Here is a 64,725-nt window from a genome sequence, read left to right as displayed (position 1 = left end):
GCATGAATGGATTTAAGTTTAAACACTTAAAGGAATTGTAACGAAGTGTTAACTAACCCATATCATCTGGTCCGAGGACTACAGGCATGAATGGATTTAAGTTTAATCACTTAAAAGAATTGTAACAAAGTGTTAACTAACCCATATCATCTGATCCGAGGACTACAGGCATGAATGGATTTAACTTTAAACACTTAAAGGAATTGTAACGAAGTGTTAACTAACCCATATTATCTGGTCCGAGGACTACAGACATGAATGGATTTAAGTTTAAACACTTAAAGGAATTGTAACGAAGTGTTAACTAACCCATATCATCTGGTCCGAGGACTACAGGGATGAATGGATTTAAGTTTAAACACTTAAAGGAATTGTAACGAAGTGTTAACTAATCCATATCATCTGGTCCGAGGACTACAGGCATGAATGGATTTAAGTTTAAACACTTAAAGGAGTTGTAACATATTAATATGCTGATTAAAAGAAGAGTTTGATTAATAATAGTACCTTTTGAGGTTATTTACATTCCACAGGCGTGGTATCACATGATTATCTAGGTCTTCAAGGAAGTATGCCCCAATGCCAGCTCCTGAAGAAATACGATATGGTCCTTCCCAATTAGGCCCTAATTTTTCCCAAGCTAGGTTCTTTGCAGTGCCGACCACCTTTCTTAGTACCAAATCGACAGGTTCTAGGGGTCTGAGCCTTACGTTGGCGTCGTAGCCCTATCTGAGCTTTTGTTGGTAATGCACTAATCGGACCATTGCATTTTCCCTCCTTTCATCAATCAGGTCCAAACTCTTCTCTAGCTGCTCATTGTTACCCGTCGGACTAAAAGAGCTAGTTCTCATTGTCGGGAATCCAGTTTCCAAAGGTATGACAGCTTCAATCCCGTAGGTCATTAAGAAAGGGATCTCTCCAGTATACTTGCGTGGAGTGATTCTGTAAGCTCAAAGCACATGTGGCAATTCTTCTACCCATTTACCCTTCACGTCATCTAATCTCTTTTTCAAGCCATTCACAATGACCTTGTTAACAGCTTCAGCCTGGCCATTACCCTAGGGATAAGCTGGGGTGGAGTACCTATTTATGATCCCCAGCTCGCTACAATAGCTCCTAAATACTTTGCTATCAAACTGCAAGCCATTGTCCGAGATGAGAGCACACGGGACTCCAAATCGAGTAACTATACTCTTCCACACAAACTTTTGCACGTCTACATCTCGGATGTTTGCAAGAGGTTCTGCCTCAACCCACTTGGTGAAGTAATCAGTGCCAACCAGCAGATATTTCTTGTTTCCTGCAGCCTTAGGGAATGGTCCCACGATATCCAAGCCCCATTGGGTGAAAGGCCATGGGCTGGATAACGGGTTGAGAGTTCCCCCTGGCTGATGAATGTGCGGGACAAATCGCTGACACTGATCACATTTTTTGACATAATCCAGGGCTTCCTTTTGCATGTTCGGCCACCAATAACCCTGAGTGATGGCTCGGTGAGCCTAGGATCTTCCTCCAGTGTGGCTTCCACAGATTCCTTCATGCAGTTCCTCTAATAATAGCTCAGCCTTTTCAGGATGCACGCACAACAAGTACGGCCCTGAATAGGAACGTTTATACAGTTTCTGATCCTCAGACAACCAGAACCTGGTTGCTTTCCTCCGAATTTTATCGGCTTCTCCCTTCTCTTCAGTCAGGATATCTTCTTTCAGAAACTTAACTAACGGGTCCATCCAACTGGGTCCAGCCCTGACCTGATGTACTTGAATTACTCATTTTCCTGCTTCAGTAGGCTTATGCAAGTCCTCAACGAGGATAACTCTCGGCAAATCTTATGCCGAAGAGGTGGCTAGAGTGGCCAAGGAGTCAGCATGTGAGTTACCACTCCTAGGAATATGCAGCAAGCTGAAAGACTCAAACCCTGACTGCAGACGTTTAGCTCGGCTCAAGTATCCCTGCATTCTTTCGTCCTTTGCCTCAAACTCCCCCTGAACTTAACCCACAATCAGCTTTGAGTCTGAGAATACCTTTACTGCCTTTCCTCCCATCCTTTGGACCATACTCATCCCCATCAATAGGGCTTCATATTTCGCTTCATTATTGGTTGCCGAGAAGCCCAGCCTTAATGCTTTTTCAATAACGATTCCTTCAGGGGATATCAGCACTAGCCCCACTCCGAAGCCTCTCTGGTTTGCAGCACCATCCACATACACCTCCCAATGGGAAGGCTCTTGTTGAGAAATCATGCCAACCGACTTTTCATCCATATCCGATGCCCGCTTTACTTCTTCTAGTCGGGGCTCCGTAAACTCGGCTACCAAATCAGCAAGCACCTGGCCCTTGACTGAGGTGCGTGGCATATACTTGATATCAAAAGCCTCTAGGATCGTCCCCCATTTTGCAATTCTCCCAGTGTAGTCTGCACTTCGGAGTATAGCCCTGAGCGGAAGCTGGGTGAGGACGACGACTGTATGGGCTTGGAAGTAATGGGGGAGCTTTCGTGTACTGTGCACCAATGCTAAAATAGCATTTTCCAACGGTAAATAATGGACCTCGGCTTCATGAAGTGACTTACTTACGCAGTAAACTGGTTTCTGCACACCGCCCTCTGTTCGGATCAGCACCAAGCTTACGGCATGGGTAGCTACAGCGATATATGTAAACAAGACCTCGTCGGGTTCAGGGCTGGACATGATTGGTGGTCGAGCCAGATAATCCTTCAACTGTTGGAAGGCCACAGCACACTCCTCTATCCATTCGAACCCTTTCCACTTGTTAATCAAGGAAAAGAAAGGCCAGCACCTATCCGCTGATCGAGAGATAAATCGATTTAGGGCTGCCGTCATCCTCGTCAATTTCTGAACCTCATTGGGGTTCCGAGGAGGTTGTAACTCATTAATGGCCCTTATCTGATCAGGGTTGACCTCAATTCCCCTGTGAGTCACCATATATCCCAGAAACTTGCCTGACCCCAAACCAAACGAGCACTTAGCAGCATTCAAGAGTAGCTTGTACTTCCTAAGAACTTCAAAGGTGCTTTCTAGGTCCTTCACGTGCTCGGACACCACTTTGCTCTTCACCACCATGTCATCTATGTAAATCTTGATATTCCTTCCCAGCTGTGGTTCAAACATTCTCGTCATCATCCTCTAGTAAGTAGAACCCGCATTTTTTAAGCCGAAAGGCATCACCTTATAGTGATAGTTGCCCATGGGAGTCACAAAAGCAGTCTTCTCCTGATCTTCCTGGGCTAAGGGTATCTAATGATAGCCTTGGAACGCATCCAAGAAGCTCATTCGGGGGTGTCCGACGGTGGCATCTACTAGCCGATTGATTTTAGGCATGGGGAATGGATCCTTAGGGCATGCCTTATTTAAGTCGGTGAAGTCCACACATACTCGCCATTTCCCGCTCTTCTTCTTCACCACCACGGTATTTGCCAACCACTCTGGGTAGAAAACTTCTTTAATAGCCCCAGCTTGCTTAAGCTTTGCTACCTCTTCTCTAACCGCTTCAATGTGTTCCTTGGATGGACGTCGAGGTGGCTGCTTCTTAGAGGTGATCATGGGGTTTACTTTCAAATTGTGGCATATAAAGTCCGGATCCACTCCAGGGGCTTCATAGGCGTTCCAGGCGAATACATCGAGGTTTTCCTTAAGAAGTTACACTAACTCCTCTTTTTCTTGCAAGGGTAGCTGGGATCCGACTTGGAAGAATTTTTCGGGATTATCCCCAATGAGGACTTTTGTCAAATCTTCGCACCCTGCGCCCTCGTCCGGATCTTCTGTGGGAGATAACCGGTGCTTTGGTTGCTATAAGCCCCTTTCGGCTCGGTCGATGACTCAGCTCCAGGTTCATACTGAATGGCAGCCACTAAGCATTGTCTAGCTACGGATTGGTCCCCCCGGATTTCGCAAACTCGGCCTTCAGAAGGATATTTGATTTTCTGATGCAAGGTGGAAGAAACCGCCCCCAGCGCATTAAGCCAAGGTCTGGCTACAATTGCCGTATGGGGTGAAAAAACATCCACAACTATGAAATCCACCTCCACCACCTCTAAGCCAGTCTGTACAGGCAGTCGTATTTGGCCCTTCGGGGTAACAAATCGTGAACCAAAAGCTTGGGTGAGCTCTTTGAAGGAGCTGATGGAATTTGGGTTCAGCCCATCAAACCACCTCATGGCAACTGGTCCAAGACTGGAAGGGAAAACCTTGCACATCAGTGCTTCGTCCTTGGAGTAGACAGCCATCCTTTGGTTAAAATGACTCACGTGTTCCACGAGGTCTGTTTTTCCGTTGTAGATGGTGAACGTTGGTTGGTTAAAGCGCCGAGGAAGTCTAGCCTCTTCGATCTTGCGCGTGAAGGGTGACCTGGAAATCTGGTTTAGAGCCTTGCTCATGGCGTCGCTTCCGACGTCTCCACGTGATGGACTTCTGCGTTGCCCCTTGTGAGGAGATTCCTATTCATAGGTATAGGACTCGCTGGCTAGTGTCCTGGATTTGGGTTGATAAGTGACGTCCGGCTTATCATCAGGGTCCTCATCAGAGCACGAGGGAGCCCGTTTCCTCTTTGCATGGCGTAACTCCCTTTTTAGCTTTTCAACCTCCTGCTGCAAATCTCGGTTCTTCTCTACATGGGACATGTGGCTTCCGCCATGCGACTGGCTCTGACCAGGGGGTATGGTGTGCACGCTACCCTCGCGGTCTTGTCTTCGCTCCAGGTTAAGAAAAGGGTCCCCGTGCTGAGATGCCCTAGACTCGGCTTCTTGTTCACCGTGTTCAGCCATCACCTACTGTTGTCTCCACCCCTGCACAAGCTCTTCCCACAGACGGCGCCAATTGTAGGGTGATGTTTTTGTAGCTCAAGCCCAAAGGATATGGGTCAAAGGCCCAACGAACCCAGAACAATGAATTTGTAGAGAGTGGGCGAAAGAGCTGGGCTGGTTATGAAGCACAGAATAGTTGGCTAGGTTACGTGCAGTGATTATAACATGAACTAATGCTTGAACAACTCCATGCATGAATGTCCGAAGAGATGTTTTATTAAGTGAGCAGTGATTACAGCATTCAGAGTTACAGTAAAACTTTTCTCTCTCTTTTTCTCTCTCTTCTCCATTCCCTTTTATCAGGAACCCTTCTTCTTTATATAGCATCCCCTCCTATCATCTCCATCGTCCACCTGTTCTTCATCCGCGCATCTACTCAAGTGCATGTCACGTCATGTGTCTACTTTAGTTCTTTGTGAGTGGCGATAGCTGAGGTTGCACTGTTCAAGGGTCTTCTCCACATAAATGCGGCCAGAAAAGCTGTTGCAGCGCATTAAATGCGGTGGTGGCAGCTTTTCCTTTAGATATTTTTCTTTAGTTCTGATCATCTCTGGATCCACTCAGAACTTATCATTATCATTGAGATTGTTAGGAAGGTTATTCAGGTCTTCCACACGTTTGTTTGATCAAGGCTATTTGTGGCCGAGGAGTAGGACGTCCTCGGACCAGCAGTGACCTCTTCGGACAGTATTCCCCCTTTACTTCTGGGCTTCCTGCCTTCAAATGGGCCGTCCCAACCACCTATTGCTCCTCAGAAATATCATAGTCCTTAACAGGGTGCCCCGGGCCCATTAAGTAGCTCTGGGCTTTTACCCCCCACAATAACTATATCTCATAATTTTTAACAACATATCAAAGCTTTCAGCCCCTCCCACCCCCCCAAAAAAAAAATCATAATATCAAAGCTAGGTTTATCTTTTCTGATACATTTTCCTAAAAATAAATAAATAAATCTTTTCTAGTGCATATATTATATATCCACGATTTTGAACCAACCTCTAACAAACTTCGAACAAACCTCTTAAAATGACAAAGAAAGTAGGCATGAGGATTTGATTATAGCTTAACATGTGTTTTCCTTCCTTTGTTTAGACAAAGGATGAATTTAAGTAAAAATATTTATCCAGTTGATATTATTCGCTATTCAAAGACACCACTTTCTCCACTAAAATTCTGGTTGATATGGAAAAATCTATAGGTTGTGCAGTGGGAGAAAATCAGTTTTTGACTATTGTTCCCACCCCCATTGAGTCCGAATAATATGAACTTTATGATGAGATACCATCAAACTCTCCCAACCATCCCTTTGACCCCTTTAATCATCCACCAATCAGCACTTAGTCTAATGAAGCAATCCGACAACCACAATCAAGATGATTCAAAGCACCAGTATGGAACATCAAATACATTTTCAAGATACTGCTTGAATTTAAACCCAACCAGACCAACCACTCTGATGAGAGATTTCTTTATTCTCCAGAGGAAGACATCATGAAACAGATATACAGAACACACTTCTTATTAACCATAAGCCATGGATTCCTACAAAAAGAAAGTAAAGGAAACGAGAGGGAGGAGGGTTAGAGCTATAGCTACAATTGCTGATAGAAGATTGCCTTAGTTTTAGAAATTATAGCCCTAAATAAGGTAGTAAATGTGATATATTTCAACAATTTACTTTTGTGATAAAAGCAAAAGGAGCAAGACACATATCTAAGAATAAGCAATAACACAAATAGATGTAATAGACAAAAGTAATAAATAAATATTGTATATACTATATAAGAAGAAATTTGCAAATAATTAAAAACTCATAGACCAAATTCATGAATGATGAATGATTCAAATCAAATATTGTGTTTGAAATAAGCTCACACAATCTGTGGTTCTTTGAAACTCATGGACGTCTACCTCCCAAAATAAAATAATCTATAGTACAAAGAAGAAGCACACAAGGTTCGTGCTTTCTGAACTACTTTATGTCTCTTTCTCTCTCTTTGACTCAAATGAATGCAGAAAAAAAAAATTCCTCAAGAAGAGTTTCTCTAAAGAATAGTTTTTCATGAATGAGGGACTATACACCTATACGTTACTAAACAGACACGCTATTTCAAAATTAACTGTTGTATACAAACTTACTGACTCAAAAAATAAAAAATAAAAAATTATTATTACTTTGACTAGAGGGCTCAATTCACATACACCTAAAGTCTAACTCAATGTCCAATTCATGAGCACATAAACCCATATTTTTATCATTTTCTATGAGGGACTTTTTTTTTTTTTTTCTTTTGATAATCTTCAATCTTTATTGAATTAAACTAGACAGCAGTCAGCTTTACAAACAGACATTAAGGTGGCAAGCTGATTGTGATTATTGAAACAAAAACATTCTAGGGACGCAAGAGACAATCTAGCAGCCTTATGGGCTGCTATATTAAAGATTCTCACCACTTCAATATCATGTTCAACAGGACACATTAGGAGTCAATTTCTTATTCACTCCATACTCTTTTTCCAACAGTAAAGCTGGCTGTATTTTAATGCATAATCATATTGAGTTGGGATTCCTAACTCCATACAATTGATGTGCAAACCAATTACCAAAATTTCAACTTTCACAAATCATAATTTAACTTTCCAGGCTGCCAATTTTTTTTATAATATTCATTGTACTGTTAATCATCATGTTGATTGCCACTGTCTAACAACCACGAAAAATATAGTGGGTGAAATGGTGTAGCACAAAGGGGACAGACACTTCAACTCGCATTTGAAGCATACCATGACTGAAAGGCTGAATCAGAATGGGGAACTGTAGGGAAAACATGTTTGTTAGTATGCTTCTAAAAACTTGAAAGGGACTCGGTGGTGGCATTGGCAGTTTTACAATGGTGGTAAAGGGGCACATGTTAATGTCATGATTGGTGGCAACAGAGGCGAGTCGCCAGAAGAACACTAGTGATGGCCAAGGAGGCAAGGAGGCAGAGTGTGTGGTAATTTTCTGGAATGAACTAATGGATTGTGGTGAGCAAGTATGAGGCTTTACTTTAAAACTCCTTCAATAAAGAAATCCTCTTTACCAATGCACCTTATTTTATAAGTCAAAATGATTTCACCAAAATCAGACAGACAAACCCAGCAACAGCATACATCCGATAGCAACATACAAGCATTAGCCAAGCTTACATTTTTTAGATCACCAAGAATGACATTTAATATATCTGAAATTGCATTAACAATATTCAGTTGATTAAATCATAGTAAAGATACCATCCATACAGAAAGGAAACAAGTGAAAAGTTTTGCAAATATATTGATCAAGGAACCAGAAAAGAGAACCGCAATATCATGAAATTCTGAAATTCTACTTTCTTAAATACATATAACAAAATAAACAACTTCCAGCTTATCTAAAAAAGTACAAAGAAGGAGAAGGGCAACCTCCCTCCCGCAAATTACATGCACCAATGTGGAAGTTCAACTAAGAAAAAACAGATTTTAATACAAAAGTCGCAAGAAGCAACCCAGTAGCCAGTTTAGTGTAATTACACCATCTCCTACCCAACAGATTTGCGGTGTATTCTAACTTTTTATTCTAGCCTTAGCTCAAACACCAACTGTATATACATGATACTTATACTAGCATCAATATGTCTTCAAACATCATCCATATCAAAGAGACTGGGTTGGATAATGCATCAAATATCAGATGAAAAGCAGATGAGTGTAAACATGACAACTCTCGAAGTTCTTTCTAAAGCCCACTATACCACAAGCAATCTGAAAAAAATGAAACCCACAAAGTTAGATTCATTTCCACTTGTTGTGTTAACCAAATTATAGAAACACCTACAAAAGATTGAAGAATATAAACACACACATATGATCACAGTTCCCTGAATGTACAAAACAAAGAGAGATAAAAAATTAAAAATGAACAACAAAAGTCATTCGCACGGTACCTAAAGTATCCTCGTCCACCTAGCCCTCAATTATGAGCTTTTACAAAAATATATCAAACAGGATTCCTAAGCCGGCACCCAACAAGAGGAAGCATAGAAAATCCGGCCCTTCCATCCCTGAAGCATCCAGTGGCTGTCATCATCAAGAATAAAATCCTTGTGGTACCGTGCCTTAATCTTAGCCCTGATTACACTCATGAGCTCTTGGTTCAATGGGAGCTGCTTGAACCCAGCTCTCGAAATTCGGACTTGACTCTGCTTGTATGTTTCAGGCCTCTCAACCCTCTCTAAGCCTTCGCATGCAACAACATTCATAGCCTCCCTCCCAAAGAACTCTCTCTCAAACTTCAACCTCTGTGGATTGTCACGGGGTAAAGTAACATCAAATACATCATACAATGCAGAGAAGTGGAAAAGTGCTTCTCGGAACCTCGTAAGAAAGAAGGGGGCATTATAGGACCCATTAACAGTAGAATTAATAAAAATATCAGGTTTCATCCTCCTGATTAAGTTTAAAACTGCATCCCTTGGACTGGTCCCTTCAACTGTTTCATCAAGTAGGTTCTTCAACCGGAATGCACAATTCACAGCAAGCACCTCATTCCTCTCAATCTTAAGCTCCTCAATTCGAATAGTTTCCCAGTTCTGTGATGCTATAGCATTGTATTCAAAAGGAACATTAAAGCGGTTGCAGTACTTTTCCAGGCGACGACCAGTCTCCTCAATGCACTCTGCTGGACGGAATCCAGGTTGGGGAAGATCAATCCCTGTAATGCGTAGCTTGGGAGCTCCTTCAGGTCTTTTTGAGAGCAACTGGATCAGAAGTGGCCACTGGAAACCATATTGGATACCAAAATCTACAATATGAAGAGTAGTTGCTTCCTCTGCTGCATGCAAAATCATTTTATTAGAAAAGACATATGAGATCTTCTTGAAAGGGCAGGCTGAAAGATAAACTTGGTAAGCTTTCAACTTTTCAAGAGCTGACACCCTCTTGTAAACCATTTGACTTCCTATACTAGTGCCAGCCAAGCGTGCCTCAAGACCATTAGCAAAGAAATGAGCCACTCTCTGAGACCCATCACCAAAAGGGGTTGAGTGTTGCCTAACCTGCTTCAATAACTCATTAGCAGTTCTACCATCACCAGCTGAGACAGCTTGTGCACATAGAATCAAAAGACTCCGCAAATCAACTGTCTCCTTCTTCTTGCTCTGCTTCTTATTACGACTACCTTTCCCACTATTAGCTCCTTGTGCCTGCCCAGTTGTGTGCAACGAGGCCTTGCTTGCATCATTCTGCAAAGGTTCACAATTCTCACCGCACATTGAAGCCGGCGCATCAGTACAAAGTAAAACCTTATCAAACATATCTGATAACTCATCCTCCTCTACATAAACCGCAGTCTGCTTATTGCTCCTACCTTCTTCTAATTCTGTCTCTTCCCTCTCACGATTCTTCCTCCCTCTTGACCCATCTGGCGAATCACTCTCTTTCTCACCCTTCACCACCAAAGATTCCACCTTTAGATCCTCTCCTTTCCACTCAGAAGAAGAAACCATGTTGCTCTCCAAATCAATAACCAAATTATTACTCTTAGGAAGGAACTTACTAGCTTCCTCTAACCCCCTCCTAAATTGCAATATTGATTCACTATTAGTAAAAAAATTCTGAGCCATAACCTCCAACCCATCACCAAAATGATTGACACTACCAGTTGGCAAATTCCCAAAAAACTGTGACTGATCAGTGGGATTGAAATTAGACTGGATAGCATTATGCTCACCCAGAACAGGAGGCGGTGATAAAGAAGGCTGATAGTTATGCTCTCCAAGATCGCTTTGCCATAGAGAATCATTGACAGTGCTAGAACTACTAGTACTGTTAGTGCCATAATCACCACTACTTGATGAAAACAAAGGACTCTCAACGCTATTTTGATTTGGTAAAGGAGGGTTTTTTTTACCAAGAGCATCATAGAAAGATTTCTCAGTGTCTTTTAGACCCAAAGGGTCATAAAACATGCAGGGCTTGTTTTCAATGTTCTCTTCCATAAGAATCTGATTTATGTACTTGAGAACCGTTTCAGAGAAATCACTGTCGTCCGGGGACGAAGTGAAGTCTGCCTGCAACATAGGCGGAATAACAACATGTGGTGGATCATATGGTTGACCCTCTAGACCAACGGTGGTGGTGATTGAGGGCTCAAAACCAGTGGGACCCAGATCGAAATCAGATGAAAGATTTGGACTTCCGAGGAAGTTAAGGTCTGTAGTAGGAGGAGGAGATAGTTGATTGAATGTGTGCTCGTTTATAAGATTTGAGAACTGATCCTCGGAATTTGGCGACATGGTAGAAAAACCGTTCACGAAATCAAAGCTTGAATCCATAATTTCTATGGTCAAACAAAGCCAAGAAAGCGTAACTAGCTGATTTTATTTCTAAAACTGATTTGGGAAACTAAACATTAAAGACTACCTAATATAGCGAAATTCATATCAAAGACTAGGATCTAAAAAAAACATACGTAGGCGTACACCAAGAGCAAAAAAGAAAAAGAGTAAAATTAGAAGAACCTTAGATATCCATGATTTAAGTGAACAAATGGAGCAGAGAAGAGTACTCAGAAGCGGAAGAGAAAGATGAGAAGGTGAAACACGGACGGAAGAAACTAGCGTACGTACGTACGTAACTCAGAAAATCAAAGGAGCTCTCAGCTTTTTCTGTAACAGAGGAAAATGGAACCTCTAGATTTGAGTACTTCTCCCGGTTAATATGTAGGGAAAGATAGTGATGATGATTGAGAAGGCTGCTGTTACTTTATTAAGATGACGAACTGTCGTGGAACGCACAGCACAGGTGTTAACAGAGAACAGCGAGTGAAACACAGAGATGCTTGGGGAAAGAGATTTGACATAATAATTAAGCACATAAAAGAACAATCAATTGGTTTAATTTTTAAAATTCAAACTCTTTAAAAGGTATTGAATAAATTCGAAGAATTTTTCTTCAAAATCTCGATGTATGTGCACTTGTCCATATGTCACTGGGGAAAAAAAAAAGTCTTTCAAATCGATTCTCGGATTGGTTTTTGAGCTGCACGCGTGAAACAAAATTTCAAATGTCTTGAGTCTTTTGACTTGTCTTCTCATGACTCAACTAAAATTATCTTCAGTACTTTATCCTCGGATTGTCTTCACTCTTGTCTTGAAAAAAAATAAAGTGTTTCAAATGCATATTACATGAGGGTGGGCATATGAGTGTGAGAATACATATATTTCAAACGTTTTATACCATCTCTTTGTCTTAATACTAGAATGTGATGTGATAAGACTTAGGATCCGTTTGATTTGTATTTTCAAACAATTATTTTTAATTTTTAAACAGTATTTTATATATTTTAACACATTTTTTTACTTACATGTATTTTTACAAATATTTTTAAACAATAATTTTTAGTTTTTAAATACATGTATCAAACAAGCCCTTATTCTCAATTGGAACGCTAAGCTATACTTTGGGTTTTGTCCTTATAAGTTATAAATCATAGCATTTTTTTTTTAATTTAAACTGGTTAGAATTTTTTTTTTTTTTTTTGGTAAACTGTTTAGAAATATGACTTAAATATCTTATCACATTCTTGTAAATTAGTAATACTCCTACTCTTTATGGTTGAGAGAAAAAATATGGCAAATGTATGTGTGTGTCATGAAAACATTGATAAGTTACTGCAGCAGGTTGCATTTAAATGTTTCCTTCTAGGATGTCAAAGGACACAAATCTATCAAAATAATAATGATAATAATAATATGCATGGCTAAAAAATGTAGATTATTTAAATTTAATGGAATTAGAAGTATATATAAAAAGAAATATATCTAAGTTTTATCATAAAATTTTTATCTTCTATAACTGAAATTATTAATGTTGTGGATGATTCTAAGATTAGACAATGACTCAACTCTAAAAATGCTTGCAGTTCCTTGTTCATGTTTAAACTCTCAAGTATTGGTTTTTCAAGGGATAAAGTATGATAGTTACGAGTTAAGATGGATGGCTCATATTCTTTTTATTGATAAGTTGACGGATGCCTAAGAGTATTGATTCAAGAAATATTTTTAAAAAATTTTTATGGGGAAAAAAATTATTTTTTTTATAATTTTTTATATTTCCCATCAAAGTGATATTAAAAGTTTTCTAAAATGATTTATTAATAAATTCCCTAAGGTAGCAATTAACAAAACTTCTTTTTATTTAAGAATAAAAAATAACTTTTACTCAGTTAGTGACTATTCACTTGTATATAAAAATATTTAAAAATTTTGACTATTCATGTTACTATTAACATATGTAAATGATTATTTTTTGTTGTATCCATTTTTTTTTTCAATCTATTGGCTAATATTTTGACCTAATCAATACTCTTATAGGTATAAAAATATTATTACTGGTTAAAATTTGGGTGGCCTTGTTCCACTTGGGGGCCTTAGGAGACCGCCTAATTGTCCTAGTGGTAGGGCCGGCCCAATTGACACCCTCTCCTCCATCCTTCACTTCAACTCGAACCATCCTATGATGCCTCAAATTGATGGGATATTGATTAAGCATGTGTTTTGTTGGTGTGTGTTATATGGGCATACTATGTTAACCAAGGTTGTATCAACAATTACAATGAGCATTAATTGTTACTAAATTAGTCTATGAGTATAGCATAGATGTGGCTAACAATTTTATAACCTATGTAAATGGTTATTTCACCCAGGAAGGCCTAGGGCCTATCCCAACCATACACATATGTAAACTAATAACAAATCAAGACCTCATACTTTTCCCAAAAATATTGCTAGCATTTAAGGACAAACTTATGAATATATAATGAGACGTACTGAAGCATTATCCAAGGCTAAAGGATTGCCTAGGATTATATAAAAGACTTAAGGACTCCCTAGTCCCTACTACAACAAATGTGTGCTTAAATTGTATCTTCAAAATATTATTTCAGTTTCAAAAGAAGAAGGGAAAAAAAGGTGCGTAATAGGGTGTATATAACAAACATTACATTTGTTCAATATCATGGACCACCTAAATCAGCCATTTTTTGATAATGAGCATGTGTTCTTTCTTTCTGCACCTAGTTTTCAACTTTCCTTTTGATCAATTGTCAACGATCATCTTGACTAGTATCATTGATAGCCTCCTAATTAACTTTCTTCCTAGTCACATAGCTTTATCCCCTTCAAGCAGGAGCAGCCCAACAAACATTGAGCCTAAGATGATATATTTAAATGGGCCTTTTTGTCATTAATTAAATAATATTTAACTAGTTTTCAACATCATAATTTCTATATAACAAAATTGCATTCTTTTTATCTTGTAATTTTTTTTTAAACAAATGCTAAAACTATAACAAATTTTACAAAAAAAAAGTACAAATGTTATAGCAATGAATGTGACTAATGACACTTCAAGAAAATAATAAACAAGTATTTGAATGAATTATGTTAGGAATATTATAAATTTTACAACATGATGCTTATAAAGATATATCACTAAGTAATTTAAAAATGCATTTAATAGGTTGTTAACGACTTAACGTCTACAAATCATATTAATTGTTACATTAATTTGTATAAAGGTTTTAAAGTAAAATTTATAGTATTTATAGTATTTTCCTATCTAAATTATTTTTTGTAATTAGTGACACATATTTGTAAGCTTATGTATTTAAAATTGTAATATCTCTAGCATTACTCAATTCTTTAATACTTTTTAAAAGTAAAAAAAAAAAAATGTAAAACTAATTTTTTTCTTATATCTCAAAAAAATATATTTAAAATATATATATATATATCACAATTTTTGCCCCAAAATTTGGGGCCTTAGTAGGGGCCCTAGGTGATTGCCTAAGTGGCCTAAGCCTAGGGCCGGCCCTGCCTTCAAGCCACGTCACTCATACAGTGCCTCTAATATGTAGCCTTTATTAGCCATCTTTCTAGCCACGAGTCTCTATCATCTTCAAACATAGTTTTTCAGGGCATGCCTATAATCATCAGTTGCCACAAGTATGATATTCATCGTCTTCATCATTCAAGCCTCAATCATCATGTGCATCCAACAGGATTTGCAGTGTATGGTTTCGTTGTACCATACAAAGCTTAAGAGAAAATATGTAGCTTTTTGCTATAAATGTAGGTCTTTAAGGCTGATCAACGTTAATTTTTCTTCATTTTTTTGTGTATATTTTATCATTATACTATAACTATATCTCATAATTTTTAACATATTATCAAAGCTTTTAGCAAATAATAATAATAATAATAATAATAATAATAATAATATCAAAGCTATGTTTATCTTTTCTAATACATTTCCCTAAAAATAAATACTAGTGCATATATTATATACCCACGATTTTGAACCAACCTCTTATAAACTTCGAACAAACCTCTTAAAATGACAAAGAAAGTAGGAGTCTTTTGGCTAAATATTGCTAATTCTGAAACATATTTGCGTTATAGGTACTGTTACAAGTTATTTGGGGATTTGAGGAGAGAGATTGAATTTCGGCAACAATGTTGTCGAAATTCCAAGAAAAGTAGGAGAGAGAATGAGGGAAAAGGTAGAGAGAGAAAAATTGTGAATTACGGCAACGCTCGTAATTCGCTGCCCAAATATTTGCCCGGGCACTGTGAGACGAAGTGCTCTGAGTGGTGCCCCAAACAAACTAAAAAAATTTGTCCCTATTGTGGCAATACCATTGCCGAAAATGGGAGTGGAAAAAAAAAAAAAAGTGAATACCGAAATCTGGGAGGAATTTAAAAAAAAAATATAATGTGCTATGTACAAAATATTTTTACAATATTTTCACAACAAATCACAGGTAACTGGTTATTATTAATTCAAACTTAAATTTAACATTGAGATTACTATTTTAATCCAACAATAACAATAAGTAACAACCTGACATTTAGAATTTGTTGTAAAAATATTGTAAAAATTGTGCACTTCATTTCTAAAAAAAAAAAAAAAATTCTCAATTGTGGCAATGGTATTGCGAAAATACCATTGCCACAATTGAAAAAAAAAAAAAAAATTTCCAGCACACAATTTTTACAATATTTTTACAACAAATTCTAAGTGTCAGGTTGTTACTTATTGTTATTGTTTGATTAAAATAGTAATCTCAATGTTAAATTTAAATTTGAATTAATAATAACCAGTTACCTGTGATTTGTTGTGAAAATATTGTAAAAATATTGTGTACGTAGCACATTATATATTTTTTTTAAATTCCTCCCAGATTTCGGTATTTACTTTTTTTTTTTTCCACTCCAATTTTCGACAATGGTATTGCCACAATAGGGACAAATTTTTTTTAGTTTGTTTGGGCACCACTCAGAGCACTTCGTCTCACAGTGCCCGGGCAGATATTTAGGCAGCGAATTACGAGCGTTGCCGTAATTCACAATTTTTCTCTCTCCACCTTTTCCCTCATTCTCTCTCCTACTTTTCTTGGAATTTTGGCAATACTGTTGCCGAAATTCAATCTCTCTCCTCAAATCCCCAAATAACTTGTAACAGTACCTATAACGCAAATATGTTTCAGAATTAGCAATATTTAGCCAAAAGACTCAAGAAAGTAGGCATGAGGATTTGATTATTGCTTAACATGTTGTGTTTTCCTTCCTTTGTTTAGACCAAGGGTGAATTTAAGTAAAAATATTTATCTGGTTGATATTATTCGCTACTCAAAGGCACCACTTTCTCCACTAAATTCTGGTTGACAAGGAAAAATCTATAGGTTTTGCAGGGGGAGAAAATCAGTTTTTGACTATAGTTCCCACCCCCATTGAGTCCGAATACTATGAACTTTATGATGAGATACCACCCCTTTAATCATCCACCAATCAGCACTTAATGAAGCAATCCGACAACCTCATTCAAGGTGATTCAAAGCACCAGTATGGAAAATCAAATACATTTTCAACATACTACTTGAATTTAAACCCAATCAGACCAACCACTCTAATGAGAGATTTCTTTATTCTCCAGAGGAAGACATCATGAAACAGATATACAGAACACGCTTCCTAATAACCATAAGCCATGGCTTTGGCGTAGTACCAAATAAGGTCGTAAAGTTGGCTGTATTTTAATGCATAATCATATTGAGTTGGGATTCCTAACTCCATATAATTGATGTGTAAACCAATTACCAAAATTTCGACTTTCACAAATCATAATTTAACTTTCAGGGCTGCCATTTTTTTTTTTTAATATTCATCGTACTGTTAATCATCATGTTGATTGCCAGTCTAAAAACCATGAAAAATATAGTCGGTGACATGTTGTAGCACGAAGGGGACAGACACTTCAACTCACATTTGAAGCATACCATGACTGAGGCTGAATCCGAATGGGGAACTGTAGGGAAAACATGTTTGTTAGTATGCTTCTAAAAACATGAAAGGGACTCGGTGGTGGCATTGGCAGTTTTACAATGGTGGTAAGGGGGAAATGTTGTCATGATTGGTGGCAACAGAGGTGAGTCGCCAGAAGAACACTAGTGATGGCCAAGAAGGCAGACTGTGTGGTAATTTTGTTGAATGGACTAATGGATTGTGGTGAGCAAGTTTGAGGCATTACTTTAAAACTCCTTCAATAAAGAAACCCTCTTTACCAATTCACCTTATTTTATAACTCAAAATAGATTTCAACAAAATCAGACAGACAAACCCAGCAACAGCATACATCCGATAACAACATGCAAGCATTAGCCAAGCTTACATTTTTTAGATCAACAAGAATGACATTTAATATATCTGAAATTGCATTAACAATATTCAGTTGATTAAATCATAGTAAATATACCATCCATACAGATAAGAAACAAGTGAACAGGATTGCAAAGATATTGATCAAGGAACCAGAAAAGAGAACCGCAATATAAGGAAATTCTGAAATTCAACTTTCTGAAATACATATAACAAAATAAACAACTTCCAGCTCATCTAAAAAATTACAAAGAAGGAGAAGGGCAACCTCCCTCCCCTAAATTACATGCACCAATGTGGAAGTTCAACTAAGAAAAAACAGATTTTAATACAAAAGTCGCAAGAAGCAAGCCAGTAGCCAGTCAGTGTAATTACACCATCTCCTTCCCAACAGGATTTGCAGTGCATTCTAACTTTTTATTCTATCCTTAGCCAAAGTACCAACTGTATATACATGATACTTATACTAGCATCAATATGTCTTCAAACATCATCCATATCAAAGAGACAGGGTCGGATAATGCATCCAATATCAGATGAAAAGCAGATGAGTGTAAACATGACAACTCTCGAAGTTTTTTCTCGAAAAGGCCACTATACCACAAGCAATCTGTAAAAATGAAACCCACAAAGTTAGATTCATTTCCACTTGTTGTGTTAACCAAATTATAGAAACACCTACAAAAGGGTAAAGAATATAAACACACATAGATATGATCACAGTTCCCTGAATGTACAAAACAAAGAGAGAAAAAATTAAAAATGAACAACAAAAGTCATTCGCACGGTACCTAAAGTATCCTCGTCCACCTAGCCCTCAATTATGAGTTTTTACAAAAATATATCAAACAGGATTCCTAAGCCGGCACCCAACAAGAGGAAGCATAGAAAATCCGGCCCTTCCATCCCTGAAGCATCCAGTGGCTGTCTTCATCAAGAATAAAATCCTTGTGGTACCATTCCTTAATCTTTGCCCTGATTACACTCATGAGCTCTTGGTTCAATGGGAGCTTCTTGAACCCAGCTCTCGAAATTCGAACTTGACTCTGCTTGTATGTTTCAGGCCTCTCAACCCTCTCTAACCCTTCACATGCTATAACATTCATAGCAGCCCTCCCAAAGAACTCCCTCTCAATAATCAACCTTCCTGGATTGTCACGGGGTATAGTAACATCAAATACATCATACAATGCAGAGAAGTAGAAAAGTGCTTCTCGGAACCTCGTGAGAAAGAATGGGGCATTGAAGGACCCATTAACAATAGAATTAACAAAAATATCAGGTTTCATCCTCCTGATTAAGTTCAAAACTGCATTCCTTGGACTAGTCCCTTCAACTGTTTCATCAAGTAGGTTCTTCATATTGAATGCACAATTCACAGCAAGCACCTCATTCCTCTCAATCTTAAGCTCCTCAATTCGAATAGTTTCCCAGTTCTGTGATGCTATAGCATTGTATTCAAAAGGAACATTAAATCGGTTGCAGTACCTTTCCAAGCGACGACCAGTTTCCTCAATGCACTCTGCTGGACGGAATCCAGGTTGTGGAAGATCAATCCCTGTAATGCGTAGCTTGGGAGCTCCTTCAGGTCTTTTTGAGAGCAACTGGATCAGAAGTGGCCACTGGAAACCATATTGGATACCAAAATCTACAATATGAAGAGTAGTTGCTTTCTCTGCTGCATGCAAAATCATTTTATTAGAAAAGCCATATGAGAACCTCTTGAAAGGGCAGGCTGAAAGATAAACTTGGTAAGCTTTCAACTTTTCCAGAGCTGACACCCTCTTGTAAACCATTTGACTTCCTATACTAATGCCAGCCAAGCGTGTCTCAAGACCATTAGCAAAGAAATGAGCCACTCTCTGAGACCCATCACCAAAAGGGGTTGAGTGTTGCCTAACCTGCTTCAACAACTCATTAGCAGTTCTACCATCACCTGTCGAGACAGCTTGTGCACATAGAATCAAAAGACTCCTCAAATCAACTGTCTCCTTCTTCTTCCCTTGCTTCTTATTACGACTACCTTTCCCACCATTACCTCCTTGTGCCTGCGCATTTGTCTGCAACAAGGCCTTGCTTGCATCATTCTGCAAAGGTTCACAATTATCACCACACATTGAAGCAGGCGCATCAGTACAAAGCAAAACCTTATCAAGCATTTCTGATAACTCAGCCTCCTCAGACTCCTCTACATAAACAGCAGCCTGCTTATTGCTCCTACCTTCTTCTAATTCTATCTCTTCCCTCTCACGATTCTTTCTCCCTCTTGACCCATCCGGCGAATCACTCTCTTTCTCACCCTTCACCACCAAAGATTCCACCTTTAGATCCTCTCCTTTCCACTCAGAAGAAGAAACCATGTTGCTCTCCAAATCAATAACCAAATTATTACTCTTAGGAAGAAACTTACTAGCTTCCTCTAACCCCCTCCTAAATTGCAATATTGATTCACTACTATTGGTAAAAATATTGTGAGCCATAACCTCCAACCCATTACCAAAATGATTGACACTACCATTTGGCAAATTCCCAAAAAACTGTGATTGATCAGTGGGATTGAAATTAGACTGGACAGCATTATGCTCACCCAGAACAGGAGGCGGTGATAAAGAAGGCTGATAGTTATGCTCTCCAAGATCGCTTTGCCATAGAGAATCATTGACAGTGCTAGAACTACTAGTACTGTTAGTGCCATAATCACCACTACTTGATGAAAACACAGGACTCTCAACGCTATTTTGATTTGGTAAAGGAGGGTTTTCTTGACCAAGAGCATCATAGAAAGATTTCTCAGTGTCTTTTAGACCCAAAGGGTCATAAAACAAGCAAGGCTTGTTTTCAATGTTCTCTTCCATAAGAATCTGATTTATGTACTTAAGAACCGTTTCAGAGAAATCACTGTCGTCCGGGGACGAAGTGAAGTCTGCCTGCAACATAGGCGGAACAACAACATGTGGTTGACCCTCTGGACCAACGGTGGTTGTGATCGAGGTCTCAAAACCAGTGGGACCCAGATCAAGATCAGATGAAAGATTTGGACTTTCGAGGAAGTTAAGGTCTGTAGTAGGAGGAGGAGATAGTTGATTGAATGTGTGCCCGTTTATAAGATTTGAGAACTGATCCTCGGAATTTGGCGACATGGTAGAAAAACCGTTCACGAAATCAAAGCTTGAATCCATAATTTATATGGTCAAACAAAGGCAAGAAAGCGTAACTAGCTGATTTTATGTCTAAAACTGATTTGGGAAACTAAACATTAAAGACTACCTAATATAGCGAAATTCATATCAAAGACTAGGATCTAAAAAAAACATATGTAGGTGTACACAAAGAGCAAAAAAGAAAAAAAGTAAAATTAGAAGAACCTTAGATATCCATGATTTAAGTGAACAAATGGAGCAGAGAAGAGTACTCAGAAGCGGAAGAGAAAGATGAGAAGGTGAAACACGGACGGAAGAAACTAGCGTACGTACGTACGTAACTCAGAAAATCAAAGGAGCTCTCAGCTTTTTCTGTAACAGAGGAAAATGGAACCTCTAGATTTGAGTACTTCTCTCAGTTAATATATAGGGAAAGATAGTGATGAGGATTGAGAAGGTTGCTGTTACTGTATTAAGATGACGAACTTTCGTGGAACGGACAGCACAGGTGTTAACGGTGAACAGTGAGTCAAACACAGATGCTTGGGGAAAAAGATTTGACATAATAATTAAGCCCATAAAAGAACAAACTACTGCCCCTAGCAGTTCTGAAATTGGCGTCCTGTTGTATATTTTGTGTGCTATAAAAATAAAAAAAATAAAAAAAAAAACAAACAATTGGTTAAATTTTTTAAATCGAAACTCGATAAAAAAATATTGAATAAATTTGAAGAATTTTTTTTCAAAATCTCGATGTATGTGTACTTGTCCGTTGTCCATATGTCACTGGAGAAAAAAATAAAAAAAGTCTTTCAAATCGATTCTCGGATTGGTTTGTGAGCTACACACATGAAACAAAATTTCTAGTGTTCTGAGTCTTTTGACTTGTCAACTCATGACTCAACTAAAATTTCCTTGCGAATCATTGTGCAAATCTGTTTTTGACAGAACTACCAGAGGCGGCGCCAGCTTTTATTCAGGTGATCTTAAGACCACTTGGTTTGAAAAAAAAAATTATATATAATAATTTAAAATTTTATATTTTATCTACTTTTAAAAAAAATTGGAAACACCTGAAATTTTTTTATGCTAATGAAATTAAATTTTGATCTAAAATTTGAACAACTTAATAATATATTAGAGTTTTTCAAGTAAAAAGAACCACATGGTTTTGTCTACACTATTATTTAAAAAGTTTTCTCTGTTTAGATTTTTCATTTTTTAGTTCAAAAATGCCCTTATATCCATATGTTTAAGTAGATATAAAACTAAAAGACAATTTAGTAAAAATACAACTCTAACTCCCACTAAAATATTGCCTAAAAAATTATATTCTTTTAAGCCTATACTACGGCGTTACTTTTAGTTTTTACTTTACTTGACACACTATCATTGTACGACTACTTTTCCTCAAAAACATTATAGTATATATTATACAACTAATTGATCAAAGTCACATAAATTTGGTTTTAGTTTTTGCTTTACCTGACACATTGTCATTATACAACTATTTTTTTCAAAAACATTATAATATATATATTATACAACTAATTGATCAAAGTCACGTAAATTTAGTTTTTTTTAATGTACAACTACTTTTCTTTTTTCTTTTTCCGATAATTTTGATTAAAAAAATAGTAGTTTTAGTTAATTAAGTGAATAAACTTAAAAAGTTATTAAATTTTTATATAACATCAATTAATTCATTATGCTTATATATATATATATATATAATTAATAAACTTTTTATTTTTATAATTATAATTAAACATGTGATTATTCATTCTAAGGAAATTTGATTAAATTTACACGAAAAGTGTCACTAAATATTATTTTTTTACATTTTGCTATCATATTATTAGTAATAAACTTATTATATTTTTATTTATATCATTTAAAATTTTATTAATTATATTATTTATGATGTCACCGGTTCGACCATCGGTCGGATCTCGGTCCGACAAAAAAACTAGTAACGTACTGGTTTATAAAACCATAGAAACTCTCCCCCACCCCACCCCCCACCCCCCGAAAAAACACACACACACACACACACACACTCAAACGAAAATCTGGAAAATAATAATAATAATAATAAAACCACTAACAAGACCCAAACCAAATGCCAATAGAAAAACCTAGTACAAGATCAATCTCATACCAGACTAAGACTATCAGTTTATCACTACTACAACACCAACATGATTACGTTTTTAATTCAACAAATATTTTATAAAAATAAAAATAAATAAAAAATTCTCAGTGTCTCACGGATTCACAAGTCATTAAACAATTTAAACTAAAACTAAATCAACCTAAAGGCTAAAAGGAAATAAGAAACTCACTTATTCTTCCCAGCCATTGCCAACCATCCCTGTTCAACAACACTAACAACAATCACAGCTGAACTCCACAAGTTTTATGTTGTAAAACTTTATATATTTGCGTTTTTTTTTATTATTATTGTTGTTGTTGTCATTGTCGTCAATATGTAAGATTTTCTTTTTATTAGATTGTATAATTTATTCTTGTTAAGGAACACCCAAAAAAAATTCTTTGAGCTGAGCGTTATAACTACATATCAAAGTAACAAATCAGTACTTTCTCCTTGTATTGTCTTCACTCTTTTCTTGATACAGGAATGTGATGTGATAAGAGTTATTCTCTGTTGGAATGCCAAACTATACTTTGGTTTTTGTCCTTATAAGTTATAAATCATGGCATTTTTTTTTTTAATTTAAATTGATTAGAAAAATTTTTTTTTTTTGATAAACTGTTTAGAAATATGACTTAAATATCTTATCACATTCTAGTAAATTAGTAATACTCCTACTCTTTATGGTTGAGAGAAAAAATATGGCAAGTGTATGTGTGTGTCATGAAAACATTGATAAGTTTCTGCAGCAGATTGCATTTAAATGTTTCCTTCTAGGATGTCAAAGGACACAAATCTGTAATAATAATAATAATAACATGCGTGGCTAAAAATGTAGATTATTTAAATTTAATGGAATTTAAAGTATATATAAAAAAGATATATATCTAAGTTTTATCATAAAGTTTTTATCTTCTACAACTGAAATCATTAATGTTGTGATGATTCTAAGATTAGACAATGACTCTCAAGTATTGGTTTTTCAAAGGATAAAGTATGATAGTTACGAGCTAAAACGGATGGCTCTTATTCTTTTTATGGGAAAAGTTAACAAATGCCTAAAAGTATTGATTTAGGAAAAATTTTTTAAAATTTTTTATAAAATAAATAAATAAATAAAATTTAAAAAAATGATTTTTTTAATAGTTTTTATATTTCCCATGATAGTGATATTAAAACTTTTCTAAAATGATCTATTAACAAATTCTCCAAGGGTACCAATTAACAAAACCTCTTTTTATTTAAGAATAAAAAACTACTTTTGCTTAGTTAGTGACTATTTGCTTGTATATAAAAATATTTAAAAATTTGACTATTCATGTTACTATTAACATATGTAAATAATTATTCTTTTCAACTAATTTGAAGGAAAATTTTTGAAATTTTATAATATATAACGTTGTGATTGTTACTGTGTGCACCATAAACGAGACCACTGGGCTAGGACTCACTTAGGCCGACAACTTATTTGTATAGTGGGCTTGGATTTCCTACACTGGGTCGTTCTCAGCACTGAGACTCAATGAGATCACTTTTCTCTTTTCCACTGCTTGAATCACTCTTCTCTTTATCCTCCCTCTCTCTCTCTCTCTCTTTCTCCCTCTCTTCCTAAACTTTCAACAACCACCTTACGTTCCTGTGTTCCTCATATTTATAGCTCGAATTTAGTGGAGAGGCTATGATTATCTCTAGGTTTAATGCAACAGGTGGTCCAATGTTATAAATCAAAAGTGGGAGGTTAGGTGGGAGTGGGATATGGTGAAAATGGCCTTGGAACTTGATTCCCACCTCCTGTGGGTATTCTCGATAGTGGCACCTCTGGAGGCATTGCCGAATATGTAAAGAACAGGGTGTTTAAGCGTTAGCCCTTCATCACTGCTCGGAAAAGTATTGTCAAGCAATGATAAAGTGGCAAAGTTTGGATCCGCAGCTTGTGTGGCTTTGGGATGGGCTGCTGGGTAGAAAGAGATCGGGCTTATGGGCCACACATCCATACCAGAGTCCCAGGCCCAAATGGGCCCAGGTGTGGGGTATCGTACATTAGCCCCCCCTTGATTCGTCCTCCATTCTCGAGGATGAATCAAGGATCACAAGGGGTGGAATCCACTCGAGAAGCCGAAAAGTCAGTATCCAACAGTTGAAGAACATATTAATGCACCCCTCAAAAGACGCGTTTAAACCTGACTGGTGGCTTATCCGTCATCATTGTCTAACAGTTCGTGAACCGAGGCGTCATGCGCGTGGCAGTTAAAGTGGCGATTCACGTGGTTTCCCGCCAACAGATTATTTAATGCTACTTATCTCCCTTCCTACCCCTATAAATAATCACTTCTGTCTCTTTCCCTCACTTTTGCATTCTTCATCCTTCAATCATTTACTCTACCGAGCATTCTACTTTCATGGCTCATCTCTTAGCCCAGAACACACCTCCTCCTTAGAGCCAATAGTAATTTCCTTTTCTTTTTCTTCCTGTTTGCTCCATTTCATTCTATTCTTCAGTAATCTTAGTCTTTCTTTTCTTTAAGAATTCTCACTTGTAAAATGGGTTACTCCCATCTCTCTTCTGTAGACACCTTGGCTAGTTTTAGGGATGCCTATAATGTTCCTAGCGATGTCGATATTGCCTACTGTCATGTGGGGATACATTGGAGTTAAGTACCAGTTTTTTATGCCAAAATCACCACAGAATTAACTGAAGGCCCGACTGTTGAATTGTAGCCCAGTATCTGATATAAGAGAGTTCGATACCCCAAACCTTGTGATTATATTCTTCCACACGAATTTTTTCACGTCCACGTCCCGTATATTGGCCAAAGCTTCTGCCTCCGCCCATTTAGTAAAATAGTCGACAGGCACCAGAACGAATCTTCGATTACCCATCGCCTGGGGGAATGGGTTGATGATATCCAGCCCCCACTGTGTAAAAGGCCAAGGACTGTTGATTGGGTTCAAATGGCCTACGAGCTGATGGATTAGAGGGGCATGCTTCTGACACTGTTCACACTTAAGTACATACTCGGCAGTGTCCTTCTGCATTTGAGGCCACTAACACCCTTGAGTCATTGCCCGGTGCGCCAATGAATGTCCCCCTACATGGCTGCCACACACTCCATCATGAAGCTCGGCCAAGAGCTTGCCCACCTTCTTTGGGCGTAAGCACAAAAGGTATGGCCCTCCGAAGGACCTCCGATACAAAGTCTGATCTTCTGATAGCCAATACCGAGGAGCCATTCTACGAATCTTGCTACCCTTCTTTTCGTCACACGGAAGTCGATCCTCTGCCAGGAAGTCGATGATGGGGTCCATCCAGCACGGCCCAAGGGTTGTGATTGCTGAAACAAGCTCGACTTTAATTAGCCGGGGTATCTCTTCGGCTACTGATGATGCTAGCATGGCGAGGAAGTTGGCGTGTCTGTTTTATGTTCGAGCCACTTGGAAAACCTTTACCGTGCTGAATCCGGTTATAGCCTGCTTCACCCATTTCAGGTATGCTTTCATCCGGGGATCTCAGGCTTTAAAACTGCCCTGCACCTGATTAACCACCAGACGTAAATTTGAATACACTTCCACTTCCCGAGCACCTAATCTTAAAACTGTCCTTAGTTCGGCCAAAAAGGCTTCGCATTATGCCTCGTTGTTAGACGCTTTGAAACCCAACCTAAATGAGTGCTTTAATCGTATTCCTTTCGGGGTGATTATGACAACCCCTGCACCGGCCCCCGTGGAGCTCAACGCATCGTCCACGAATACGTTCCATGGGCGAACCTCTAGATGGCAAACTATCTCCCCATTCCCTTTCGGCAAAAACTCGGCGATGAAATCTGCAAGGATCTGGCCCTTCACCGACTTTCAGGGTCTATACCGTATGTTAAAAGAACCAAGTTGAGTTCCCCATTTTGCTATTCGGCTCGTGATGTCTGACCTCTTCAATAATGAATGCAAGGGATATTCGGTTAAGACGTATATCGTATGAGCTTGAAAGTAGTGTGGCAGCTTTCTGGTGGCGTGTATTAGGGCCAACACAAGCTTCTCTAGAGGTAAGTATCTCATCTCGGCATCAACTAGAGTCTTGCTGATGTAGTACACGAGTTGCTGGATTCCTTGGTCCCTCAGTAGCACAGCACTCACAGCGTGCTCAGACACTGCCAGTTACATGAATAAATCCTCACCTAGTTCTGGTGCCGTAAGCATGGGTGCCGCGCTAAATAATGCTTCAGATCCATAAAAGCTTTGTTGCATTCTTCGTTCCACTAAAATCCAATCCATTTCTTCAGAAGTTGGTAGAATGGTCGGTAGTGATCTGCGAATTTGGAGATGAACCGATTAAGGGCAATTAGCATCCCGGTTAACACTTGCACTTCTTTCGGATTTCTCGGTGGCTTCAATCTTTTCACAGCTTTAATTTGGTCGGGGTTGATCTCAATTCCTCGTCTAGTGATTAGGTACCCCAGGAATCTTCCGGTCCCCATGCCGAACGCTCATTTTTCCGCGTTAAGACGCAACTTTTGCTGTCAGAGAACCTCAAAAACCCCCTAAAGGTCCTCCATATGCTGTGCTACCTGCTTGCTCTTCACCACCATGTCATCGATGTACACTTCAACTGTACGCCTTATCTTGTCTCGGAACATTCTCGTCATCATTCGTTGGTATGTGGCCCCAGCGTTCTTTAGTCCGAAGGGCATTACTGGGTAATGATAATTAGCTTACGGGAAAATGAATGCCATTTTCTCTTGATCCTCGGGCACCAAGGCGATCTGGTGATACCTTTGAAAAGCATCCAAAAAGCTCATCCACGGGTGCCCATACGTGGCATCCACCAACTGATCAATCTTTGGCACAGGAAAAGGATCTTTTGGGCATGCTCAGTTCAGGTCTGTGAAATCCACACAAACCCTCCACTTGCTGTTCTTCTTCTTCACCACCATGATATTTGCCAACCAATCTGGGAAGAAAATTTCCCTTATTACCCCAGCATCCTTCAATCTTCGGACTTCCGCTTTCACCGCCTCGGTATGCTCCCAGGCTGATCTCCTCAACCTCTGCTTCTTAGGAGTGAACGAGGGGTCGACTCTAAGTCTATGGATGATGAACTTGGGGTCCACACCGAGCACTTCATATGGACTCCATGCAAACACATCCACATTCTATATTAGGAGTAATAACATTTCTACTTTTTCCTAGTCCCTCATGTTTTCTCCTATCTGGAAGTACTTGTCTACGTCCGGCAATACCCTCATCTTGACCATCTTCTCGGCACACCCGGCCCCCTTCTCCTCTTGTGAATTCTGTAATTACTATAAAGGAATCCCCAGTGTCGGGCATTTATGCTCAGCCTGCTCCTTCTGGTCAGTTTGCTCTTTCTTCCAATTGACTATGGTGACTAAGCACTGTCTGGCCACTTGCTGGCTTCCTCATACCACAATGATACCTTGATCAGTGGGGAACTTGACTTTTACATGTAGAGTGGACGGGACAGCTCCCATTGCATGGATCCATGGCCTTCTTAGTATTGTCGTGTATAGGGAGAACGAAGCAACTACTATTAACTTTACCACTACCTCCTTGCTTCCCATGTTCACGAGCAGAGAGATCTGCCCCTCGGAAACTACCATTTTACTGTTGAACCCAACCAAGGGCGTGCTATACTTTGAAAGATCCTCGTTCCTCAACCTGAGCCCCTTGAATAGGTCTGGGTACATAACCTCAACCCCGCTTCCCTGGTCTATCATTATTCTCTTCACAACGAAGCTGCCTACCTGAGCCGTGACTATTAATGCGTCGTCGTGCAGCTGAATCATTCCTTCCAAATTGCTATTGTTGAAAGCAAACAGCTCTCTGGTGGGTCTTATCTTTTTTATGGGCGGCGGCATGCCCAAGCTTCCTTCCACTGATACTACAGTCAACACCTCTTTCCTCCTTGCCGTAGTGAGGCCCCTTAGGGCAACGTGGATAACCTCAATTATCCCAAGAAGGGGTGGAAGGGGATTCGCTCTCTGTAGGGCACCCTACCCTACTCCTCGGTCCTCAGCATCTGTCACAAACTCCTTTAAATGCCCAGCCATAGCGAGTTGCCCAATATGATCCCTTAACACTCAGCATTGCTCGGTTGCATGGCCCTTATCCTTATGGTAAGTGTAGTAAAAATTCTAATTCCTCCTAGACAGGTCGCCTCCCATCTTGTTCGGCCACCTGAAGTACGGTTCATGCTTAATCTTGTCAACAATCCTATGCACTGGCTCCTTAAACATCAAATTCACCTCCCCTACCTGTGCTTCTGATTCTTGAATCCTCAAATTCCCCTAGATCCAGGGTAGGTAGATGTTCTGCCAAGGACGATTTATCGCAGGCGTTTTTCCTTTGCTTTGCAGTTAGTCGTCTTTCAACCGTTTATATTCTTTGATGCGCCTCATCAGCTGTCTCATGTCCTCGGGGGGCTTTCTTAGTCAACGATTCCCTTAGTTCGGAGTCCTCGGGCAACCCTATTCTGAAAGTGCTTGCAGTAATCTTTTCCTTCCCTCCACCGATCTCATTGTAAAGCTCCCAATACCAGCCAGCATAGCTACGAAGGGTTTTCCCCACCCTCATTTTCATGGACAGTAACGCATCTACCGGTTGTGGCACTTGGCTACAAGTTACAAACCGTATCCCGAACTCCTGTATCAACTTAGCGAAGTCGTGAATAGAGCCCTTCTGTAACCCATTAAACCATCTCAGAGTGGTAAGGCCAAGACTCGAGGGAAAAACCTTACACATCAATGCATCATTATGGGTATGTAGGGACATCATCTGGATATAGTGACTGACGTGCTCTATAGGGTCAGTTTTCTCGTCGTAAGAGTTGAATGGGGATCGCACGAACCTGTCTGGCATTGGGGCCCACTCGATGACAGCAGAAAATGGTGACCTTACGGCACTTTGTAGCACACAGCTCATCATATCCATGGCCGCATTATAGGGCCGCTGCTCTTCTGGGGAATTTGAGCTACAGTCTGCATATTTCCATGACCGCAAATGGTCTTTGCAGTAATGGGACTCCTGCAAATGCGAACGTTCCCTTCGCCAATGAGATTCCCTGAACGAGATTGTTCTCGGCGGTGATTGGATCTAGATTGATTGGATCCCATCTCTTGACGATTCTCCCTGGTATTGGACCTTCTTTCTCGGTTGTCTTGGTCCCTTCTATGGTGTCGATTCTCTGCTTCCAACTCCAGATCTCTCACTAACCTGCGCAACTGTTCAAGCTCTTTGTCTCTTTCATCGTGCTGTTTGTGCCCTGAAGCTATGGATACCATTCGTTGTGTTTAGAACGACCCTTTGCCGAGGCTAGACCTTTCTTCCTCCCGTTCGTGATCCCTATCTTCGTGCCTTTTCTGCCTCCGTTCTCGCCAGGAGGATCCCCAAGAAGATCCCATTGAACCACTTTCAGCATCACTCCCAGAATGTCTCCCTGACATTCTCTTGTGTAAATCTTGACGGAACCACGGCTTTGTAGGAGATTCCCACAGATGACGCCAATTATGCGCACCGTAAGCAAGACCATTAGGCTGGGACTCACTTGGGCCGACAACTTATTTGTATAGTGGGCTTGGATTTCCTACACTGGGTCATTCTCAGCATTAAGACTCAATGAGATCATTTTTCTCTTTTCCACTGCTTGAATCACTCTTCTCTTTATCCTCCCTCTCTCTCTTGCTTCTCTTACTCTTTTTCTCCCTCTCTTCTTGAACTTTCAACAACCACCTTACGTTCCTGTGTTCCTCAAATTTATAGCTCAAATTTAGTGGAGAGGCTATGATTATCTCTAGGTTTAATGCAACAGGCGGTCCAGTGTTATAAATCATAAGTGGGAGGCTAGGTGGGAGTGGGATATGGTGAAAATGGCCTTGGAATTTGACTCCCACCTCCTATCGGTATTCTGGACAGCGGTGCCTCCAGAGGCATTGCCGAATATGTAAAGGATGGGGTGTTTGAGCGTTGGCCCTTCATCACTACTTGGGAAAATATTGCCGAGCAATGATGAAGTGGCAAAGTTTGGATCCGTAGCTTGTGCTGCTTTGGGATAGGCTGTTGGGTAGAAAGAGATCGAGCTTATGGGCCATACATCCATACCAGAGTCCCAGGCCCAAATGGGCTCAGGTACGGGGTACCGTATAGTTACCGTTTAAAAATAATGTTATTTGTTACTTATTGCAGCTTAATTAAAATTTTCTATTTCTATAATATGATTTTTTTAAAATATTATTTTTGTAATACAAACTTCTATATATCTCGAATGATTTTTTTTTTTTTTTGGGCTAAGTGGAATGATGCTAATTCAATTCATCATCCTTTCTAGGATTGTCCAGGCTAACCGGTAACCCAATAAAATTGTCTGATTGAGCGCCACTAGAAACGAAATTGACTCACACTGAGCAAATAGGCTACTTGCAGTAGGTTTCCTACTTCAGCAACCAATGTGAGTTGGTCGAGTAGCGGGTGGGAATTGAAACTTGACTGAAAATGAACCGACCAACCTATGCTCATCGGAAACTACCATTCCTCATGAACCATCATTGTCCCTCTCTCCCTTAGTCTCAAATCAATCGAGATCTCAACTCATCTTACTCCGCTTCTTTGTCAATTTTGCTTGAATCTGACCGTCATCCACCCAAACCAAAATTGACTCGATCTATGGTTAGTAGTGGTCAACGGCAGGTCTCTCCTTCTACCATCCAATGTGAGTGGATCAAGTTCAGGTTAAGCACAAACTTGACCCGAACCGACCTATGGATAGCCCTAATTTTTTCTCACTTGAACCATTTCTTGAAATTGGTGCCAAAATATTTTATAAACATATCAAAATTTCTTTCTTTCTTTTTTTTTTAAAACCTGAATTTGATATCTTATGTTAATGTTTCCCTTTTTTTAATTTATTGTTTGTTCGGTGTTTAGTAGTTGGGCCAATTTTTTAAAATAGATGACCCAAAATGTTTCTGAAAGCACACAAAGAAGTTGCTGGCAAATGGACGACAAAAAAATGGCTTATGTTGAGGCCTATGAAAATGCCATTTCGACCTCTAAGAGCATTAGCATCAGAAAATGCTACTCTACTCTATTTTACCATCTCAAAATACCACTTTATCACTTATACCATACCATTTTACAATACCTCCACCATCCCAAAACTCTTTTTTTATTAAAATATTATTTTTTAATCTTTCTTTATTATTTCTTTCCTACCACTTCATTTTTTTCAGACTTGGCTAGAATTTCATCCTTTTTTTCACTTTCTCTCCCATGCTCTCTGTCACTTTCTCTCTGCCCCTCCATTTCCCTTTCTCTATTTTGTGGGTCTCTCTGATGCTGGGTGTGGCTGGGCTACAATGGTTTTTCGTGGATCGTGGGTTTCTACGGTGGGAAGGCCGACGACTACACGGACTTTATACCAACAGGAATTTCTACATCTCTATTCACATCTTCCTCGTGGATCATGGGTTGATTTCGGTGTGGTTGGACTGGACTGCGGTAGCTAGGCTGCAGTGGGTTTTGTGATTTGATATCAGTGAGTCTTAATTTTGTTGGTTTTTGATTGATTTTGGTGGGATTTGATTTTTGTGGTTGGGTTCATGGGTTGATCGGAGTGGCTTTGGGTGCTGGTTGTGGATGGGTATGGGTTATAGTGTTGGTGGTGGATTGATTTTGGGTTGGGGTTCAAGGTGATGGAAGGTAGGTGGGTGAGTGGATTTTGGTTGATGGTGGGAATGGTTTGTGGTGGGCTGATTTTGGGTTGGGGTTTATGGTGGTGGCAAGTGGGTGGGTGAGTAGGTTTTGGTTTATGGTGGTTGATGGTGGTTGGGGTTGAGGTTGTGGGTGGTGGTGGTGGCTGTGATGGTTGTGGTTGTGGTTATGGTGACAGTGGGTATGTGCAGTGATGCTTCAGCGATGGAGATGAGTGAGAGGCTTGGTGAAGCTTCAACGATGGAGGATGGTGTGTGATGTTGATGTTAATGTTGGGAGGAGGATGGTGTTTGGCTCTGAAGAAAGGAGAGGGCAAATAGAGAAACAAAGAAGGAAGAGAGAGAAGATTTCGGGGGAAAAAACACCATAAAATATTATTATTATTTTTACAATACTACTACAGTACAATTCTATCTTTAGAATTGTACTATAGCAGTATTGCAAAAAAAATTGCAATACTTGCCTTTAGAGTTTTCTGATGTAGACCAATTTGGGGGTGTAAGTGCCAAATTCTTCTTACATTTGGTATTTGCATTCCCTAATACTAATGCTCTAAAAGCATCAGTATCCAGAGTTGTAAAACTTCGGATATGCTAAATTTTAGCATCAAACCTCTAAAAAGATGCATCACCCAGATTTGCAACCGTAAAAAATTTTACAACTTAGCTATAGTACCATCCTAAATTTATGATGGTACTATAGCAAAGTTGTATAATTCTTTAATCACTTTTATTCCCACTTCTCTATTCTCTCTGACTTACATTTACTCTCTACCCTTCTCTTTCTCTCCTCCCTTCTTTGTTCTTCCTTCGTCCTTCTTACTCTCTGAATCTCTCGTCTCCAGCTCTCCCTCTCACTCTCTTCTCCCTTCTATGGTCAGAGCTTACACACTTTACCACTCACCGTCAACAATACCACAGTAGTCTCTCTTCACCTCCAACCCATCTATTTATCTCTCAAACCCAGAACAACTACCACCAATCTTAGCTCTACCTCTCACCCTTTTCTCCCTTCCATGGCCAAATCGTCTCTCTCTATTTCTTTAAACCCAAAAAAATGATATCTCAAACCCCTTTTTTGAGGTGTGTTTGTGGTGGAGATTGTGGTGGAGGTCGAAGATCGGTGGTGGATATTACAGTGGGTTTCATTGGTTTTATTTTTTTTTCCCCCTATGGGTTTGATTCTTGGACGGGTTTTGGTCCCATGTGGTAGGGCTTGTGATTTTACATGTGGTGGTGGGTTTTGGTTCCGGTGCAAGAGGTGTTTGGCTTAGCGACAGTGGGTTAGGTTGTGTTTGGATTGGTGGTGGTGGCAGTGGGTTATATGGGTAATTTATTGGTTTGATTTTGGTGATTTTGGTATAGATTTGTGGTTTTGCTAGGTTTTTTTGGGTGATTTTGATATGACTTTGTTGTGATTTGTTGGGTTGATTTGGGGGGTGCAACAGTGGTGAGGTGGTGGGTTTGGGTAAGGGTTGTGTTGTTGATAATGTTAGTGGCTAGTGGTGCAGCAGTGGTGTTGTTGATGATGGTGGTGGCAGATTATGTTGTTGATGATTGACAAGTGGTGGAGAGGTTGGTCTTGAATTGTGTTTATGTTGGGCTTTGGGTTTATTCACGGTGGAGAGAGAGAGAGAGAGAGAGAGATAGAAAAGATGAGGAAGAGAGACATAAATTAGAGAGAGGAGAGAGACGGTTTTGGGTTATATATTTTATTGGGTAGATATATTGTTTTAATGTGTTATATAGAAAAATAAAAGTTAGAATGTTTGGTGTTTTATAAAGTGGTATGGTATATGTACAAGCGTCAAGTATAAGCCCAAACCATCAGCCTCTACATGGTTAAGAATATAAGGCCCAAATAAGGTCAGGGCCCATACCAATTCGGGGGGCCAGTGCTTGGTCGGGGTCCAGTACCAAGTTGGGGACTACATGGGACGGTAACAGTAGTGCCTTGGGGGAAAGCACTTGCCAAGCACCATTTGACAACGGGTGCAAGTTTCAAGAGAGTCACATTTGTCACGAGAGGTGGGTACCATTTGGTTAGGAATATATCCCATAAGGGCCCACCAACATGAAAAGTAACCCCATCATCATGACAACCCCACTAAGGGAAATTTATAAATAGGAGCTAAAGGTGTGAGAAAAGTGGTTGAAAAAATTTGGGGGGGGGGGGGAGATATACGTGAGAGAAAAATGGTGTGAGAAAAGTGGTTGAAAAAATTTGGGGGGGGGGGGGAGATATACGTGAGAGAAAAAGAGGGAGAAATAACTAAAATGTCTAAGTCTGCTTGGGAAGCCTTCATAGAGAAGTAGAATATGAACTAGGCCCTAGATTCCTTCACTTAGGCCGTTAGGTTGGCCTCAGGAGGTTTTCCCATTGTAGGAAATTCTTTGCCCACCTTAAACAAGTAAATTGGGAGCCTAAGCTAAAAGTCCATCAAGCATTTTGGGCTAGGGCACCACAATATTATAGATAAAGTACCTTTAAAGATAGTAAAGTGAAATATTTTTTAAAAACCAATTGCTAATGCTCTAACAATGCGTGAACAACGTGCCTCCAGATGATTATCATGATTTTTTTTTTAATAGATTTCTCTATCTTTCATGCATAAATCCATATATCAGCAACAGGGAAAAGTAAAGGCAACTAAAGACTATCCATACAAACTTGACCTTAAAAACTTTATCTTACTTACATTATTAAATACATAATCGTAGGATATTTTATTCAAATTGAACAAGATCATGATTAATGACAAATTGATGTAGCAATGCCAAGTGCTAACAATAAAATATGCCCATAAATTCTTTTTTGTATAAGAAGCGAAATACTGTAACTACTACACTACAAAATAAACCATATAAAATCCAACCATTCCATAAAATTAATGGTGATGCAAAATACTAAGATCTAGAGGAATTGATTCTCAAAAAAAAAAAAGATCTAGAGGAATTCGTTCAAAAAAAAAAAAAAGGATCTAGTGGAATACGTTTAGTAAAAAGAATAAAATATCACCGAAATATAATTCTAGCTTATAAACTTGATTAATAAAGTCCATCGGTTTAAATTTTAAGAATCTTGTGTATAGTGGTACTTCCAACTTTGAACCCCAAGACAAAGTCTTCTCAGCTTTGAGCACTAGCATTGGCGGTGTAAACACCTTCAGTTGCTATTTTACAATCCAAGACAGCAAAACCTTACTCCATCCGAGTTTGAATACCTAGAAAAATTTGCAACCTATGAATAGTAAGGTTGCATATAGTATTATTCATAGGTTGTAAAGAAAAAAATAATACTATTTAATCTTGTAGTTGTGTGTGAAAAGAAAAAGATAGTGAGAGAAAAGAGAGAGATAAGAATAATTTTTATTATTTTATTAAGTAGTTTATATTATTTTATTGGATTATATATAAAAATAAAAACTGAGATGTATGGTGAGTTATAAAATGAGTTGGTAAAATAGATAAAATAGTGTTTGGGAATGCAAAATAGGTTTTTTTTTTTTTTTTTTTTTTTTTGCATCTTTGATGCTACTGCTGACTCATATGCATCTATGCTATGTGTTTCGAGGACATGAATATCCAGGTATAGAGTTCTTCCCTTAGAGCATCTCCAGCAGATTCATCAAATTTTTGTACTGTTTGAAGAATGAATAGTGACTTTTACCTTTATCTACCCACTTTTTCAAATACACTTTCCAACATATTCTTTATCACATTTTCTATCTTATTTAAATATTATTTCTTCATTCATTATTTATTCTTTTTTTAACAACTACACATCTTCCAATATTTTTTTATTCAACACCAAATTATTATAATAGAAAAAAAATGATTTGAAGAATGAACAGTAGCCCATCAGACTTGATGGGCTACTGTTCATTAGCAAAAAAAAATTTCGGATATAGAGAAGCTGTTGGAGCATGAACAGTAGCATATAGAGAATGAACAGTAGCATATATTCTCTATATTTTGGCAGTACATACTCTGTTAGAGATGCTCTTAGGTGTCCAAGTTAGCTTGGTTTATGCGAAAAAACAAGGTAAGGTTTTTGTTTAAGTACATATTTTTCATGTTAATATTGGCTTAAGTCAGTGACAAAATTATATTTGGGTATAAAGTACTTGATCAAACAATGGTCAGAGTTGCCTCTGCTACATATACATGACCTCCATGCGACCTGCCCAACTTGCGAATGACATTTGGTAGAAGATCCAAGTGGTTCTCTGACAAGGCATTGCCCGGCATGCAAACAAATTGTTCCATTTTTTCCTAATATGCTTTTTAGCCTTTTCCAATAGTCCAACATTCACAACCTGTGCATGCTGAAAGTGGCTAGAGTGTGGGATCTGACTATGAACATTATGAGAGACCTTATTTCATTCCATCTATCTTGTAGAGAAAGAGAGAGCCTTTACCTAAGTGTTTGAAAAGCTCCCAACCTCTCTTCATTCTAACATCCTCGAGAGAAATTTTATTACCTTCACCTCCTACACAATTTCTTAGGTGTTGTATGTGTTGACGGTTAGGAAACTATAAGAGCCATTACAAATCCTATTGGTGGCTTCAAGTTAGCGGCTCAACGGTGGTATCCCTGGCAAGCTAGTTGAAGAGAGGACTCTGAGAAGTTAGTCGTTCGTTGGAGTTTGGAAGGCTAAGTACATGGAGTAATATGAGCTTGGAGAGTACTACAAGTATTCATCTAGTTGAGATTTTCCAATGGTGTGGTCAGTGGGGAGGTTTTTCCGTCGAGTGCTCGAGTTTTCTTCTTCTTAAACGCTACTCTATGTTTGCTTTGGTTTGCTTTATTTTCTACATTTTCGTACGGTCATTTATATGTTTTTGTTTATATTTGTTTATGCTTGCAATAAGAAATTTGGTTAATCACGTACGCTTGAATAAGAGACAATTTGCTAGTTTTAGATTAAAAATGATTTAAGCCCAAATTTGTGTTATAGGGATTCTAAATTAATGCTGGGTGATCATAACATTTCGCAAATTTTATGCTCAAACCCCTTGATGGTATACCATGTATACATGTTTTCTCTCAAAACATTAAATTTGAAAATAAAAATAGACAAAACAAATCTATCAGGTTAATTGACAATGGTTGTATGTTTCAGTTATTGCTGGCATTCTAGTGTCATCCATCTGAAGTACACACTTTGTCACTTCCTAATTTCTACGACCCCAAAAGAAAGAAAAAGAGTTTTACAAAAAATATATTGTACAGGATTCCTAAACCGGAACCCAACAAGAGGAAGCATAGACAATCCGTCCTTTCCATCCCTGGAGCATCCAGTGGTTGTCTTCATCAAGAATAAAATCCTTGTGGTACCATGCCTTCATCTTAGTCCTGAATAAACTCACGATCTCTTGGTTCAAAGGGAGCAGCTTGAACCCAGCCCTTGAAATTCGGACTTGACTCTTCTTGTATGTTTCAGGCCTCTCAACCCTCTCTAAGCCTTCGCATGCAACAACATTCATAGCCTCCCTCCCATAGAACTCTCTCTCAAACATCAACCTCTGTGGATTGTCACGGGGTATAGTAACATCAAATACATCATACAATGCAGAGAAGTGGAAAAGTGCTTCTCGGAACCTTGTAAGAAAGAAGGGGGCATTATAGGATCCATTAACAATAGAATTAATAAAAATATCAGGTTTCATCCTCCTGATTAAGTTTAAAACTGCATCCCTTGGACTGGTCCCTTCAACTGTTTCATCAAGTAGGGTCTTCATCCGGAATGCACAATTCACAGCAAGCACCTCATTCCTCTCAATCTTAAGCTCCTCAATTTGAATAGTTTCCCAGTTCTGTGATGCTATAGCATTGTATTCAAAAGGAACATTAAACCGTTTGCAGTACTTTTCCAAGCGACGACCAGTCTCCTCAATGCACTCTGCTGGACGGAATCCAGGTTGGGGAAGATCAATCCCTGTAATGCGTAGCTTGGGAGCTCCTTCAGGTCTTTTTGAGAGAAACTGGATCAGAAGTGGCCACTGGAAACCATATTGGATACCAAAATCTACAATATGAAGAGTAGTTTCTTTCTCTGCCGCATGAAAAATCATTTTATTAGAAAAGGAATATGAGATCCTCTTGAAGGGGCAGGCTGAAAGATGAACTTGGTAAGCTTTCAACTTTTCAAGAGTTGACAGTACCCTATTGGAAGTGTAAAACATTTGAGTTCCTACACTAGTGCCAGCCAAGCGTGCCTCAAGACCATTAGCAAAGAAATGAGCCAATCTCTGAGATCCATCACCAAAAGGGGTTGAGTGTTGCCTAACCTGCTTCAATAACTCATTAGCGGTTCTACCGTCACCTGTGGAGACAGCTTGTGCACATAGAATCAAAAGACTCCTCAAATCAACTGTCTCCTTCTTCTTCCCTTGCTTCTTATTACGACTACGTTTCCCACCATTACCTCCTTGTGCCTGCCCCTTTGTCTGCGGCAAGGCCTTGTTAGCATCATTCTGCAAAGGCTCACAATTATCACCATACAGTGAAGCAGGCGCACCAATACAAAGCAAAACCTTATCAAGCATTTCTGATAACTCAGTCTCCTCAGACTCCTCTACATAAACCGCAGTCTGCTTATTGCTCCTACCTTCTTCTAATTCTATCTCTTCCCTCTCACGATTCTTCCTTCCTATCAACCTATCCGATGAATCACTCTCTTTCTCACCCTTCACCACCAGAGATTCAACCTTTAGATCCTCACCCTTCCACTCAGAAGAAGAAACCTTGTTGCTCTCCAAATCAATAACCAAATTATCACTCTTAGGAAGGAACTTACTAGCTTCCTCTAACCCCCTCCTAAATTGCAATAATGATTCACTATTAGTAAAAATATTCTGAGCCATAGCCTCCAACCCATCACCAAAATGATTGACACTATCATCTGACAAATTCCCAAAAAACTGTGATTGGTCAGTGGGATTGAAATTAGACTGGACAGCATTATACTCACCCAGCATAGGAGGCGGTGATAAAGAAGGCCGGTAGTTATGCTCTCCAAGATCATTTAGCCATAGAGCATCATTGACAGTACTAGAACTACTTGCACTATTAGTACCATAATCACCACTGCTTGATGAAAGCCCAGAACTCTCACCGCTATTTTGATTCGGTAAAGGAGGGTTTTGTTTACCAAGAGCATCATAGAAAGATTTCTCAGTGTCTTTTAGACCCAAAGGGTCATAAAACATGCAGGGCTTGTTTTCAATGTTCTCTTCCATAAGAATCTGATTCATGTACTTGAAAACCGTTTCAGAGAAATCATTGTCGTCCGGGGACGTCGTCGAGTCTGCCTGTAACATAGGCGGCATAACAACATGTGGTGGATCATACGGTTGACCCTCTGGACCATCGGTGGTGGTGATCGAGGGCTCAAAACCAGTGGGACCCAGATCAACATCAGACAAAAGATTTGGACCTTCAAGGAAGTTAAGGTCTGTAGTAGGAAGAGGAGAGAGTTGATTGAATGTGTACTCGTCTATAAGATTTGAGAACTGATCCTCAGAATTTGGCGACACAGCAGAAAAACCGTTTACGAAATCAGAGTTTGAATCCATAATTTATAGGGTCAAACAAAGCCAAGAAAGAGTAACTAGCTGATTCTATGTCTCAAACTGATTTGGGAAACTAAAATCTGAGACTTACTAAACATTAAAGACTACCTAATATTCAGATCAAAGACTAGGATCTCGAAAAAAAAATAACATACATAGGCGTACAGAAAAAGAAGAAAAGAAAAAAAACTTGAAGAAGAAGAACCTTAGATATCCATGATTTACGTGAACAAGTGGAGCAGAGAAGATTCAGACTCAAGCGGAAGAGGAAGATGAGAAAGTGAATAAGACGCGGAAGAAGGTAGCGTAAGTAACTCAGAATCCAAATAGCTCTCAGGTTTTTCTGTGACAGAGTAAAATTGAGGCCTCTAGATTTGTTGGGTACTTCTCCCAGATAATATAGGAGAGATTTTTTAAAAGAAAAGTAAAGAGAGGCTGCTATCAGTTTGTGAGAAATATTAAAGAATTATTTTATTACGGTGAGGAACTTTCGTGGAACGAAGTGAGTAGTGAAAAATGGCTAGCGAGTCAAACAAAAGATTAATTACGGTGCTATACCTAGAGACACAACTTTATCCGCATCTTGCTTATATAGCTAGTTGTAGCTAGCTGAGGGATGTTACAAGTCGGGGATAAAATTGTGATTTTGAATGTGACAGAATTTTTCCAAACAAAGAGACATGAGTTATGTGCACTTGTACAAACCCGTAAACAAAATGTCTTTCAGATCGATTCTTGGATTGGTCTGTGAGCAAAACACATGAATGGGTTTTGTCCTTACGAATCATTGGGTTGAACTCGTCAACTCATAACTCAAACTAAAATTACCTTACGAATCAATGTGCGAATCAAGTTTTTGACACCATTCCATTTTCAGTAACCTTTCAAAGTAACAAATCACAGTACTTCTACTCTTATTGTGTGTTTGACTCTTTGATATATGAATGGGATAGAGAGATTCTCCGTTGGTAGACGCCAAACTATACATTGGTTTTTGTTCCTTTTTCTTTTCTTTTTTTTTCTTTTTCAGTTATGGTAATAAAACATGGAAGAATGCTGAAATGGATTAGTTAATCTATTTAAAGAAAATTTCTATAAAAAAAATTTATTTTGACTTTTTTTTTTTCATTTTTTATTAAAATAGTGTCAAAACTTTCTTAAAATATTATTAACCATTATTCTAAGGGCTTTCGTTAGCATAATCTTAAAATATTTTTTATAAAAATTTATAAAAAGTTAAAAAAAAATTACAAATTTTTTGTCAGTTTTTTCAAATTTTCATAAAAATTTTCTTAAAATAGTTAGTTAATGTGTGTCTTAAAAACTTTTTGGTTTTTTTTTTTTTCCTTTTATTGTCCTTGTCTTTTAACAGGTGAAAACTTAAAAATATTACTCCTATAAGTATCGAACCGAATGCCACATTCCTCTATATAAAAAAGCTGATAGTGTTTTTGTTAACCTTTATTTCCAGGAATGGAATTAGGATTCAAATTCAAGGGGCCAAGATTCTATGTTTAAGTATTTTTTAAAATTAGGGATGTCCACATTAAGTAGGCATTTGTATTTTTTTTTTTCAAAAAAATAAATAAATACTGTAGTTGAATTTACAAATTGTATTTATTAAAAAGATTTATCATGGTTTTGAAAATCAACTTGGATAAAGAACTAAAAAAGAGAGGTGTTCTATGCTTTTTGGTCTGATCATGATCTACCAATGGTCAAATAAAAAAAATCATAAATATTATAAGCATTTAATTAATATTATAAAATACATAAATATTGGATTCAGATTTTGTGGATTTCATAGGGTACTCTACCAATAAATTTTTCTTAAATCCTAACCATTCTTTTATGATTTAAGAGTTTAGATTCTGCCATATTAGCATTCCACTAATAATACTCCTAAAATAATATAATAATGTTGTAAACAAAACAATTAAGATTATTATTAATAGAATGTTAATATGACAAAATCTAGACCATTAAATTATTAAAGAATGAGTAGGATTTAAGGAAATCTATTTAGTAGAGTACCCTAGAAAATCTAGAGGATCTGAATTCAAAATATTTGGCTTTATTCTTTCCACATTAAAAATTTTAGATCAACTTATTTATTCTATTCACATTTTTCTATACCCAATCCTTTATAATGCTATATTATATCAATAACTATGGGTCAAAATTTAAACCCATGTCAACTACTAAATAAATACAACCACTAAAAAAATAATGGTTAGTTAAACAGTGAAAGATTGATGTCTAGCAAAAAATAAAAAATAAATGATGAGACATTAACATCTATTGGTGAAATATCTAAGAGGTGAGATTCATTTTTATTTTTATATTGTTTTTGGGCACTTGGACAAAATGGATGCCAAATAATATTTTTGGGTTTTATGGGTAAACTTTTTGAAGGGGGACAAGAATATATATTTTAGGGGAAAAATTCAAAACTTTTGTGGAGATATATATACTATTTATAATTTTTCAAAAATCTAGGGGGTCATGGCCCCCCAACCCTAAGCTAGGTCTCTCCCTGTTTATCTTTGTAGCATGGGTCTTGTGACTATTGTCTACACACGATAATGAATAATAAACATTCAATATATATTAAAATGCGTGTTTTTCTTTTAAAAAAAAATTCTTAATAATAATTCATTAGCTTGTAATTGTATGTACAAATTTATTGTGGTTGTGTGTGCTTTTTTGGACATTTGTTCATAATTTGAATTTATATTTTTTTAAAAAGGTACTAAAATATTATTTAATAAAGTATTAAATACACATTAACAGATTAACTTATACCCTTGGGATAGTCATTACAGTTACAATTAACGTATCTCAAGGTATTGGTCAAGGTTGAGTTTTTTACTCTCTTTTTTATTGTAATCGATCTTTTTTTTTTTCTTTCGTTTTTTTGGGGAGAGCCAGCATATTTGTACTGAGGCCCATTAAATTCTTCTCTAATGGCCGCGCAAATGCACATATGTAGTTGAGAGACAACTGTGACAGGCACACACGTCTATCATGAAAACATTGAAAAGTTACTACAACAGGTTTTATTAAAAACTTTCTTACCGAATGTCATAGGACACCAAACCTGTAAAAGATAACATGCATGGGCCAATATGTTTTTTGGTTTCTAATTAGTTCAATTGAAAAAGTTTCTAATGATTGTTAAGAGATTTGGAGTTCAATCCCCGCCTACACCAAAAATTGATTGGTGTCTTAGTTTGATAATAAAGAGCTATTATCAAGAGCAAACACTATAAGTTGAAATTCCCTTTAAAAAAAAGATCTACTATAATTGAATCAAATTTGCAAGGAAGGGGAAGGGAGGGAGGGGCAATTTTTAACAAGGGTCTAAGATGGTCTATTGCTAATGGAGAAAGTGTAAGTGCTTGGGCTGACAAACTCTCGGCCAAAAGCTTGATTGACAGTGTGGAGTGTGTCTCATTTGATCTCCTTGACAAGATCTTACAAGAGATTAAAGGTATCTCCATTGCAACTAATCCTTCCCAAGAAGACATCCTAATTTGGGCATTCTCTAAATATGGCTCCTTTCCCTAAAATCAGCATATCTCATAGCTAAAGGGTTTAATCTTTTGAACATTGACACTAGTCCTCATCAATGGGTGTGGAAAGCGCATACATCCCCTAGAATCAAATTTTTTATTTGGCTGTGCACTCATCACAGCATACCTACTAAGGAATTAAGTTCTTGGTTCAAGAGGGTTAAACCTTGACTCAACATGTGAGTTTTGCCGTGAAGGGATAGAATCCATCATTCATACAGGACTGTAGGGTGGCTAAAGCCGTGTGCAAAAAAATGGTTAAATTCTCATTAATTGTGATAGTTCACTTTTAGGTAAAATAAAAACTCTATTAACTAAGTTTTAAGAAATTAAAAATTATATTTCAAAAAAATTCTAGAACATTAGGTTTTATTTTAATAATTTTATATTTTAAAAGAATAAAATTTATACATTACATACAATCATTATTTCAATTACCTTCTAAATGATAAAGGATATGAGAATGCAATTTGTAGATCTATTATCAAGATAACATAAATTAAATTGTTAGTAAATAGTAGATTTAATTGCAGTTGAGTATTGTGTGAAGTCATCACCATAGAATAGCCCATGTCGGAATGTGTTATGTGAAACAAATTATATGAAAAAAAAAAAATTCTAAACCATTATACTGAAAAAAAGAATTTATTTATTTATAAGTTATATATATATATATATATATTTTAAGTCAAGTCATAGACCTTTAAGCAAAATAAATACTTTTTATTTGTATTTAACTATCTCATGCATCACACGGGTTAACGACTAGTTAATACAAATTAATGTAACAATGCCAACAAAAAATATGCCCATAAACTCTGTTTCATATAAGAGGTGAAATATTATGAAACTACATCCATAAGTTATAGATGCATAAAATCCTATCATTCCATGAGATTATTAGATTAATGGTGATGAAAAGTACTAAGATTTAGTGGAATACTCTTAGCAAAAAGGATAAAAGATCCAGAATATAATTCTACCTAACAAACTTGATTCATCACGATTCAAGCCCATCAGTTTAAATTTTAAGAATGTCTTGTGTTTAGTAATACTCCCAACTTTGAACCTCAACACAAAATCTTCTCAGCTTTACTCAAATCGTAGTCTCTCTGGTATGTGTTAGGGCACACAAATCTCCAAATATATCAAGTTTAGAGGACGTGGAAAGAAGTTTTTATCTGAGTTCTTCCGTTACATGTCCAAAATAACTTTAATTTTGTAAAAAAAAAAAAAAAAAAAAAAAAAAAAGGGCAAAACGTGAAACGTGGACTCAGCAAAACGCTGAGTCCAAACGGCCTCTTTGTGTGAAACACTAAGGTATGGTTTGTGTTGTCAAACCTTTTGATGCTATACCATGTATGCATGTTTTCTCCCAAAACATAAAATTTTAGAAATGAATAAAATAAATATATCTGGTTAATTGACACTGATTGATGGCATTCTAATATCATCTATCTGAAGTACACACATTGTCACTTTCTAGATTCTACAACCCCAAAATAAAGTGTTTTTACAAAAATATATGGTACATGATTCCTAAACCGGCACCCAAGAAGAGGAAGCATAGACAATCCGGCCCTTCCATCCCTGAAGAAGCCAGTGGTTGTCTTCATCAAGAATAAAATCCTTGTGATACCATGCCTTCATCCTAGCCCTGAACATATTCATTTGCTCTTGGTTCAGCGGGAGCGACTTGAACCCAGCCCTTGAAATCCTGACTTGACACTGCTTGTATGTTTCAGGCCTCTCAACTCTCTCTAACCCTTCACATGCTATAACATTCATAACCTCCCTCCCATAGAACTCTCTCTCAAACATCAACCTCTCTGGATTATTACGGGATATAGTAACATCAAACATGTCATACAATGCAGAGTAATGGAAGAGTGCTTCTCGGAACCTCGTGTGAAAGAAGGGGGAATTGAAGGACCCATTAACAATAGAATTAACAAAAATATCAGGTTTCATCCGCCTTATCAAGTTTAAAAATGCATCCCTTGGACTAATCCCTTCAATTGTTTCATCAAGTAGGTTCTTCATCCGGAATGCACAAGTCACAGCAAGCACCTCATTCCTTTCAATCTTAAGCTCCTCAATTCGAATAGTTTCCCAGTTCTGTGATGCTATAGCATTGTATTCAAAAGGAACATTAAACCGCTTGCAGTACTTTTCCAAGCGACGACCAGTCTCCTCAATGCTCTCTGTTGGACGGAATCCAGGTTGAGGAAGATCAACCCCTGTAATGCGTAGTTTGGGAGGTCCTTCAGGTCTTTTTGAGAGAAACTGGATCAGAATTGGCCACTGGAAACCATAATGGATACCAAAATCTACAACATGAAGAGTAGTCGCTTTCTCTGCTGCACGCAAAATACATTTCATACCAAAGAAAAGTGTGATCCTCTTGAAAGGGCAGGCTGAAAGATGAACTCGGTAAGCTTTCAACAATTCAGCAGCTGACATCCTCATGGAAAACAATGGAGTGTAAAAAATTTGAGTTCCTACCTTAGTTCCAGCCAAGCGTGCCTCAAGACCATTAGCAAAGAAATAAGCCAATCTCTGAGACCCATCACCAAACGGGGTTGAGTGGTCCCTAACCTGCTTCAATACCTCATTTGCAGTTCTACCATCACCTGCTGAGACAGCTTGTGCACATAGAATCAAAAGATTCCTCAAATCAACTGTCTCCTTCTTCCTTACCTGCTTCTTATTACGACTACCTTTCCCACCATTACCACCTTGTGTCTCCAAGGAGGCCTTGCTTGCATCATTCTGCAAATGTTCACAATTATCACCGTACATTGCAGCTGGCGCATCAGTACAAAGCAAAACCTTATCAAACATTTCTGATAACTCAGTCTCCTCAGACTTTTCTACATAAACAGCAGTCTGCTTATTGCTCCTACCTTCTTCTAATTCTATCTCTTCCCTCGCATGATTCTTCCTCCCTCTTGACCCATCCCGCGAATAACTCTCTTTCTCACTCTTCACCACCAAAGATTCCACCTTTAGATCCTCTCCCTTCCTCTTAGTAGAAGAAACCACGTTGCTCTCCAAATCAATAACCAAATTATTACTCTTAGGAAGGAACTTACTAGCTTCCTCTAACCCCCTCCTAAATTGCAATATCGATTTACTATCTGTAAAAATATTCTGAGCCATGAACTCCAACCCATCACCCAAATAATTCACACTACCATTTGGCAAATTTCCAAAAAACTGTGATTTATGATCAGTGGGCTTGAAATTAGACTGGACAGCATTGTAATCACCAGGAAAAGGAGGCGGTGAAGAAGAAGGCTGGTAGTTATGCTCTCCATGATCACTTAGCGCCTGAGAATCATTGACAGGGCTAGAACTACTAGTACTAGTTGTACCGTAATCACAACTACTTGAAGAAAACACAGGACTCTCAACGCTATTTTGATTTGGTAAAGGAGGGTAATTTTGACCGAGAGCATCATAGAAAGATTTCTCAGTGTCTTTTAGACCCAAAGGGTCATAAAACATGCAGGGCTTGTTTTCAATGTTCTCTTCCATAAGAATCTGATTTATGTACTTGAGAACTGTTTCAGAGAAATCACTATCGTACGAGGACGACGTGGAATCTGCCTGCAACATAGGCGGAAAAACAACATGTGGTGCATCATATGGTTGACCCTCTGGACCAACGGTTGTGGTGATTGAGGGCTCAAAACCAGTAGGACCCAGATCAGAATCAGGAGAAAGATTTGGACTTCCGAGGAAGTTAAGGTCTGTAGTAGGAGCAGAGAGTTGATTGAATGTGTACTCATTTATAAGATTTGAGAAATTATCCTCAGAATTTGGTGACATGGTAGTGACACCGTCTAGGAAATTAGAGCTTGAATCCATAATCATTTATTGGGTCAAACAAAGCCAAGAAAACGTAACTATAGCTGATTTGGGAAACTAGAATCTAGTAATATTGAGATCAAAGACTAGGATCTAAAAAAAAAGGCAAACATAGATGTACACAAAAAGCAAAAAATTAAAAAGAAAAAAAGAGTTATAGTTGAAGAACCTTGGATAATCATGATTTACGTGAAAAAATGGTGCAGAGAAGAGTAGTAGAGTACTCAGAAGCGGAAGAGAAAGATGCAACAGTGAGACACGGAAGAAAGCAGCGTGCACGTAACTCAGCTCAGCCTTGTCTGTGACAGGAAATTCGAACCCTATACATTCGGGTTCTCCTAGAGAAAGAGTAAAGATAGTGATGCGGAGGCTTTTGTATTACTTTATACTACGGTGAAATTAACGTACTTTCGTGGAACGCAGTGAGGTGTGACCACGGACCAGCGAGTCAAACTGAGAGGCTTTGGGTTATGTACTTGTTGTCAATATGTCACTGGCGAAAACCAAATGTTTTGACTTCTAAACTCACTCGACTAAAATTACCTTCCGAATCATTGTGCGAATATCGTACTTGACATCGTTCCAGTTACCATTCAAAGTAACAAACGAGTATCCATCAAAAAGAAAAAAAAGTAACAAACGAGTACTCCCAGTCGTATGGTCCTGACTCTTGATATGGGAATGGGATAACAAGATTGGACGCCAAACTATACTTTGGTTCTTGTCCTCGTAGGTTATAAATCACCAGTAGGAAAAATTATTAAGTCTTATCAAAATACCATAAATGTATAGTCTTCTCTCTCGTATAAATAGTAGGTTTTATTATAAATTTAATTAGTGAGACTCATCATATTTATGTAAAATGAGGAAATACGCATTTATATTACTCCAAGAATATAATTTGTTCTCCTAAATTTGTTGAAAATAATTTGCCCTACCAAAAAATTAAGAAAAATATTATGTCAACAATAATTTCATAACATTTTTATAGCAAATTATATATAGTATGTTGCTATTGGTTATTATTGATTGGGGGAAAAAAAATTTAGTGACAGGTTTAAATTAGAACCAATAACAACTTACCAACTATGACTTGTCGGTAAGAAGCAATAATTAGAAGTAATTTTAGTAAAAACGTTATAGACGTAACACTTCTCAAAAATTAAACAATATCTAAAATTATTTTTCATCTCAATATCTCTACAAACACAAATATATCATTCTACTATTCTTGGGTGTATATGATTGGTATTTATCCATTTTTAGGTGGTTTATATTCCTCTAAATTATGTTATAGTGCGTTATGTTTTCTTAATTTGGGTTTTTAGTTTTAGATTTTGGATTATGCTATTTTTTTCAACAACTTGATTTTACTTTTAGAATGTTCTCCTCTTGAATATCTAGAATACAACTAAACTTTTTAACTAAGTATTAGCTAAAACAAAAATTAAAACAAAACAATAAGAAGGAGAGAGAGGACTTGTGATAGAAAACTCAATTCAATTCAATTGGTCTTCTTCATATTTTATCCCAATTCAGTTTCTTCATAGAGCCAAGCATACATCTTCATGGAATTTCTCACATCCAATTAGTCTTTGTGAATTTTGTGGCTTTGTCCAAACTTGGATAATCTTTCACCCTAATCTTTTTTTGGTTGCCTATTGCTACCTTATATCGTTTTATACATGTCCTTTGATTTTATTTTCCTTCCACTGACATTGAATTCTACAATTATGCAAAAGTCTTACAACAAAGGCATCTCTTAATAATATCTAAATTTGTTACAATAAAAAAAAAAAAAAAAAAGTAACATATCTTGTACTAAGTTATGCATCTACATTCAAGTCACAACTAATATGTATACACAATAGAACTTATTTATGCAACGCATATACAAAGAGAATTATTTATCCATAATGGTGAATGCATCACACAAATGCACATAAGAGGTATCCCATTAGTGGAAAAAAAACTCATCCATGATTAACAACCACATAAACTATAGTAGTAAGACCCCATTGCGATTCTTTTAATGTATTCTTCACCATGGCTTTGAGATTTTTTTGGTTGGTTTATCGAAACCAATATTGTTGGCACCTAAGATCTTCAATGGCACATCACAAAAAAAATTAATTCAAAAAACCTGAAGAATATGGGAGAAAAAAAAATCACTTTAAAGGGACTTTCCAAAATTGCAGGAGTGAGGTAGAGCAATTGCAAATATATATAGACAAAAAATTAGTAGGTTTTTTTTTTTTTTTTTTTTTTTGGGAATTCTAATAGAGCGGCAATTAAACTATTTTTAAAACTACTTGATTAAGGAGAGGGAGAGTTATAGAGTTGAAGGAAGTTTGAATTATTATCAGATTGAGTTTGATGAAATGATAAATGAAAAGTTGAAAAGTTAGGAAACATTAATTAAGAGATAGAGGTTTTTTTTTTTTTTTTTTTTTTTATGTGATTGGGAAATTGTTAATTTGCAAAAGGAAAAAAATAAAGTTACTGGGATCAATGACGTGGTCGCTGATGTGGCTTAATAGGAGCGTAGCAACAATAAATGTTACGCTTCAGCTATTAGATATGTATAGATATAGATGGCATTTAAGAAAAAAAAATAAAAAAAAAAAAAAAAAAACTTGTTAGAACTTAGAAGTGTGACATAAATGGTGTGTTTGAATAAGTTGTTGCAAAACAGTGTTTTTGGTTTAAAATGAGTGTTTGTAAAAATGCTATGAAGAGTTACTGTTACGAAATGAAATTTTAGGTTTTACAAATGCTCTTTTAGGCTCCCAAAATGCCTAACAAAACAAACCCAAACATCTTATCCCTCCCCCCGAGCTCGAACCAAGGCTCCTACGTTCCCCATACACTTAAGGCATTGGGAGATATTTTCTGGCTCAACTCATCTCGTGGTGTCTTCGTGGCATTGGTCTTTTCCACATACTTCAAGGAATAATAAATGCACAATTATACATTATAATGCATATTTATCAAAAAAGAAAATAGACTTGTTAATAATTCATTAACTTGCATGCACAAATTTATTGTGATTTGTGTGCTTCTTTCGACATTTGTGCATAATTTGATTTTATCTTTTAAAAATGTATAAAAAAAATATTAGTTAATAGAGATTTTTTTTTTAAGAAACATTAATAGAGCATTAAATACACATTAACACGTACCCTTTTGACACTCTTTATACTAGCACGGTCAAGTTAATGAGTATTTTAATGCATTGGTTAGGGTCGAATTTTTTACTTTTTTAAAAATAAAAATAATTGATCAGCTTTTGTTGAGCATCATTGGAGGAATGTAATGAGCTACAACGCATCTTCTCCCTATATGAATCAGCTTCAGGTCAGCAACTCAATAAAGCCAAGACTGCTCTTTTCTTCAGCAAGAACACCCCACTTGCATTATAGGAAGAGATCTAGGCTAGATTTGGGGCCCAAGTCATTCGCCAACATGAAAAATACCTGGGCCTACCTTCCTTAGTTGGCAGATCCAAGAAGAATACTTTCCATGATCTAAAAGACAAACTTGGCAAAAAATTATCAAGGTGGAAGGAAAAGCTTTTGTCGAATGCAGGTAAGGAAATATTAATAAAAGCAGTAGGCCAAGCAATTCTCTCTTACACTATGAGTTGCTTCAAATTACCAGATTCCTTGTGTGATGAGCTTGCGGGAATGGCTAGAAAATTCTGGTGGGGACAAAATAATGGTTTGGACAAGATGGCTTGGCTTAGTTGGGAGAAGATGTGCACACCTTAGGAGACTGGCGGTATGGGGTTCAAGGACCTCAAGGCTTTTAACTTGGCATTACTAGCCAAACAAGGGTGGCGACTTCAAACCTGCACTAATTCCCTTTTCTATCGTGTTTTCCAAGCCAAATATTTTCCAGATGGAGATTTTCTCTCAGCCAACTTAGGAACTAAACTGTCATATGCTTGGCGAAGTATATTCGTTGCACAACAGATTGTCCAAAAAGGAAGCCGCTGGAGGATAGGAAATGGAGCAAAAGTTCGAATATGGGGTGACCGTTGGCTCCCCTTGTCCTCTACCTACAGAATTGTCACACCATGCCCAGGTGCGGGTGCTGACTCATTAGTGGCAACATTAATTGATTACCAAAGAGGGGAGTGGAATTTGGAAGCCCTCCAAAGCACCCTCATGCCCAAAGATGTCGAGTCTGCCCTCTCCATTGCACTTAGTTTGACTTTGCTTGAAGATTGTCTCATCTGGGCTCTTACTCCCTTAGGGAAATTCACGATGAAATCAGCATATATACTTGCTCTGGCTAAGAGACCTGGAAAAGAAGCAGAGGAAAGCTCAAATGCTACATGCATGAAGGAGTTCTGGAGGTTTATTTGGAAGTTGAAGGTCCCAAATAAAATTCGGAGCTTTACGTGGCGTGCATGCAGAGACATTCTACCCACGAAAGCCAATCTTTTCTGTCGAAAGATAACACCGAACAACATCTATGAGGTGTGTGGAGACTTTGAGGAAACGACAGGTCATGCTCTGGCACTGTTATCGTGCGAAGGAAGTGCGGAAGGAGGTCAATTTGGACACGGACAAAGTCATGGACAACTACCCTGAGTTCATAGACTTGGTGTGGTATGCCCGAAATGTGAAACATTGGTCAGAGGAGGATATTGGGTTGATGGTGACGACGGCGTGGGGTATTTGGACAAACCGGAATGAGGTGCGCCATGGAAAGAGTAGGAAACCTGCACCTGTTCTTGCTTGGTGGACAAATAACTACTTTGAGGATTACTTAATGGCCAACCATTCCACTCAGCCTTACAAAGACTCAACGGATGTATCATGGCAACCTCCTAAGCCTCCATGGTACAAAGCAAACATGGACGGTGCCGTATTTGCTCAATAGAGGGAGGCCGGCGTTGGAGTTGTGATCCAGGACCACTACAGTGCGGTGGTGGCGGCTTTAAGTAAGAAGTTCAAAGCTCCTCTTGGAGCTCTTGAGGTGGAAGCTAAGGCAATGGAGGAAGCAGTTTCATTCGCATGGGACATGGGAATCCGAGACTGCATCTTCAAAAGCAATTCTCTAACGATGGTGAACGCCATGCTTCGACTCACTGATCCACCATCGGCCATAGCTAATAATGTTTCTGGGTCAGTGTCCTTTCTTTCCATGTTTCATGCTGTCAACTTCGGTCATGTGCCTCAGTCTGGGAATAAAGTTGCTCACACGTTAGCACAGGTTGCTAGAGGCTTGTCTAATATGCATGCTTGGGTTGAGGAAATACCGGGTTGTATTGAAAGCCTGGTGTCCCAGGATGTACTATTTTTGTCATAGTTTGAATAAAAGTCTCTATGTTCACATAAATAAAAAAAATTAAAGAAACATTTATTTTTTTACTTTTGTTATTTTCTAGTGTAGTGTGGCTCATCAAATTTCTCTTTAATAAATATGCGAATGCACCTCATATCATTTGCATGACTAAAACATGTAAATTGTTTGAATTTAATGGAAGAATGCAAATTACCTTGTCTAATGAATTATATTTAAGTTTTATCCTAAAAATTTTTGGCCTAGTTAAAATGTGCCCTTAAGGTATTGTTAATGAACTATTTTAGCTAAGTTATATATATATATATAAAAGATAAAAATTCTACTTTAACATAATCTAAGTGTATATATGTGTGAAACTCCCTCTTGGAGACTTGAATCCCGATTTTTGCCCCCCATATCTCACAAGTACTTATACTTGTAAATTGATCATTGCACTAATGGTACGTAGTAGTTATTTTAACAATATTTTGATACTATTTTTATGAAAAATATTTAAAAAGTTCAAAAAATCAATTATCTTTTTTTAAAAAAGGTCTATAAAAATATGTCTTAAATTGATGTTTTTATTTAGTTCGTTAATTTTTGCCATAATTTTTATCCCCGTTGACCTCCACAACTAAAATTATCACGAATTTAATTGATAATCATCCCAACTCCCAAGGCACTTTTTTTTTCTTTTTATTTTAATGTTGTGATTGTTGGTTGTTACCATTTAAAAATAATGTTATTTGGTTTGCCTGTCCTCTTTCTTACTTTTTATTTATTTATTTAATTGCCAGATACCTATGTTTAGTAAAAACTAGTCCCTTGCTATTGAAGAGCTAAAATGGGGTAAGTTTGTAAGTATCTATTGACAGAATTTTTTATTAGGAGAAATTACACTTTGCTCACTTATAGTTTGTTTGAAGAATATTTTACCTATCTAGGATTTAAAAATTGACATTTTATCTGGCTGAGGCAAGCTCCGTTTGTCTCCCGATACACATCTCTATTTTAAAAATGGATAAATTTGTATTTTTACTATCATTTTATGTCTCTCCTCTCAATTTTTTTTTAAAAAAAAAGGAAAAAATCAAGAGAGAAAAAGATCTAAAAGATAGGTTTTATAAAAATTAAAACCTAACTTTTAGATATTTTTTTCCTAACCTTTGAAGGAATTTATTCTCCCATACTTGAAGTTGAAGTCTAAGAGTCTTCATGTTTGAAGTGATCCGAATTCAAGGCCAAAAAGACAGAGGACAAAGTTTGCATTTGCTTCTATCCTAGGAGAAATTATTAGGTCCACCGGAAGGACTGCTGACGTGGCCCTCCCTAACCTCCCAACCAATAAATTGCTCTTATTTATGCAAATATAACATCACTTGGTAATTTTAATTTTTTATTCGTTGTGCTGATTGGGAAGTTCACTTACACATTTGCATAAATGACATCATCTCATTGATTGGGAGGACCACATTAGCAGTTCTCCTGGTGGATCTAATAATTTCTCCTATCCTGGTCATGTGTGTCTAGAGAGAAGGGAGTTCCCAATTCAAATCAATATGCCATTAAGGCCTTCAAAAAAAATATTGAAAACTTTCAATTTGTAAGGCTTTCCATTGATATATTTGAAGCAAAGAATAAATATTAACCCATGTATTTCGAGTTCAAATACTTTGAATCCACAAAACTCAAATCTTGGTTATCAAAGCAAGACCCCAATTCAATGACTTGGAAGGTCCTCGAGTATTTCCTTATCTCATACATGATTAAAGATATTGACACAAGATCCTTGAAGTATGTATTCTTCAAAACATGAAGACTCTTAGACTTCAAACATGGGACAATGAATTCCTTCAAATGTTAGAGAAAAAAGATCTAAAATTAGGTTTTAATTTTTACAAAACTTAACTTTTAGATCTTCTTTTCTATTAATTTTTTTAGTTTTTTATATTTTCAGAGGAGAGAGACATAAAAAGGTAGTAAAAATACAAATTTACTCATATTTTTAACAGATGTGGATAATTGGAAATAGACAGAACTTACTTCAAGTGAGTAAAGTGTCAATTTTTAAACCACAGGTGGGCAAAGTGTTTTTCAGGCAAACCACAAGTGGAAGAAAAAAAATGTAATTTCCCCTTTTTATTATTATTATAAATGTGTCCATCAAGATTCTGGACCATCACCATTGAGGATTACTTTTCTTTTTCTTTTCTTTTCTTTTTTTTTTGAGAAAAACAATTGATGATTACTTAATTATGACTTATTCCTATTAACTTAATCCTTTATCCTTCTTACTTATTTAAAACAAATACCTTTTTCTTAATAATATGCCCGTCGGTAAGAGCATTCACATCAATAATGCTAAAAAATATAATTTTGCCTCTTTATTATTATTATCATTATAAATGTGTCCATTGGATTCTGGACCATCACCACTGAGGATTGCTTTTCTTTTTCTTTTTTATTTTTTTGAGAAAAACAATTGACGATTACTTAGTTATGACTTATTCCTATTAATTTAATCCATTTTTTTGGAAGTATTAACTTAATCCTTTATCCTTCTTACTTATTTAAAACAAATACCTTTTTCTTAATAATATGCCTGTCAGTAATAGTATTCACATCAAGAATGCTAAAAAATATAGCACTTAACATCTGGAAACACTATTTTGGGTCCGTTTGGATTGAACTTATTGTTGCTGAAATTGAAAACTGAAAACACTATAGCAAAATAATTTTTAAATGTATGAATAGTACTGTGACACCCATTTGTTTATGCGCAGGGAAAAAAAAAGAAAAAAAAAAAAAGATAAAACGCTAAAATGAAAACGTAGATGCCGAATCCAAACCGGCACATAGTCTCGTTTATGGAGAAAACTTTATAAAAAGAGAGAGAGCTTATGGCGTGAAAACTAAAGGGAAAAGTGAAGAAAAGAAAAACTAAAAAATAAACAAAATGTTTTAATAGATGGTGGACTTAAGGACCAAATTGATCATTTTTAAAAACTTGTAGATATACTTGATATTACCCCAAACCTCATAGTATGGTACTCTAATTTAACCTTTAAACTAAAATAAATCAATCAGGTTAGAGAAGTACGCGGGATAAGTTTTTAAAGTGCATTCTATGGTATCATCTTTTTGGCTGAATGCATTATTTGAAGTATACACTTTATCACTTTGTACGACCCCAAAACAGAGAAAAGAAACAAAAACAAATAAACACCACACAATACGTCCCGTGACTTCCGTCGGCTAACAGGATAGGAGTGAATCTAGACATAGCTTTGATATGAGGGGGTCCATCTATCTGCTGGGCCCACCAACATCATCCTCACCTCGGGGGGTCTTATTTATCATTACACAGGAGAGAGTTTTCAAGTCAAATGTGGCAGAAATTTTAAGAACGACTTTTCCCTCAGAAGATCCTAAACTTTTATCATTCTATTTTATGAACCCTTGCTTATGTGAATTTGCTTCAACATGGTCAACCTATGTGACGCCATTGGTGACCTTGTCTCTGTTGCTTGGGAACCAAGCCTATCTTTCTCTCTGTTGCTTATATACCTTGAGGACCAAGTATTTTGATTAGTCTTAATAAACTCTCTTAATTTGGCCATATTTTAATGTATTTGCTTTAGTTTTCTCCCATTCTGCACTTTTGGACATTGCTCTCCTTTTGATTTCTTTTTTCCTTCTCCTGAATCAGCTGATTCAACCTAGCACCTACCCAAAAATTAGTATAATTTAAGGTTTAGTCCATATCACACAACTGCCTTGGATTGGACTATTTTGCCTTTTCTTTTTTCTTACTTTTCTTTTGGTTTTCCTTGACTATGTAATTGGTCAACATGTATGGACATCGTTGCTTGTTTTATGAAGCTAGAAATTGTAAACCTAGTTCTGTTTCATTGAATCAAACTTATAAACAATGGGTTGCCCCAATGTAGACACCTCTCCTACTTGACGTGACACACAAGCTATTTTTTGTATTTAATTATCAATTATATTCTTATTTTATTCTATATATGAAAGATATAAAATAATGGATGATAGATCAAGATTAGCGAACTCTCTCCAAGGGAAGAGATATTATTACAAAGAAACTAATGTAAAAAGATGCTAACCGAGCCTCCAAAGGATTCTCTAAAAAATTAAAATTAAAATACCTTTAAAAGAGCTATCCTTATGGGTTAAAGTGATAATCCAATGATAATGACATTTCTTGTAGTTCAAATCTTAACCCCCCTTCCCAACTAATAAACTCTTTTCACCAAATGAGAAACATAAGACTGAATCAAATTAATAAAAAAGAAACAACTTAATGTCTATGTCTTATACCAAAAAGCAATCATCACTAAACAATGTTATAAGTTCAAATCTCATAATATCTTTTAAAAAAAAGAGAGTCATGTCTAACCCAAAATAAACCTCTTTAAAAGTAAGTTGTTAATATATGTTTTCACCTCAAAATAAATATTGAACAATCGTATTTAGAATTATGCATTTAATCTTTATTATTATATATTATGGTATCCCAATCATATTAATATTATGTTTTTCATAAACCTATGTTGATTGAGAAATTATTTAGCATAATCTAAAATCATATAAATTATTAATTTTTATTTATAACTAAAAATAACATATATTATGGTATCACTGTCACATTAATATTATGGTGTTCATAAATTTATTTTGAACACTATTCGAGAATATTAACATATATTATGGTATCACCATAATATAAATATGAACACTATTCAAGAAATTATTTAGCGTAATATAAAATCACATATATAATTACTTGTTGATCAAGCGGGATTTTTGCGCCAATAATATTAATTAAGAAAATTTTACAAATTAATGTTGACATATTATGTTAATTTTACTATAAATACATGTAACTATAAATTTGATTTATTTATTTAATTTTTTTCTTTAATAATAACTTTTCATTAGATCATTATCTTCACCATGGATCAAGTTACAATTTTATATATATTTTCATCAAGATTTTCAAATATCAAGATGATTAGAGATTTAAAGTGTAGTGGATTCCAAGAAAATAATTAATTTACTCAGCAAATAAAAAAAAATCATAAAAATACGCATTAATTTGTTTTTTAATTGCAGACCACGTGGCAATGATGGCATGTACCCTGAACAATTGGTTTTGGGTGAGGAAAAAATGGATCACAGATTCACAAATAATAAAATAATTGAAATGAGCTGTATGTGGGCATCTAAAAATAGAATACTTGAGGAACAAAGTTTAGACAATACAACATGACCATACACCTTGACGTTTGTGTTGCACTTATTTGGATCATTATTTAAATCATATGCGACTTGATTAAAGAGTAAACAACTTAAATAAATATAAATACTTGATTAAAGAGTAAACAAAATAAATAAATACTTGATACAGGTTTGCGTGATGTAATCACCAATTAGTGGTTCATAAAATAATAATTATAATAATGATCCATAAGTGTGAAACCAGAAATTGTGATCATTAATTAACTTGGGGGGGGGGGGGGGGCAGGTAGACTATTGGATAATTTATTTCCGGTTGTTTTTTTATTAACAATTTAACACTAATTTCTTCTAGAAACAATTTCGTGGTTGACACTATTCTGTAAATAATTTCTTCTAGAAATAATGTCGTGGTTCAATTTAAATCACAGGTCAACTGTGAAGCTATTATAATCGAGAGGGACTCTCTTAATTGCATTCAATTTCAGGTATTAAGAAGCAATTCTTGCAAGACTCATTGGAGAATAAGAAACATCATAGCAGATTTAAAAGAACTGGCAGGTCTATCTCCTATCCTTTCCTTCCAATATGGGTCGCTAGAGGAGTAAATATTGCGGCCCATACCGGCCATGAGAAATTTTTCATTCACAAAACTTGGGTTCTTTTGAGTAAATGAGCCCAAACAAATAATAGTTTTGTTCAAGATATCTATCGGTAAATAATTCTATCACCTTGGTAAATACTTGTGGACATCTTTTGTAAAGTATTTTTTTCACAAAAGCCTTTTTTGTAAATATTTTCCTGCTTTAAAGACCCAATTTCTAAATGGTAAATAATTACTACAAATAATATTGTTGGATAAAGACATATAAGTACAACTTGATAGTTGACACATCGTCATAAATAAGGACAATTAAATGAGGATACAATCTCGACATCTCCTTATATTCCTCAATTACAATTCATCAGTAACGACTATTGAGCGCTCGAGCAAAGAGCTAAACTATAAAGTAGGGGTCTCAAGTAGGGGATTCACAAGCACTCTCTCAGGTAGATTGAACCATAACCTAACCTCAATATTATCAAAGATGCAAAATGTCATTGATTTTAAGTGAGAGAATGTAAGTATCCTTAAGTTGCATCTCAACGTCACATTGGAGAGTTTGAACTCGTGATCATCTACACTATACGAATTCCCTAATCATTGGCCATAACTCTAGATGTTACACGACAAGAAGAAATTGATAATTTAGTTATAGAAGTGATCTAATTACTGATGGAAGAGAATTGGGGGGGGAGGTAAAAAGCGAAGCAAAAGCTAAGCCAAATTGGGCTACAAGAGTTGAGGAACTAGTGTCCCTCACTTGTCCTACGATTTTGCTGTCTACTTTGACATGCTCAAAGTCAAAACATTTGATGCCAACACCCACCGGTGACCTTAATTAGCTTGTGAGTTGTGACCCAAGCCTCTTTTACTCTCTATCATCTTTTAAACTAAATTTTTTTTTTCTATTGGATTTATTTTTGATAGATTCGAATCTGAACTTGTTAGTCCATCCGAACCTAAAAGCTAAATCCTGTAAAGATAAAGGTTCTTTTATTCATTAAGATCAAAATCATACTTAAACCACTTTGAATAAAGAAAGAATTACGACCCCCACTAGTTACCGAGAATTTCGTAATAAAATAAAAATAAAAACTAATAGTAGAGTAAAGGGATGAATTTGGAATTGAAAACATTCATATGGGTAATGGGGAAGAGAAAGAGAACATGAACTAATCATCTCTTTTAAATAAATAACTTAATAAACTAGTTGAGGTTTTTTTTTATTCCATCAAATCTTTTGGGAAGATCATCAAATCTTTACAAGATTATCAGATCTTTACACATATAACCTAGCCTAATTTAAGTATATATGTGTGTGAAACTCCTTCCTGGAAACTTGAACTCCGGCCCTTATCTCTTATACCCCACAAGTACTTATACTTATGAAGTAACCATCATGCCAAGGGTGCATGGTGATAATATATTTTCTCTTGAAACAAGCAAAATATAAGTGTGCATGTGATTTGGTTTTTTTTTTTTTTTTCCTCCCAAAAAAAAAATATTTGGTTTTTTTTTTATTTTTTATTTAGCTTATTTGTTTGTGTACTGTTTTTTAAATCTCTTCTTTTTCTTTTCTTCCTTAATTAATATAACTATATTTTTAGTTATTTTCAACTCATAAATAAATAGTGTCCTATTAACGACTGTCTAAATATAGTGGCTAAAGTTAAGTTTTTTTTTTTTTTCTTAAATTATAATCTTTTTTATTATTGATACGATAGTTATTATAATTTCTCTCTTTTATAAACATCTCTATTTGTGCACGTTAACTTACAATTCTCCAAGTGTTTAGCTAAGAACAATTCAGCGAAAGAAAGAAAGGAAAAACAAGTGATTAGCTAAGGACTTGCCATCTTCCAACAAAAATGTAATATGTTGCCGTCTACCCTCTCATAAACTTCCCCCTTCAATATAAATAGAATTTAATTCCAAACCTTTGACTATAACAAGTATTTGTAGAGGAATAAATACATTTTTTTATGCGCCATGTTAGCTTAATGAGGTACATTTAGAACAATTATTAATAAATTATTTTTTAAAAAATTGTACACTATTTTTATGAAAAATTGAAAAAGGTGGTTAAATTTTTTTTTTTTCATAAATATTTTCTTAAAATAGTTTATTAATGAATATCTTTAAGCATTCTTTAACTTTCTCTTCTCTTGTTAGAGTCTCGTCATTGAGTTTTGTACTCATTCCTTAGGCATTCGTTAAATTTTCTCCTCTTGTTAGAGTCTTGTCACTGAGTATGAAAAAAAAAGGACAAAAAGTCATGTGCAATGAAGGATGCAAGCACAATCATGGCTTTATATATATATATATATATAACTTGGAAACGTATATAATAACTTCACAAGAATATTATTCGAATAAAAACAATTGATACTTGTCGGGGGCGAAAAAGTTTTCCTTCCGACAAATGAGATTTATGTTGGGTTAGAGGCCTAAACCGAAACTCGATGATGGACTTGAAGCATGGCCCAAAGGCTATCGATGAAGTTTTTCGAAGCCTTTAGTCCATACTTCAAGCCCATCATCGAGTTTCGGTTTAGGCCCCAAACCCATAGCCCAAAAACACTTTCTACAGCAGACACGTCAGCACAATAAAAAGCATATTGCGATAAAGAAATAACCCAACAGTAAAATATTCCAGCGGTAAAATATTCTAGCGGTAAAATATTCCAGCGATAAAATAAGACGAAACAGCATAAACCTCCAACCGTTAACTATTTCACAGATTAAGGAAAGCATCTACATCTTCAAACTCATCATCCATTGGCTCTGGAGAAGAGTCTTCTAATATGACAATATGAGGAAAAAACTCTATGGTAACAGTTATATCATAACCTTCAATAGTAAATGAATAAACAAATATAATAGGTTTCATTATAGCAAGTAATGAGGAAACTTAGTGTGAGATGAAGGGGGAGAGAGAGAGATTCGAACTAGCACAGTAAGATCATTATGATGCCAGGGCATGCTCATGGATATGGTATATGTAGTGAGTAGAGAGAGTCATTTTGAGTAGAATGAGTAGTGAGTGAGAGTGTTTAGTAAAGCTGCTGGAGCTTTCAGCTAGGGATAGATAAAAGCTTACAAGTAGAGGTGTGAGAGGTATTTATGAGCTATGGGTTGAAGAGCTTAGTTTCTAAGCTTGAAACTAAGGACTCAGAGACTCAAAACCCCGCTAAGAGCTTTCAAAAAATTAGAGTGAGGAGAATAGAGAAGTTTTTTGAGAGACTTCTTCTCTATTGGTCTATTAGAGTGTTGGTGGAGAGCTTCTATTTATAATTGAGTTTTAGGGGATGATTAGCAAATAATCTTTGCTAAATCAGCCCCAATCTTCAGAAAATTCTCAAAGAATCGTTCCTAGGATTTTGGCCAAAAGTGGTAAGCTCAGCTTTTAGAATGTTCTTGCTATTTTGGGTAATAGCAGCTAGAGTTTTGACTTGGTGTTAAATGTTGATTGTCCTCAGCTAATGGGATTAGAGCAGGTATTAGGCTAATGATCTTGATTTTGCTATTACTAGAATCAGAGCTCCTTAGGGCAGATTGTATCACCACAAGCCAGGTGTCAATCTTGGAGCTTTTTGCTGGGAACTCTGCTGGAGATCCCTTTGGTGCCCTTTAAACCACATTTCCCTAAGTTTCCCCATTTGGGGTTCATGTGCTTAGTCCATGAACCAGAAAGTACACATTTTTGGCATAATAATGAACTGATTTCAAGTTGTTCCAGGAGCTTTCATGGCCTGGTCATAGCTACCCTTGGTCCTTGATCGAATGGGTTGGAGAAGAAAGGAGAGATAGATGGCTGAAGCTTCCTAGCTTTATGTCATGTCATCTCAGCTTTGTATCACATGAGAAATGATGGAAATCAGCTTGGCAAGGAAGGGTTTAACCCCTACTGGACACGTGTTTTTTTTTTTTATTTTTTATTTAGCTTATTTGTTTGTGTACTGTTTTTTAAATCTCTTCTTTTTCTTTTCTTCCTTAATTAATATAACTATATTTTTAGTTATTTTCAACTCATAAATAAATAGTGTCCTATTAACGACTGTCTAAATATAGTGGCTAAAGTTAAGTTTTTTTTTTTTTTCTTAAATTATAATCTTTTTTATTATTGATACGATAGTTATTATAATTTCTCTCTTTTATAAACATCTCTATTTGTGCACGTTAACTTACAATTCTCCAAGTGTTTAGCTAAGAACAATTCAGCGAAAGAAAGAAAGGAAAAACAAGTGATTAGCTAAGGACTTGCCATCTTCCAACAAAAATGTAATATGTTGCCGTCTACCCTCTCATAAACTTCCCCCTTCAATATAAATAGAATTTAATTCCAAACCTTTGACTATAACAAGTATTTGTAGAGGAATAAATACATTTTTTTATGCGCCATGTTAGCTTAATGAGGTACATTTAGAACAATTATTAATAAATTATTTTTTAAAAAATTGTACACTATTTTTATGAAAAATTGAAAAAGGTGGTTAAATTTTTTTTTTTTCATAAATATTTTCTTAAAATAGTTTATTAATGAATATCTTTAAGCATTCTTTAACTTTCTCTTCTCTTGTTAGAGTCTCGTCATTGAGTTTTGTACTCATTCCTTAGGCATTCGTTAAATTTTCTCCTCTTGTTAGAGTCTTGTCACTGAGTATGAAAAAAAAAGGACAAAAAGTCATGTGCAATGAAGGATGCAAGCACAATCATGGCTTTATATATATATATATATATAACTTGGAAACGTATATAATAACTTCACAAGAATATTATTCGAATAAAAACAATTGATACTTGTCGGGGGCGAAAAAGTTTTCCTTCCGACAAATGAGATTTATGTTGGGTTAGAGGCCTAAACCGAAACTCGATGATGGACTTGAAGCATGGCCCAAAGGCTATCGATGAAGTTTTTCGAAGCCTTTAGTCCATACTTCAAGCCCATCATCGAGTTTCGGTTTAGGCCCCAAACCCATAGCCCAAAAAAACTTTCTACAGCAGACACGTCAGCACAATAAAAAGCATATTGCGATAAAGAAATAACCCAACAGTAAAATATTCCAGCGGTAAAATATTCTAGCGGTAAAATATTCCAGCGATAAAATAAGACGAAACAGCATAAACCTCCAACCGTTAACTATTTCACAGATTAAGGAAAGCATCTACATCTTCAAACTCATCATCCATTGGCTCTGGAGAAGAGTCTTCTAATATGACAATATGAGGAAAAAACTCTATGGTAACAGTTATATCATAACCTTCAATAGTAAATGAATAAACAAATATAATAGGTTTCATTATAGCAAGTAATGAGGAAACTTAGTGTGAGATGAAGGGGGAGAGAGAGAGATTCGAACTAGCACAGTAAGATCATTATGATGCCAGGGCATGCTCATGGATATGGTATATGTAGTGAGTAGAGAGAGTCATTTTGAGTAGAATGAGTAGTGAGTGAGAGTGTTTAGTAAAGCTGCTGGAGCTTTCAGCTAGGGATAGATAAAAGCTTACAAGTAGAGGTGTGAGAGGTATTTATGAGCTATGGGTTGAAGAGCTTAGTTTCTAAGCTTGAAACTAAGGACTCAGAGACTCAAAACCCCGCTAAGAGCTTTCAAAAAATTAGAGTGAGGAGAATAGAGAAGTTTTTTGAGAGACTTCTTCTCTATTGGTCTATTAGAGTGTTGGTGGAGAGCTTCTATTTATAATTGAGTTTTAGGGGATGATTAGCAAATAATCTTTGCTAAATCAGCCCCAATCTTCAGAAAATTCTCAAAGAATCGTTCCTAGGATTTTGGCCAAAAGTGGTAAGCTCAGCTTTTAGAATGTTCTTGCTATTTTGGGTAATAGCAGCTAGAGTTTTGACTTGGTGTTAAATGTTGATTGTCCTCAGCTAATGGGATTAGAGCAGGTATTAGGCTAATGATCTTGATTTTGCTATTACTAGAATCAGAGCTCCTTAGGGCAGATT

At 36.8% G+C, this 64,725-nt stretch overlaps 4 protein-coding genes across 4 annotated transcripts; all 4 read right to left on the bottom strand.

Annotated features, from left to right (window-relative positions):
- Positions 1–8,116: 8,116 nt before the first annotated feature.
- Positions 8,117–11,735, bottom strand: LOC136060991 (scarecrow-like protein 33). Its single transcript, XM_024048571.2, has 2 exons — positions 8,788–11,735; positions 8,117–8,605 (listed from the first exon to the last, which is right to left on the bottom strand). Exon 1 carries the CDS (start codon positions 11,173–11,175, stop codon positions 8,854–8,856), a length of 2,322 nt encoding a protein of 773 aa, XP_023904339.1. The 5' UTR covers positions 11,176–11,735; the 3' UTR covers positions 8,117–8,605; positions 8,788–8,853.
- Positions 11,736–17,721: 5,986 nt separating this feature from the next.
- Positions 17,722–21,242, bottom strand: LOC112016074 (scarecrow-like protein 33). Its single transcript, XM_024048572.2, has 2 exons — positions 18,351–21,242; positions 17,722–18,169 (listed from the first exon to the last, which is right to left on the bottom strand). The coding sequence occupies exon 1, from the start codon at positions 20,736–20,738 to the stop codon at positions 18,417–18,419; it is 2,322 nt and encodes a 773-aa protein (XP_023904340.1). The 5' UTR covers positions 20,739–21,242; the 3' UTR covers positions 17,722–18,169; positions 18,351–18,416.
- A 16,405-nt stretch (positions 21,243–37,647) lies between these two features.
- Positions 37,648–40,629, bottom strand: LOC112016105 (scarecrow-like protein 34). The gene has a single exon (XM_024048613.2). The coding sequence runs from the start codon at positions 40,149–40,151 to the stop codon at positions 37,812–37,814; it is 2,340 nt and encodes a 779-aa protein (XP_023904381.1). The 5' UTR covers positions 40,152–40,629; the 3' UTR covers positions 37,648–37,811.
- Positions 40,630–45,111: 4,482 nt separating this feature from the next.
- LOC112016112 (scarecrow-like protein 33) lies at positions 45,112–47,969 on the bottom strand. The gene has a single exon (XM_024048622.2). The coding sequence runs from the start codon at positions 47,600–47,602 to the stop codon at positions 45,263–45,265; it is 2,340 nt and encodes a 779-aa protein (XP_023904390.2). The 5' UTR covers positions 47,603–47,969; the 3' UTR covers positions 45,112–45,262.
- Positions 47,970–64,725: the final 16,756 nt, after the last annotated feature.

The sequence above is a fragment of the Quercus suber genome, unplaced genomic scaffold (genome assembly GCF_002906115.3).
Source record: "Quercus suber isolate HL8 unplaced genomic scaffold, Cork oak 2.0 scaffold_203, whole genome shotgun sequence".
Classification (NCBI taxonomy): domain Eukaryota; kingdom Viridiplantae; phylum Streptophyta; class Magnoliopsida; order Fagales; family Fagaceae; genus Quercus; species Quercus suber.
The sequence above is the reverse complement of the archived record's forward strand: the minus strand, read 5'-3'. Positions and strand labels throughout refer to the sequence as shown.

Excerpts from the sequence above, each read along its gene's own strand:
- LOC136060991 (XM_024048571.2), bottom strand. The coding sequence starts at position 11,175 with ATGGATTCAAGCTTTGATTTCGTGAACGGTTTTTCTACCATGTCGCCA.
- LOC112016074 (XM_024048572.2), bottom strand. The coding sequence starts at position 20,738 with ATGGATTCAAGCTTTGATTTCGTGAACGGTTTTTCTACCATGTCGCCA.
- LOC112016112 (XM_024048622.2), bottom strand. The coding sequence starts at position 47,602 with ATGATTATGGATTCAAGCTCTAATTTCCTAGACGGTGTCACTACCATG.
- LOC112016105 (XM_024048613.2), bottom strand. The coding sequence starts at position 40,151 with ATGGATTCAAACTCTGATTTCGTAAACGGTTTTTCTGCTGTGTCGCCA.